Below are 60,948 nucleotides of genomic sequence, written 5' to 3'. Positions count from 1 at the left end.
CTAAGCACATGCATGCATTTCTTCTTTCTATTTACTGAACTAGTCTGCAGTAACGAAAACAGGAGACTCATTAGAAACAAACAGATGGCCAACCAAAAAGTAACTCATGGTTTTAGAAAGAGTGGCCAACACAAAATACACACATGATGAATCCCATCTCACACTCAATACACTACAGTTACTATGGTATAAATCAGGGGTGGGCAAACTCGGTTATGGAGGGCCGGTGTCCTGCACAGTATAGCTCCAACTCTGATCAAACACACCTGCTTGTAGATAATTAGTGATCTTGAAGACACTGATTAGCATGTTCAGGTGTGTTTGATTCGAGTTAAAGCTAAACTATGTAAGACACCGGCCCTCCAGGACCGAGTTTGCCCACCCCTGGTATAAATACAGTACTACAACATACAAAAAAGACAGATCAACTTAGAAAGTAACTCACCAATTTTAGAATATTTTGATCAGCTGTAAAAATACGTAAATCTTTTCTCCTCTAAGGGCTTATAATGCGGTCTCTGTCACCATCCTGTGGATGGACAAAGTCAACCGTGTTTGCTCTGCTTAATGACAGGCTGATGGATGCCAACGCACTGTATTTCTGGAAGCATACATATTTAAAATAGGCTCTATCCCTATGAGTAAACTGCATAGTTGCAATCTAAACAACTACATTCGTTAAAAAACTAAAAAAGCCTCAAAGTACCATGCACTTGGACAGTGCAGTGTAAATGCGGCCTTTGACAGCAAAAGCCGCTATTTCCAGAGAACCAATCAGAAGGCGCGAATCGAATCATATTTTTTCAATGTAGCAGCGCACTGATACGGCTTTATGAGGAGACATATTCCGATTTAGATTTTAAAAGACGGAGTTTGATGAACTGGGTGAGGCTGTCTGACTGTAAGTGAATGGCACATGAAAATGAACAAAAGACAGCTTCTAAAATTGTCTGAGAGATATCCCCTTTTTGCCCAGTAGGCCTACCTTGTGTTTTATTTGCTAATTTAAGGTATTTTTAAAAAGATAATTATAATATGTAAAACTATGCATTATTTGTATTACTTCATAATACCTATATGTCTGATAAGCTTTTTATATTAATGGTCATGTACAGATATTGATGTTTCACAATGTTTTTACACTATATTATTTGAAACTACCAAGCTTAGCTTACAATGTTTGCAATGTTTACATTGCTCTACTTACATTAAATCTAAATCCCAAATATCAGAAATGACAACAGATTGTTAAGATTTAATTAATGTCAGTTTTAATGTTATTGACTTACTTTACAGATTTCATTCATTCATTTTCCTTCTGATTTTTCCCTGGTTTATCAGGGGTTACCACAGCGGAATGAACCGCCACTTACTTGATAAATTTATATATTTAAAATTTTAGGTGGTTTGTGTATGTGTTTTATATTTGGTTAAATAATTTCTAATTGCATCTTTAGGTATTTTCAACTAGATACACTGTCTTGTTCCAATAGGTGGGTTTAGAGGTTTTTGCATAAAAAGCATTAGTGGATTCAGCTGGTTTTGACGCAAAAGAAAATCTACTTTGTTAAAAACCAAAGAATTGTCTAAAGTGACGTTTATGAAAAAAAGGTATTTTATTTACTAGCTAATGACCTTATCATTACATATAAAATGAAACATCTGAACCTAATTATAGGAGCCTGATAGAAAATGCTCATTTACAAGAAAAGAGGTCTGATGGATTTAGAGGGTTTTGCATCTTAACATTTATTAATTTGTATATACTCTGAAGCGTTCAAGATTTATTACAGTTGGAAGTTACTTATCAGGTCTGGCCTAAAAAAGTAGTGTATCTAGTTAATAGAATTTAACTCTACAATAGTAGCACATATTGTTTTTTTTAATCGTCAATTTTTCACCCCCACGCAAGAGATAAACCGACACTGGATTGTATCGCTGACAACCCGGCGGTAAACATATGCTGCCCCTTTAAATAATTTGAAACAAAATCATGAGGTTTAGCGGGGATTGTGGGAAGTGTAGTCTGTAGTTTTCAGGGCAGCGCTTTCCTCCAGTCAGTGGGGCAGATGTGGAAAACTACAATCCCAGTGGCGTCGCTGTCGCTGTCTTTGGCTCGGTTTCTGTCGACGTGGGAAAAGCGGCGCAAGAGCAAACAACGCTCAATCTACGGGTGTATGCGCTTGACATGATACGAGTGGCATGCGAGAGGACGCGGATCTCTGAAGACAAATTCCAGCATGTGGCTCAAACCCGAAGAGGTGCTTCTCAAAAACGCGCTGAAATTATGGGTGACGGAGAAATCCAATGATTACTTCGTGCTGCAGCGCAGACGCGGATACGGAGAGGACAGCGGGGGATTGACAGGTACCGGGAGCGCGCGGATATCCGTGTGCAAGCATTAAACACAACACATGACACTGATGCCTTAATAAACGTGCTAAATATGTCCAAATCTAATGCCTTTTCTGTGTTACGCTTTAAAATACACCTGTATGGATCATGCAGACTATTGATTTCAGTTCAAACACAAAGTGCTTTTGCAACAGGTCAATGGTTAATGCAGATATGATGTTTTTCCAAGTTTCGCTGTCAGTGGATTGATGATGTGCTGTTTTGGTTGCTGACGTCACCACTGCGGTAAACTGACGTGCGCGTTAATGTACTTAAAAACGCAACATTCCTTCAGATATTATGTATCAAAGCTAAGCTAAAGCCTGAGCTGGTTTAAAGGGAGACTACTTGTATGGAAGGCCATTAGGGCCAAAACGTCTGCAACAAACGCGTTTACACGTTATTACGTGTTAACACGTAATTTACGCGTTAACACGCAATTACGCGTTAACACGTAGGTACGTGTTAACACGTGATTTACGTGTTAACACGCAATTTACGTGTTAACGCGTTTTTTTTTAACTAGTGTCATTTTTAAAGCACTATCATTTAATAATTTCTCCAACCTGCTCATTTTAAAATGTATAATGTCATTTCACTTAAATCACAATAAATGATTTGGAGTCAATGAACTGTAGTAGATATTTTGAATTATGAAAGTCTAAACATTTTCTGCAATGTTATGTTTGATGGCCGGGGACATTATAATTCTTGTCATTCAGCTGCTGAGATTTCTTTGAAAATGTGTCCAGAGAAATCAATATGAGCTTTATTTGACAAGTGTGGGCAATCACACTAGAAATGTTTTGTGTGTTTTTTCAGGAGCACAGGATACATACAAATCAACACAAGGACACAGAATGACATAAGTGGATATAAAATAAACAATAAAACATTTTGGTTACAAAAATCATAAACAGTAAGGGTTGTGTATATGTATGACCATAAAAATAAACAGGTAACAACTGATCTAATAATAAAGATCTATAGAGATAAAGATGTGTAGAGATCTGAAGGTTGGGCGGGTGCACAGCAATAATCCTCTCCGCTATCCTGACAGTCCGCTGCAGTCTTCTTATGTCTGATTTGGTGGCTGATCCGAACCAGACAGTAATTGAAGTTTTGTCAGATGAAGTGGTGGCAGATTGTGCATTCTCATACTACATGTAACAGGTCATTAATTACTAAACACATAAATGATTTAATGCAGAGTAGCCTATCTTGGTGAGGTTTATGTCTGCAAATAATGCACATATTGTAGAACAAACATTTTATAATTTATAATTTTGTGTTATACATTTATGCTTGTAATATATGTTTATTGTTTACAGAACTTTGTACTATGTACTTTTGTCTCTGTACTGGAAGTTCCAATCACCAAGACAAAATATTCTTGTGTGCAAACAACTGACAATAAATAATTGACAAGTTTCCATAAAACTATTTAATAACTAAGCTCCTTTCTGCCTTTTAAGAAAAAAACTAAATTATGATATACTAAATCAAAATTACAAGATAAAAAGTCGAAATAATGATTTAATAACTCAAAATTATGACTGAATAAATCTGTAGAAATTACATTATGACAATAGGTGGCGAAAAACAACCATCTAAATGTAGAACTTAATTCTCTAAAGATGATTAATCTAATAAAACAAAGTTTTTTAGAGAGTTATTAAATCTTTAACTGAAAATGTCATTTTTTCAAGCATGCAGTTTTCTTAAACAAGCTAATGAAATAACCTAAACTTAAACTAATGTTCCATGGTAATTTACTTGACAAGTACCTTTGCATTGTAGTGGGTAACACATGCAGTTGAAGTCAATGCAAAATGTTAATTTAAAATAATATTTCCCACATTATCTTATATATATAGTCATAATAAGTCTTATAGTATATATATATATATATATATATATATATATATATATATATATATATATATATATATATATATATATATATATATATATATATATTCTCGATTGAGCAAGAGGTGCACTTCAGCCAATGAAGGCAAACGGGCAGTGGCTCTAGGCACCGGGCCACCCCCCTGTGCACATATATATATAAAATGTGTGTAGTGTGTGTGTGTGTGTATATATGTCGATCAATTATTATGCAAACTTTAATACTTTTTTTTAAATATTAAGATGTTGTTAGCAATTTTATCTTGACAGACTGGCACAATTCAGCATGTAGACTCTCAAATTAAAAAAATAAATCACGCATTGCGGCCAGGCATGCACAGAGCATCTCCGTTCTCACAATGAGTTTCTGAGTTTTATCATCCAACCAAGTTCGTTCTTCCGAAGTAATCTGGGAACAAGGTCAGTGCTGCAAATAGCTTGTAAAGCCTGGCTCATTCAAAGAGACCTGCGCAATGAATGATAATGTCATTAATAATCAAAACAGTATAAATCAGGCTTCTCTAAAACAGTAAATATTGCACATAAAATTTTAAAAATGGTGTTTTGGCGCTGAAGCATATAGCGGACTTGTGCACTTCAGATGGTATTCCCTCTTGTTTATTGTGTAGATAACGGAGAAAGAAAAAAACACACATTACAATTAAGATACAAATTATATCAAATCAAATGTTTCAAAAAGATAATTTTCCAAGAAAAATACAAGTGTATGTTTTTGCTCCTGCCTATGAATGGATGATTTCTTTTGTTGTGTGGAAAATAAGGGTTTGATTAATGCTCCACTGTAATTGTTGTGTCTCAAACCCCTGTCATATGTCTGCTACATTTTTAATTTCTCATTATTTTAAAGATTATGTCATGCACATCTGATTTTTCCTCATTCTGATGTGGTTTCATTTTCTCCTCACTTCCTGCAGGAGTTTTAAAATCCTAACCGATAATAAAATCTGGTTGCAGCGCACACGAGGCGAATCTTCTGCGATTTCATTATCTCAAATCTTAAACGTGCGCACACTAGAAGATATGAAAACTGCGGCACAGCACACTACAAGATACTCTTAAGAGTGTGCCTGATAGAGCACCTAATTGCAGAATAACTCTGCTTTTTATTTATTATAGGCTAGGTTACAAATATTTGACCATATGCCAGAGCGAACAGCCTGCAGAATGAAAAATGCTGCTTGGGGGGAAAAAATGCTTTTTACCTACTACCCTACTGTATAAAATTTCTTTTTTACGTATAATGTTCTATTACTTAAAATTTTGTTAAAATGTATAGGTATAGTTTATATATAAAATGAGCCCTAGCTTATTTCGCTTTGATAATTATGCAAGGATAATATTGCATATTCGGTTTAGGCCTGGATAAATTATGTATTTTATAAAATGATTGTTTATGAACTAAGCTAACTGTAATTCAAGCGAAAGGAGAGAGACCGAGTGAGCGCGCGAGAGGACTCATATCTCCTTGGTGACCAATCTTCATTGATTGCGGATTCCAGCAGTAAGCGCAGACTGTGAAGGTTTAGTAACAGAGTTTTTCTTAAAGAGCCCATATTATGGGTTTTTGAAAATGCCCTTCCATGTAGTGTGTCACATAGCTCTAAGTGAAGTGAAATATCCAGCTAAGGCTTAAATCTGTAAGTGTACAGTGTTTAAAACTATTGATTCATCTATAAAAGAGTCGACTCATAGTGCTTCAAACGAGTCGTCTTGATAACGAGTTATTAGGTGTTTCGCGATGACGCAGCTACGAAACACAAGTAGTTGCACGCGCAAGCCCGGGAGATTTGAAACCTGCGGCTCCGCCCACTAACAGAAAAAAGTCACTCACACACACACACAGAGACACACACAGACACACACACACAGAGAGACACACACAGACACCAGTAGAATGAAGTCACGCTGTGCAGATGGAGAGTATTGACAGTTCACCCAAAGATGAAACCTTAGCATATAGCCTAGCCTTGAGCAGATCGAGAGCCTCTGGAAACTACCTGCTTTCAAAGAAGACTTCTTCAGTTTGTTAAAGGAAGGATCAGTATAGACTGTCAGAACAAGCATCAGTGGATCATGAATCAGTTTCTTCCCCCATTTCACCAGTGTAAGTACGTGCGATTAAAATTGTTGCCTCGTTTACTCTAGCTTGCAAATTATGCATTTAGTTGTGTTTTGTTACTTGTAACCGCGTGTGCTGTATCAGGTTAACTCTTTATATTCTCATATCGCGTGTAAAGCCACGTTGAAAACGCGACGCGTGCCGCTTTGTTTATGGATAGTCAGCTATGTGTGTGTGTGTAATGTGTTTGTGTGTGTGGCTCCTCTGAGGACGGTCGTTTGTGTGAGTGTCTCCTCTTAGGAGGTTGATGTGTGTGTGTGTGTGCGTGTCTCTGAATAGGGTAAAGCTCTAGGCAAAGGGTGATCAAAGGGACCCGTTTGTAAAGTGAGGACTTTAGGGGGTGTCGCGGTTGAAATCTTAGGGTTGTAATCGCGGATGTAACTGAGGACGCGGAGGGGGAGGGAGGTGTCGCCGCCGCGCCGTCTCTATTCTGGACGCGCCGGCCCTGTGTCTGCGTGTGTGTAACTTTTTGCTTGATAAAATAGTTAGTCGTCAGTATTTTCTAGTCCATCGTCTGTATTTACATTCACCCACTGGCAGCCAAAATCCACTATGAAGCGTGTGTACACTGTGACTACTTTTATATTGTTGATAATCTGCTGGGCATTTCACTCCGTCTCGCCCTGAAGCCTGTCAGTGTCGTCGACCAATCGCAGCAGGCTGTCATTGGTCCAATCAGCGCAGATTAGCTTCGCGCTGAGGAGGGGTTTGGGTACAAATGAATCGCTGAACGATTCATATGGGAGTCGCTGGGATAACTAGGTAAAAATAAATGCATATTATAAGACCATCAAAGTGTTTTTTGACCTTGCATGCATATTAGACTGTTGTTGGAGACCCTTACAACCTACATATGACCCTATTTCATCTATAATATGGGCTCTTTAAAATGTCGCAATGCACACAACATAATGAGTGACATATCAGAATTAAAAAGAGGATAAACTGTTGGTGTGCATCTCGCTGGCGTATCTGTGACCAAGACAGATTGTGTTTGTTTGAGATGATCAAGAGCCACGATATCCAGGGTAAATCACCAAATGAAGAAGAGCCACATTCCATCAGGAGGAACTTTGGATGCCAGAGGAATCTGTCTGAAATAAATGTCTTTGTGTAGTGAACAAGCATGAATAACATTCAGGTTTTAGAGTATTGGAATTCTCAGCTTCAACCTGCATGTTTTTCATGCTTGTTAACCATTTATTAATATGATTTACTATTACCATTAACAAAGCATTTGTGAGTGTAATTTATTGTAGTGTACACTCCAGCATTATCTAATGTTAATTTGCTCATTGTTTGTTCTTGTTACCACTAATGTGTTAATTAACACTGTAACAGACGTTAATAAGAGTTATCTTACATTTCTTTATGTTTAAGGATCACTTTACTTCTGTTGTTTATGGGGACTTTTATTTTGACAAGAAATCCGATTTTCAGAGCTAAAAAGAAATGATGAGAGAACAGTATGTGCATTTCATGACGGTTTATCAGAGCTCGTACTAAAAAGGACGGTCACTAAGTTTATTCAGCAACCCCCCGAAAAGGCATACGGTTTGTTAATGTAGACTATTTCATTTAAATTATTTTAGCTAGTCTCTCTCTCTCTCTCTCTCGTATTTTTTTATCCTCGTATGAATACAGCCCAACGCTATTTTACAGTTAGATGACTGGTAAAGAAGCAGGCTATCGGAAATTGAAATAGGAAACTGTCTCAGCGCAATCTCTGCCTTATTCCTCGCTGCCAAATATGTTGAGCTCCTTTTAAAGGAAGTGGACCAGATGGCGTAGGCTCGACGTAGCCATTGTGTAACAAAACGATTGCGCGCATCACCACATTAATATTTACGAGAAGGATTACGAGCTGTTACGACAGACACAGTCATCGGGACACCACAGCTACGTTTTACTTGAATTATTCATGATGAAGTGACCGAAGCACTACGATGCGCTTACGGTGACCTTACCTCATCAACCAAGATCATGACGGGAAAGTAACGCACGCGGAAGTGCGTTAAGAAATACAAACCGAAAGCAGCAAGTATTGCTGCTGTTTAATGTCTGGTTCAGTTATTTATCGAAGCCAGTTTCTGCCAGATACGGCAAAATCATGCTTTAGAAATAGAGATTATGATTTAGAAAAGTCTAAATTATTGGATAAAAATCAAAATTGGAGGTCCAAGGTGGAGGTGAATAATTAATCTAATGAAATCTTTATAGTAAATTGAATCTTTAACTGAAAATGAGATTTAAAATGTTAATTTCTATTATATAGTATAAAACATATACTTTCAAATAAATATCAGGACATACAAATATACCAATTAATGACACACACACACGCACACACGCACACACACACACACACACACACACACATATATATATATATATATATATATATAGAGAGAGAGAGAGAGAGAGAGAGAGAGAGAGAGAGAGAGAGAGAGAGAGAGAGAGAGAGAGAGATAGATAGATAGATAGATAGATAGATAGATAGATAGATAGATAGATAGATAGATAGATAGATAGATTACAATTCTGTCTAAAGATGTCAAAGTGGCATAAAACAGTATATATAATGCACAAATATTTAATACTACTCCAGTCTATACAACAGGATGAGTCCATTTTTATGGTTATCATGTTTTATGTTTTGTATTTGTTACAGCCAAAACATAATTTTATGTGTAAGCCTTGAATATTGTATTGTGCTCCACTCTGATTTTCCACCTTTGACCTTTTCCAAAAATGTCACCCTTGTGCTCTGCCCAGCTCTCATGTTAATTAGCTTCCAGCTGCTAATCATTATGAACCTGCCTGAGTCAGAGTGGTTTGGCTATAAATACTGCCTTCTGAATCTATAGTGAGTTGAGGAACACTTCCTAGTTGGTATTTGTGATAGTGGTCACTAGTGGTTGTGGTAGTTGGATTAAGCCTTAAAGCCAAATTAATATTATTGTTCCTGCATGTCCATTACTATTTACTATTTTGTGTACTTAATTTGAGATTTACTTCCAAGTGTGACTAAAGGGTGAGTGCCTTTTTATATTGTATATCCTTTCACCTGTTCGTTTGAGAGGGGAAGCTCAGGGAAGTTTGTGTGGGTTTTTTTTTTTTTTTTTTTTTTTTTTTTTTTTTTGCATTAGGTAAGCTAGTCACTTGACAACTACTTTCTATTAAATTTCCTATATTTCTAATAAAGATCTTATTAATAAAATAATTTATTTTATTGAAATATTTATATTTTTCTCTCTTCTTAACCCTGTGCTGACTCTTCACTCTGGGGCTGAGGATTGAAGTGTGTTCTTCACATTTCTTTAATTCTAATTCAATATTTCTACCAAATTTTAGTCTGTTACATATTTTTGTCAAACGAGCTCCTTGATTTAAAAAAATATATATAAACCTTTTGAAGAGTACACTTGAAAACATGATTTATGGAAATTATTAAAACTGAATATTTTAGTAGTTTTCAGAAAATGTTTTTACATTTGAGTATAGAGATAAAAGATTTATTAATAAAAACATGTAAACAAAAAAATTTAAGTAACCTCTTCATATAACTTTTAATTTAAGACTGTTAAAAGATTGTCCATTTTAATGGCCACTTGATGGATGAAAACACAATGAAGCAATATAGTCTAACTCTTTATCTATCTATTTTTTTTTTTTTTGTGATTTACAGCGAACCTCTTCAAGACAGTACTTTCTGTATGAAATTTAGACTTGAAAGAAACTAGTTTATGAATACCTCCTCATGTAGAGGTGAATAAGTTGACAAGCTGAATTAAACTTGCTCAAACGCTGTTGCTGTCAAACATCGTTTACTTAACTTAGTCAGTTTAATGATGAAGGGATTGACCGACTATTTTACAATGCTCTCTTGTAAAAGTGTTTTATTTAGATGTATTTGTGGCTGTTGTATTTTGAAGTTTATTTCGATACATGGAAAATGGATGTAGTTAGTATTATAAAATGCATTTCAATGTGATGCGGTGGCGCAGTATACTGTAGCCTCACAGCAAGTAGGTTGCTGGTTCGAGCCTTGGCTGGGTCAGTTGGTATTTCTGTGTGGAGTTTGCATGTTCTCTCCTCGTTCCTGTGGGTTTTCTCTGGCTGCTCCGGTTTCTCCCACAAGTCCAAAGACATGCAGAACAGGTGAATTAGGTAGGCTAAATTGTCCATAGTATGGGTGTTTCCTAGTGATAGGTTGCAGCTGGAAGGGCATCCGCTGCGTAAAACATATGCTGGATAAGTTGGCAGTTCATCCTTCTGTGGTGACCCCTGGTTAATAAAGGGACTAAGCCGAAAAGAAAATGAATGAATTTCAATGTATTTTTTCCCATCCCTGCTCCTCCTGCTTGCGTGGGTTTCCTCCGGGTGCAAAGACATGCTGTATAGGTAAATTGGGTAAGCTAAATTGTCTGTGTGAAGTGCTGGGCTTCAGCTGAAAGGGCATCCGTTGTGTAAAACGTTCTGAATGAGTTGGCGATTCATTCACCTGTGGTAAACCCAAATTACTAAAGGGACTAAGCTGAAAAGAAAATGAATATCGAAAAAATTGCCCTTTAGCCTATTTATATAACTATTACAAATATGTACATGTTATTAAACAATGTATTATATTTGATGTAAAATAAATGTATATTTTCACACAATTCTCAGTTAAGGATTCAATAACTATAATAATTTGCAAAAAAAAAACTTTTTATAAAATCATCCTTGGAGAATTAAGTTCTACATTTAGATGGTGCTTTGTGGCCACCTATTGTTGTAATGTAATTTCTACAGATTTATTCAGTCATAATTTTGAGTTATTAAATCATAATTTCTGCTTTTTATCTTGTAATTTTGATCCAGTTAATCATAATTTGGGTTTTTCTTACCTCATTTGTTTACACACAAGAATATTTTGTCTTGGTGATTGGAGCTTCCAGTAGAGTAACAAAAAGTACATAGTGCAAAGTTCTGTAAACAATAAATATATATTACAAGCATGAATGTATAACACAAAATTATTAAGAAATACAGTAATTTTATAAAATGTTTGTTCTACAATATGTGCATTATTTGCAGACATAAACCTCACCAAGATAGGCTACTCTGCATTAAATCATTTATGTGTTTAGTAATTAATGACCTGTTACATGTAGTATGAGAATGCACAATCTGCCGCCACTTCATCTGACAAAACTTCAATTACTGTCTGGTTCGGATCAGCCACCAAATCAGACATAAGAAGACTGCAGCGGACTGTCAGGATAGCGGAGAGGATTATTGCTGTGCACCCGTCCAACCTTCAGATCTCTACACATCTTTATCTCTATAGATCTTTATTATTAGATCAGTTGTTACCTGTTTATTTTTATGGTCATACATATACACAACCCTTACTGTTTATGATTTTTGTAACCAAAATGTTTTATTGTTTATTTTATATCCACTTATGTCATTCTGTGTCCTTGTGTTGATTTGTATGTATCCTGTGCTCCTGAAAAAACACACAAAACATTTCTAGTGTGATTGCCCACACTTGTCAAATAAAGCTCATACTGATTTCTCTGGACACATTTTCAAAGAAATCTCAGCAGCTGAATGACAAGAATTATAATGTCCCCGGCCATCAAACATAACATTGCAGAAGATGTTTGGCCTTTCATTATACAAAATATCTACTACAGTTCATTGACTCCAAAACATTTATTGTGATTTAAGTGAAATGACATTATACATTTTAAAATGAGCAGGTTGGAGAAATTATTAAAGGATAGTGCTTTAAAAATGACACTAGTTAAAAAAAAACGCGTTAACACGTAAATTGCGTGTTAACACGTAAATCACGTGTTAACACGTACCTACGTGTTAACGCGTAATTGCGTGTTAACGCGTAAATTACGTGTTAACACGTAATAACGTATAAACGCGTTTGTTGCAGACGTTTTGGCCCCAATGGCCTTCCATATACTTGGGTAGATGGGCTTCATCTCCTCTTTGACAGGAGTTGTTGCGTCACGGCGTGACGTCAGGTTGTTTAGGTTTTCAGGTGGATTCGGCGTGTTCGTTGGCAGATCCTATCCTGATCCTATCTCTTCAAAGTCGGTCTGAAGGGAAGGCTGTATTGATTGGCGATGTGGCTTGAGAGTATTTTAGGAGTAAAGGGCAACATGATTGTTGTAGGTTTGATGCTATTTTAAGCCAATTTACAGTGTTATTTCAATATGTTTTAAACGTTGAAAACGTAAATAGGTTATCAAAGAATTACAGAGCGACTAATTACTGCTTTTTTCATTAAATAAATGTACTAAATCTACTGTTATTATGTGACACCTAATTGTAAATAATGGTTTGTTCGGATGGTAATGGTTTTCCTTGAAGAGTAGCATATATAAGTGAGTTGTGCTGTGCTCCTAAAATGTTACATTTTATTCAAATTGTTTGCTTAAAACCAACTATTGTACAAACTTACAATTTAAAATACATGCTTTTTAAACACACACACACACAAATTAAAAAGTTAAATAGTCCTGAAAACAGTCACACTGACTGACTTACTGCATATTAGCTTTACAAATAAAGAGGGTTGAACCAACTGACCTGCAGCATTTAATGCAGGGGTGCCCAAACGTTTTAGTCTGAAGAGCCAAAAACTAAATATTGAGACCCATGGGTCAATGGAAAATATACAACACTAAATTACATTAAAGTTTCCAGGTAAAGGTAATGTAATGTGTATTTCTTTTGAATGGGCTCACGTAACCCCACCCTAGCCTAACCTACCCGTCAAAGTGATTTCACTAGCTCCATTGAGTGCATTGTGACATGAGGGCCGATGGAGGCAATTTGGCCAGGACACTGCTACACTCCTACTCTTTACGAGAAGTACCATGGGATTTTTAATGACCACAGAGAGTCAGGACCTCGGTTTATCGTCTCATGTGAAAGACGACGCTCACTGACAGTATAGTGTCCCCTTTACTATACTGGGGCATTAGGACTCACACAGACCGCAGGTTAAGCGCCCCCTGCTGGCCTCACTAACACCACTTCCATTAGTAACCTAGTTTTCCTAAGTGCTCTCCCATCCAGGTCCTGACCAGGCTCAGCCCTGCTTAGCTTCAGTGAATAACTGGTCTTGGGCTGCAGGGTGATATGGCTGTGGGGTAATTTAGGTTATTTCCTAACTTATTTGATAATATTTAAATATAAACTGAAAGCATTACTTTAACCCATATAAACTCCTTATACACTTTTATTTTTATAACTTATTACAATAAAATCATAAATAATCACAATTATTGCACAGTGGAGTTCTATGCTGTATACGTTAGTCAAACAGAATCTGTTTTTGCCTTCATTTGCTCCCTGATATCTCTGGGTTGTCCTCTATCTGTCGGGTGACAGTATGTACATTCCAAAAAAAATCTGATTCATTTAATTTGCATTAGCTTTTTGTAGTTTAGCAATAAAACAAACAAACAAAAAGTTACATTAAATTAGAAATGACAGTCTCTATACCATCCCCATCATTGCCCCTCTCTTCTCAGATGGGATGATGGGCCAAAGGTTAGCATTGGCCAACTTTGGCCTGCGGGCCCTAGTTTGAGCATCTCTGATTTAATGCATTAGAATTATTGGTATTGGCCCAGTGGGAATTGCCCGCAGTCAACGGCAAATAGTTATAACTGAATTCAACTGCTTTAATGTAAGATTTGCTTGAAATTGTATTGCATGAATCACTGTGTATCCAGATGGGATTTGACTTGTCTTAATAAATAAAATTAACTCTTTATTATTAAATGGTTCGTTAGTAATACATGTTGTAATGTCATGATGTCGCAGCGCAGAGGAGTGTATGGCCAGAGTTATTGTTGAGCTGATTATGGGTTTTACTCTAATAATTAGTGACTATTTTCTTCCTTTGGAGTTCATCACCATGGCAACCTTTGCTTCATGGCTGAGGGCCGTAACACACCAGCGTCTTTCAGAAGCAGTGTGTGCAGGCAGTGCAAAAGGACAGATTTCAATGACTAACACTGAAATATTTTTCCATGCCGATGCCTTGGAGACCCTGAAAGAAGTAATTGAAGTGTGTGCGTGTGCGTGTGTGTGCGTGTGCGTGTGTGCGTGTGTGCGTGTGTGTGTGTGTGTGTGTGTGTAACATGATCTCTTAGAAATCATTGATATTTTCTCATTAGGAGTTCAAGAAATATTTCTATAAATAATTTTAATGTTAGTAATGTTGTTAACAGCTGCTTTTTGTGCCGTTTTTGATGAATAGTTTTAATGAACCACATTTTTTAAAAATTAAAGTAAACTTGGTTCTGTAAAAGAATGACAAGGTTAGTTATTTTAATTAAAAAAACAGAATCATACAGTGCTCAGCATAAATGAGTGCATCCCCGTTTGAAAATTAATATTTTTATCCATTTCTCAGTGAATATAGCCAATGTATTTTGGTGCATTAAAGCAAAACTGTTTCATTAAAGAGTTATGTCCACTAAAATAAAAGTTTGTTCATCTAACAGCATCATTAGGAATAGAAAAAATATGTTTAAATTAAAACGAGTTATTGCAGACATAAATAACAACCTACAAAATGTCTACTAAGTTTGATACTTTTAATGTTTCTCATAATTTTCTCATGAATATTTCTGCCCAACATATTAATTTGGTTGTACTTATTATTGCACAATGATGTTAATTTTTGTACATATTAGTTCCAGTTTTGGCTTTAGTACTAATGTCATGTAGCATAAACAATATATAAACAATACAGGTATGTGCCAAAAATTTGAATATCAAGGGAAAGTCCATTTATTTCAATAATTTGTTTCAAAAAGTGAAACTTGTATGTTATATTAGTTCACTACATGCAAAGTGAAATATTTCAAGCCTTTATTTGTTTCAATTTTAAAGATTATGGATAAAGATGAAAAAACTCAAATCCAGTATTTCACAAAATTAGAATATCATGACAAAGTTCAACATTGTTGTCTCCCTGTATCTCAGTCTAGTCCGCTAATTAATGCAATGCCTTGAAATTGTCTGAGTCTGGTTTAGTAGGTTTCAGAATGAAGGGAAAGACTGCTGACTTTCAGTTGTGCAGAAGACCATCATTGGAACCCCCCATAAGGGGGAAAAGTCTCAAAAGGCAATTGCAAAAGAAATGGATGCTCACAGAGTGAGGTATCTAAGTATATTAATAGTGTTAAGAGGAAGAGAAAATGTGGCTGGAAAAGGTGCACAAATATGACATACAGATTTCTACATAACATGGGCTACAGCTGTAGAACTCCATGTGTCAAGCCACTCCTGAACCAAAAACAACGATAGAAGCGTCTGTGCTGGGCTAAAGAGAAAAAAGTACTGGTCTGTTGGCCAGTGGTCCCAAGTTCTTATTTCAGATGAAAGCAAATATTGTATTTTATTTAGAAATCGAGATCCCAGAGTCTGTAGAAAGAGTGGAGAGACACAAAAGTCAAGCTGCTTAAAGTCTAGTGTGAAGTTTCTACACTCAGTGATGGTTTGTAGAACCATGTCATGTGCTGGAGTGGGTCCATTGTCTTTTTTCAAGTCCACAGTCAATGTAGCGCTATACCAGGACGTTTTAGAGCACTTCATGCTTCCTGTTGCCAACAAGCTTTTAGGAGATGATGATTTTATTTCCTAGCAGGACTTGAGACCTGCACACAGTGCCAAAGCTACCTGTACTTGGTTTAAGGACCATGGTATACCTGTTCTTAATTCGCCAGGAAACTCACCTGACCCTAACCTCATTGAAAATCTATGGGCTATTGTGTAGCGGGAAGATGAGGGAACAGAGACCCCGAAATGAAGGCGAGCTGAAAGACAATATCAATGCAAGTTGGGCTACCATAACACCTCAACTGTGTCAAAGGCTGATCGCCTCCATGCCATGCCACCTTGATGCTGTAATCAATGCAAAAGTAGGCCCAACAAAGTACTGAGGACATAATACAGTACATTAACACAATTTTCAAAAGGCCAACTTATGTTTAAGATCCTTTTTTATTGGCTTGAAATATATTGAACTAATATAACACATGAGTTTCACTTTTTGAAACAAATTATTGGAATAAATAGACTTTCCCTCGATATTCTAATTTTTGGCACATACCTGTATTGTAAAGCAACCTATAGAAATTATTAATTTAAAAGAGAGATCTCTGTACTCATTTATGCTGAGCACTTCACAGTGTTTCCTCTAGGATTTTTTCCAGCTGTGGCGGCAGGCCTTTTTTACACAGATCTGCCAATTACCATGTTGTGAGCACAGTATTAAAAGATCGCATTCGCATTTATGTAATAGCCCTACGAGCATGCAAATCTCTTTGTTTGCACACCGATTTCCTCTGCTTGTGCACAAAACTTCTTGCACGCCCCCTCAAATAAATGCTGCTCAAGTGCATTTTCTTGTGCGCTCTCAAATAAACGCTGCTGAAGTGCGATTTAGTTTATTTATGTAACAAGTATGTCTCCAACATTTCTAAGATTTGCTAGAAATATTTATGAATGTCTCCAATAGACCTGCAGAGCGGTATTAATGCGTCCTGAAGTAAAGTGAAACGGAGAGACGGCTATACGTCGTGTTTGCTGGCCTCTCGCATCACGCACCTGTCAGTCTGTCAGTCAGCCAGTCAGTCAGTCAGTCAGTCAGTCAGCACGTAACCAGGTAAGGGTTAAACAAATAACGCGAAGCACTACAATGGTTACTGAAAAGTTTGCGCTGTTATATTTCACTTACCTTTTAATACGTTTTAGTGCGATTATCACCCGCTATTAAAAAAAAAAAAAAAAAAAAAACACGACTGAAAGTTTTGAATGAGAAGCTGTTATGTAGCGGTGGCGGGATCAATTTTGGCGTGGCGCCCCGCCATGGAAGAATGAACGTAGCGGAAACCATGCTGTATGTTTTACTCTTAGCATCTTCATATTAATGGCAAATCCTGTGAACCAATAATAACAAGACTCTTTATTTTGACCAGGGCTGCATGTAAAAAAAAGTGCGCCCTTTGGTCAATTTAATTTTTCCTTCCTAAATTAAATTTATAATAGTTTTAAACTATATTAATGTCAGTAGTGCATCGACACAAATCACTATGATGCTCACAGTGACCCAAGTACCTGTTACTCTTCACTGTCATATTCCATTAAAAGTGAAAGCCCCTAAAATATTATATTGTTGCAATTATTAATTTTATAATAGGTATTTTACTGTCTAAAAATATAGAATTTTAACGAATTGTCACAAAATGTTGATCTCATGGAGATGTTTTAATAATATGTTTTCCGTCATTTTAATTTTAGGCTTGCTGGTCGGAACCTTGGACACAGTTCTTGACTCCACAGCCAAAGTGGCCCCGTTTCGCATTTTACACCAGACACCCGACTCTCAGGTGTACTGGACTATCGCCTGTGGTGAGAGATGCGCTTCACATCTGTTAATGTGTATAAGAGGGCTCCGACTATAAATCATGATATAATGAATGTGTGTGTTTGTGTAGGAGCATCTATAGAGGAGATCTCGCAGCACTGGGACTGGCTGCAGCAGAACATCGTCAGAACTCTCTCTGTGTTCGACTCTGGGGAAGACATCACCAGTTTTGTTCAGGGGAAGATAAGGGTGAGATGGTTATTTTGCTCCCAAATACCTTTAAAGTCCTCCTGAAATCAAAATAGATTTTTGAGGAGGTATTTGTATCAATATGTTCATCTTACGGTCATCTTCTTAATCTAGCGTGTATTAAAACAATGACTTCTAAATTCACATTTAGATTATTTAGGCATTCAAAGCTTACAGCTAATTACTCAAGTCAAGTTGAGCTTTACTGTCATTCCGCTACATGTGTGGACATACAGTGGAAGGAAATGCTGTCTCGCAGGAGCACGGTGCTACATAAATAAACAGAATCATAAATATGAACACAACACTTAATGTTAGAGCTATTTTAAACCTATAGATAACTAACATACTGGAGTATCAATCTAATTATACTAACTATACAGACAGACTATGCGAGTACTTTTACATGAATTGACACCATTTGAGGACGAACGGATGACATTTTAAAAACATGAAAGCCTCTTTAGGACCCGGAGTAGCTGCTGCATCTGATCGCCGCACCAACATCTTGGATCATTACGCCATTAAAGTACACATGAAATCAAAACTCCCCATATGATTTTGTTAGCTCACGTTGATAGTTTTGTGGTGAACGATTCATCTGTGCATGTCATTAAGAAAAAAAATATTTGCCCTAGTAATTTTTAGTTGAAATCTGAAAATTCACTTCCTGTTTGTATTCAATTCTGATTACGTCTGTCTGAGGCAGTGACGTGCGTAAGGTTTGTGGCTGGGGAGGCATGACTCTTTCAGGGTTATATTTACAAATATATGCACCCAATATATTTGCCAACAACCGATTGTATTTCATACATTATATCAGCTAGGCTTGGGCGGTATCCAAATTTTGATACCGTCAAACCTCCTCCCTATTTTACCTCGGTATCCGGTATTACCGTGCATAATAAAAAAATTATGATGTAAGGCGCAGACAGCTTCACCAAACTGTTTGCTTGTGCCTAAACCATTCAGAAACTGAATACCGTATATGTGATGTTAGGTTCACGGTCACCTGTTTGTCTTGTTCGTAATAGAGATCTGCGCGGAACACTCTCTCTCATTCACACATACACACACACACACACATGCATAGACCGCACCAAGCCAGCGACGCACAGCATCACGCTCTCTCTCTCATTCACATACACACACACACACACACACACACACACGCACACACACACACACACATAGACCACACCAAACAAGCGACACACAGCATCACGCTCTCTCTCATTCACACATATACACACACACACACACACACACACACACACACACACACACACACACACACATAAACAGCTCGCTTGGGAGCGATATTTTTAGACCGCCTGATCCCATTCAAATTACACCAGAGTTACCGACCGCTCCCGCGCTTTATTCGGAAATTAATTCCTGCACCACAAGAAATATGGTCTGGTCCTGCGGCTCCCGCGGTACAGCAGCGGGAATGTAGACCTCTAGTTTTTATTTACCACGTCTCCCTTCTCATTCGGTCGAAACCCGAAATACTGCCAAACCGCAGAGGTTGTGTTCTTTTTCGAGACCAGGTCACTTGGTGCGTAACTCTCCATCTTACCTCACCTCTATCTCTCCTCCACACTGTCCTGTGATGACAATAACGCATACGCATTTTAAGGCATTAAATAAATAATATTTAATACTTGTCTCCTATATAAGTGCATTGTTTTTTATGACGGTATAACTGTGCTGAAACTGATTATTTTTAGATCCCGTGATATACCATATTACCGTATTACCGCCCAAGATTAATATCAGTGTTCGGTTTATGCACATGGCAGGTACAAATGGGGCCAAGGAAGAATGTAAAATGTATAGCTATTCAGTATGCCTTCCAAAAACACCAACGTGGACGCGACAGACAGCCTATCTCAAGCGACACAGCTTCACGGCGGATGCTTTCTCTCTCTCTTTCTCTCTCACTCACACACACACACACAGGATTTGCACTTAAATTTACTTGTAAATGAAGTTTTGAAATGACTTGAATTACTTTGAAATGATGTAGTTTTCTCCTGTCCCATCCTTCGAAGCAAGTAACACTAAATAAGTGATAGACATACATGACATACATTACCTATCATATGCAAAGTGAGGACGTATAATAAAAAATGTCTACAATGCATAAAATATTTTAATAAAGCATTACATTGGTAGCATACACAGAGTAAGCAAAAAGCACGCACTTAACAGTGCAGGGGATTGCGCAATCTGGTGTGAGGCACAGCTCTGGCTGCCTCACCTCGCTTCCTACGCTGTAATTGAACAGGAAATGCGCGAAACACATCGATTTTAATTATTGAAATGATTAAAATCATTTGAATCATACAGAAATTGCACTTATAGCACAGATCAGGACAAATATTTATTTTATCATTAGTATGCATTTCATGATGGCAACTGAGGATGATGACAGGTGAGGCACTGCCTCCCCTGACCGCACGTTCCTGGTCTGAGGTATATCTGAAGTAAACCTACAACTGTCAATTTTGATAGTGCTATGAAAACGAATAACTCTTGTTACAAATACAACTTCTAATAATAACTCTCCCAAAACCCTTTTCACGGTCTTTCTGAATGAAATGTCTACTTTACTACATTCCGATCAGCTCGCAGTAGAAAAAAGCCACGCCCTCAGATTTCTTGTTTACTCTTCTGTTTCTCTATGAACTGCATCACAAATACGAAAAAAAAAATGGTTGCAGCTTTTAGTTTATGCACACTTTAAGAATCAATTTATTTTATGACATCACCGTGCACTTCATCTTCTCATCAGATCTTTTGACTAATCAAATGCTCTCCAGTATCTGAATCATCCAACCCCCTACAAGTTGCTGCTGAAATCAGTCATCCTTATTCATTCATTCATTTAGATCGCAAACTATCAGATCATATTTGAATTCTACAATCAGTGCTGCATTTTGAAGCAGAGGAATGGTTCGATGTTCTTAGCATTGCTATTTTAGACTGTCGTGACTCAGATGCACTTTAGCTCATTGACTCTAACTGGGAGAACTGTGATAGAAATAAATTGCTACTGGCTTTTGTTTTTAAAAAGGGGAGGGGCTTTTCTGTGCCCCGCCCTGCCTTCATGTTTCAGTTTAAATTCTGTCAACCAAGGAGGTCTTTAAACATATTTTTTGTTGGTATGTTGTGTTTGCGTAGGGTCTGATAGCAGAGGAAGGCACATCTGCAGGTGATGAGGAGGATCCTGAGCGCTTCCGGGAGGCAGTGCTGCGCTTTGAACGCCTGTTCGGTTTGCCACAGAGAGAAAAGCTTGTGACATATTTCTCATGCAGCTACTGGAGAGGACGGGTGCCGAACCAGGGCTGGATCTACCTCAGCACCAACTTCCTGTGTTTTTACTCCTATATGCTTGGAAATGAAGGTTGGAAACATACTTGCATTCTAACACGTGTTGCTGCAAATTAATTAACTTTTTAAGCTGGTTGGGATGTCAGTAACAGTTAACAAAAGCATTGTTGGTATCAAAAATAGAATTATATTTTGCTCACATATATTATAATGCTTTAATCAGGTTGCTATTATGGGTATAGCAGTACACAAAAATGACGGTGTAGTGCATACCTTGATTCTAATGGATTCTCATCTTTTTTTTTTATTAAACACTGATTTACTGAACAAATTGTGGCTGTGTTTTCAAATTAAATAAGTAATAATTTAAACAAATTTTTGAAAATCTCAGATACTATTTTAAACTTTGAAACTCTGTTGCTTTTTAAAGCTATTACATCTTTCAATTAACACCAGAACCCAAGCTACTCAATTCCTATTTCTCTTTAAATTTAGGGCTCTATTTTAATAGTCTAGGTGCAAAGTCTAAAGCGCATGGCGTAAAGCATTAAGGTTGTGTCCGAATCCACTTTTGCTATTTTAAGAATGGAAAAATATGCTCTGTGCCCTGTAGGCTTGGGCGGTAAAATGGTAATATTGTATACCTCGGGATCTAAACATAGCAACGGTGTCAGTTTCAATACCATCATAAAAACAATGCACTTATAAAGGAGACAAGTATTAAATATTATTTATTTAATGCCTTAAAATGCGTGGTGTGGAGGAGAGAGAGAGAGAGAGGTGAGGTAAGATGGCAAGTCGCGCACCAAGTGACCTGGTCTCGAAAAAGAACACAACCTCTGCAGTTCGGCAGTATTTCGGGTTTCGGCAGAATGAGAAAGGAGATGTGGTAAATACAAACTAGAGGTCTGCATTCCCGCTGCTGTACCGTGGGAGCCTCGAGACCCAACCATATTTTTTGCGGTGCGGGAATAAATTTCCGAATAAAGCGCTCCCGAGAGAGCGAGCACGCGCATCCGTGTGTGTGTGTGTGTGTGTGTTAATGAGAGAGAGTGTCAGCGCAGATTTCGAATACGAACAAGACAAACAGGTGACCGTGAACCTAAGATCGAATATACGGTATTCAGTTTCTGAATGGTTTAGGCACAAGCCAACAGTTTGGTGACGCTGTCTGAGCCTTACATCATAAATTTTTTTTATTATGCACGGTAATACCGGATACCGAGGTAAAATAGGGAGGAGATTTGACGGTATCAAAAATTTGGATACCACCCAAGCCTAGCGCCCTGGTGCATGGTCTAACAGGGTGGTGCTTATTCTCCTAATGAGTTATGGGTGGGTTTTAAGCATAACGTGCATTAAACCAATTAGATACTCATCTCCCATTCCCTTTAAGAGTCAGTTGTGTCGCGTCATGGCGTATTTGTATTCACATTGCAAATGAATAGATGAACAATAATAATGACGTGTGGTTAAAAAGTTATATCTTAACACATGTCATGTTCTTATGCCCCATATGGTGATGCATGCGTCTCCAAAATCCGACAATTCAATTCAGTTCATCTTTATTTCTTTAGTGTTCATCTATATTTCTTTATTTTACAATGTAGATTGTGTCAAAGCAGCTTCACATAGAAGATTATAGTAAATTGAAACGGTGTCAGTTCAGTGTTCAGTGTTGAAGTTCAGTTTAGCTCAGTTCAGTGTGGTTTAATATTCACTGCTGAGAGTTCAAACGCTGAAGAGCAAATCCATCGATGCGTAGCTCCACAGGTCCCAAACCATGCAAGCCAGCGGCGACAGATCTAAAACAAATCAAATCTAAGACAAATCTAAACTCGTTTTTATTAAAACAAATATGAATATGCATATAATAAATAATACTGCTAATAATAATAACTTTAGAATAAAAGTGCAAATTGTCATGAATAAACTGAAAAAAGCCCCCCAGACATGAAGAAGGCATGGCGGTAGTGTGTTTTAATATTTACGTAGTGTATAATATTGTAATTCTTTATTCTTTTTCAGATGTAAAGATATTTGTTTATTGATGTACATACTGTGTGTATTAAGCACATTAAGCATCTGCGTGGGCTAACTAACACGGTCCGCACTGGAATTTAGACCAGCTTTTATTTGGTCAACGGCGCGGTTTATTTTAGTTCTTCAAAATAACAACACGCCAACAATGCTCCTTAATTCAATTCAATTCAATTCACCTTTATTTGTATAGCGCTTATACAATGTAGATTGTGTCAAAGCAGCTTCACATAAAAGGTTATAGTAAATAGTAAATAGTAACAGTGTAATTCAGTTTGTAGTGTTTAAGTTCAGTTCAGTTTAGCTCAGTTCAGTGTGGTTTAATAATCACTACTGAGAGTCCAAATATTGAAGAGCAGATCCAACGATGCGCAGCTCTATAGATCCTTAACACACCTCTCTTATAGACCGGTACACCCACGAGTCCTCAAAGTAGCGTAAATTTATTTGCTATTTAAATAACGTGGCGCAAAACATGAAAATTATTGCTGCGCTGGTTTGAACATAGCAACAAAACAAGCCAAACACATCCTGCACCTTATTGCGCCAGGTGTATGATAGGGCCCATAATCATTAATAACTCTGAACTAAAGAAAATGGTATGCAAATATATAAGCTGTACATTTTGACACAAAATTAAAAAAAAATTTTTGCATTAGCGTCTACATAAACATCTCCAGATTCTTCAGTAATTAAAATAATGTTCACTGTGGCTTTCATTACTTGTTTTCATGTCAGATTTATTTAAACAGACTTAAAATAATTAAGAATATTAAGAGAAAACCCTTCTTACAAGCTGTGGGAACAAAGCAACTTTCCTAAAAAAAATAATTTCTTTAAATGTAGCTGTTTTAGTAGCTGAAACACTGATTGAGTGATTACATGAGACATGAGAAGGTCATTTATAATTATCTGGTACTGTAAAAAAAGAGTAAAGAAGCAGGGATAATCATGTTGACTCACACACCAATGATGTTTGACCTGTGTTTACACAGTGATCCAATAAAGAACACAAAAACATTCATTTATTGATTGAATTTCTAAATATAATGAATATTATTGGTAACCTATTCAGATAGAATTAATTGTTACCAATTACTCCTTGCTCTTTTTTTAATGCTTTCTCATGTTACAGTTGCCATCAGCCAGACTTTGACTTCTCATATTTATTTATTTTTTGCTTAGTGAAACTGGTGTATCCGTGGGATGAAGTGAGTCGTCTGGAACGCACGTCGAGTGTTTTATTGGCAGAGAGTATCCGTGTGCGAGTGCGTGGAGAGGATCATTTCTTCTCGATGCTTCTGAGGCTGCAACAGACATACCTGATCATGCAGCAGCTGGCCGACTACGCCATTGTCCGCTTCTTCGATAAAGAAACATTTCATGCTGAACATCCACTAGCCAACCCCCTTCACATCACACAGAGGTGCATTACTTTTATTCCTCAAAATGTTAGCCTTGTCTTCTATGCTGAACAATGTCTGACTCTGCTGTGATCTTTGCAGGGCTTTGGAAATACATGCGAGGAATCAGTCTTTCCGATCGTTTTTCCGGTTGCCGCAGGAGGAGAACCTTTGTGAAGTGTATGAGAGTTTCCTCTGGGTGCCGTTTAGTCACGTCAACACTCTTGGAAAAATCTGTGTCTCGGAAAACTATCTGTGCTTTGCAAGCCAGGATGGGTCTCAGTGCCATCTCATAATACCTCTTTGGGAGGTTTGTATACTGCTTGTTTTTTTGTGCCAAATAAGAAGCACTGCATTAAATTATATTTTTCCACACCATGTCTTTAAAATATGGAAATTTATGAAATGTATGGAAAATATTAAATTTTACCCCAGTATTTTCACTGAAATTTCTGCAGAAATTAGAAATCGCCTGCGTTTAAATGGTCTTTTGTGTCTTCTTACTCTTTAACAGTCAAATGGACGCTTAAGTTTATTTAATGGATTATATTTGAATTACATTACAACACCGATGCTGTAAAAGGAACCTTATGAAATTGAAAATAGTCACCTAAAGCTTTCACTGGATGTTCTTCATTGGCTGAAAAACATTAGCTGTGCATAGAGCCCATTCCCACCCTCCACTTCAAAGCTATTTGAGTGTCTGTTCATTGTCGGAAACAAAAGATATTTTGAAGAATGTTGGAAAACTATCAGCCATTGTTTTTTTCTTGTGGATGTCAGTGGCTGCTTTTTTCCAACATTATTTTGCTTGGAGGTCATCAGAAGAAAGTTGAAAGTTTTGGAACAATAGAGTGTGAGCAAATGTTCATTTTTGGGTGAACTATCCCTTTAAGTACACTTTGTAATGATGTCAAATCAAGTTTTACTTAAAGTGCATTTCTTATTTGTTTAGTATTTTTTGGTGTGTTTTAAAGAAGTTTTGTTTACATCTTATTTTAAGGTGTCCATGTTACAGTGTAACTGTTCATTTAACTACTACATAATAGTAAGTAAAGTACATGTACTTAATATACAGTAAGGTTTGTTTATGGGTTAGGCATAGGGTTAGTTGCATGTAATTATCCATAAGTATGTCCACATGGAATCTGTGCGCGCAGAAATACGCAGATTTCCACAGATTTTTAACCCATCATTTATTTACTTGTGTAAATGGCTATTTTACAAGTATAATTATTTACTTGTATAAATGTGTGTCAATTTATATATATTAAGTTTTTTAATTAATTTCACAAATTTTATTCTGATATAATAGTTGTAATATTAAAATGTCCATAAGATTTATTTACAATACAGTTTGTAAACTAATATTTTCTGTGGTTTAGTGTATATATATATATATATATATATATATATATATATATATATATATATATATATATATATATATATATATATATATATATATATATATATATATATATATATATATATTAAATGAGAGACTTGCTTTGTTTAACAAATAAGTGGATCTAATTTGATTTGCGTTATAAACATTAAATGAAAGTTAAAAATGTATAATATGGCCCTATCCATAAGTAATTGTAATTTCTATAGTAAATACACAGGATATGTGTAACAAGGACAGCTTTAAATGAAGTGTTGCAAAAGTTTTTGATGTATTGACTAATATACTAAAATATTATTATTGGTATTATTTTATTATTATTATTATTTTTTTTTATTTATTTTTTTTTTTACTGTAGTGCATTATTTGATATGAGTAATTAGAAATATACTTCAATACATGACCTATAACCTGTAATAGATGAGACAAAAACTATATTTTAGTTTACTGTAAATTATGGCTGCACAATATATGGTTTTAGCATCAATATCCCAATGTGTGCATCCGCAATAGTCACATCACAACATCTCCAATGTTGAATTGGCTTTATTTTTGACCACAAACCGCAGTTTAGAGCATGGAGTCATTAGAGATTTTTATCATATCAGAGCAAAGGTTTATCTTTTGCATATGTTTTTAAGGCTTGTGACTGTATGAGCAAATCAAGACAGTTTAAAGCATTCAGGTATAAGGAATTTAAAACTTTAATAAAAATATATTATTTAATTAGTTATACAATGTATGCAGTGGTATTTTACTTTGGATTTTTGAATTTTTGTACCTACATTGTTACCAAACAGTTCTATTTAAGTCATTCTATTCATATCGCAACCGATATCGCAGAAAAACAAAACTTCACAATGTCAGAGTTTTCCAATACCATGTTGCCCTACTTTAAAAGCTTGTCAAGTACATACGCCAATACACTTCAACTGTACTTCAAAGACATTATTACATATATATAATTATGAAATTACACACAAAATTGTTCTTTGACCGACTAGAGGGTAAAAAGAATTTAATTTGTGTAATGTATGGCATTACTGTTTACCTACAGGTGTACAGTGTGGAGCTTCCAGACCGCAGTAGTCGAGCTCTGACTGTGTGCCTTCGAGGCAAGAGAGCTTTGCGTTTCTCTGAGGTTCGGGATTTTGAGCGACTTGCTGCCACCATCCGCAGAAAGTGTGGGACATTGGGGAGCCCTCAGCACTGCATCACTAATCCGGTAATTCATTTAAACCCCAGCTTTAAAAAAAAAACTATTTGTTTTAATATTAATATTTAGTATTTAATATTATTTTGTAATAATTGTGTTTTTTTTTCTCTCTCTGAGGATGAGGAAGGTGTGATGGTGGGACAAAGTCAAGCTGTCAGCACTGAAGCTCTAATGAACGTCTTTCATCCACATGATGCTGAAAACCTTGACCCCAAAATGGTACCATTAACCTGATTTTAATATTTAATATTGGTGTAATAATAAAAATGTTGAAGTAAGAACTAAATGTGATGTACACTACTACTAAAAGGATTAGAATCAACATGATTGGTTAAAAAAATAATTTTTTAAACTTGGTTACCATTCTTCTTTTTTATAGCTTAAATTTTTATATTAAAAATCATAACATTGTCAAACAATTTCATAACATTGTCAATACATTGTGAAACAGGTTAAGACAACTTGTTTACATTTTTAAACTGAATAAAAATACAACAATAACGACAAAAAAAATTATATATAAATATATAAATTATATATAAATAATTGTTAATATTAATATATATTTTTTGTTAGTTAGGTGGGATTAGGCATGTAGAATTAAATCATGCATAATGTGCTTTTTTAAGTAATAATAAACAGCCAATATCTTTATAACAGGCAGGTAATAACCCACTAGTTATAAGATAAACTAAAGTGTAAACAAGAAAATATTACTTGAATTGAGCAAGGACACATTATTAGAAGTTACAGTTAACACATTTATAATGTTACAATACATTGCTCTTGCAAAAAAATTTAATGTTTTTTTTTAACCTGTTCATGAACCTTTCATCAACAAGTTTTATAAAGAAAATGCATCTTGCCATTGCTGATATTGTATCATTGTGATTGGCAGCTGAAGGAGCGAATGAAGGAGCAGTCGTGGCAGATCCACTTTGCTGAATATGGGCGTGGAACTGGAATGTTTTGCACCAAAAAAACACGTGACCTCATTGTGCGAGGAGTTCCAGAGACTCTCAGAGGAGAACTGTGGATGCTCTTCTCAGGTGTGTGTTTATTGCTGTGGTTGTGTACGTGTGTGTGATATGAAAATTAATAGCCTTCTCCTGAAATTTTAATTATTTTTAAAATGTTTCCCAAGTGCTGTTTTTAGACATAATAATTTAAATAAATAATTCTTGATAACTAATTTCTTTTGTCTTTGTCATGATGACAGTACATAAGATTTTTCTTGTTATTTTCCAAGACTCTTGTATTCAGCTTAAAGTGCGATTCGAAGGCTTAACTAGGTTAGTTTAACTAGGCAAGTTAGGTTAATCAGGCAAGTAAGTCACTGGAAACAATTTATAGAGGCAAAAAATATACATATATAAATTTTAGCAGTTTTTATATTCTTTTAAGTGATTTCTATAAATGAGCTAAACTAAAAGAAATAAGAATTTCTCAAGGAAAAAACGGAAATACTGTGAAAATACTGTAAAATACTTGCTTTGTTTAGCGATACTTTCACAGGAGTGCTGATAATTTAGTCTTCAACTGTAGGTGTGGGCCACGGTTCACAGATGTCTATTGGCTTATGTTATAGGCGCAGTACATGACATGATCTCTCACCCCGGGTATTACGGGCGGCTGCTGGAGGATTGTATGGGAAGCAGCTCACTCGCGTGTGATGAGATTGAGAGAGATCTGCATCGCTCTCTCCCAGAACACCCAGCATTCCAGAGCGACACGGGAATATCAGCTCTTCGCCGCGTCCTCACTGCCTATGCTCACCGCAACCCCAAAATCGGCTACTGCCAGGTACAAACACACATATAATTTACTCCTTCTGACAGTCCCAAATATGATATCATGACCAGAGATTCAAGTATGGGTTGATCTAGTGTTTATGAGGTTTATGGAATAAAATTTAATAATATTCACTTAGGGCTGGGCAATTAATCGGAAAGTAATCGAAATCAACATTTAGAACCTATAATCAATCAAATTTTTCCAGGTCAATTTTTTTCAATTACGTTCCTCACCGCGTGTGGAGTCGCGTGACTCCATAATCATTGTTAGCACAAAGTGTGTGTTTCCCAAGTAATGCACCCTTCATTCATAAATCTCTTGCTTGTAATGTAAGCATATTTACTCTGCAAAACTTGTTAAATGAATAAATAAATAAATAAAATAATCGTTCATGAATCAAAATCGAGTTAAAAGGTTCAATTAATCGAGATTTTAATTGTAGGCTAAATCGCCCAGTCCTATATTCACTTTTAGTTTAAGTGTCTGGCTGTAGGTTTTAGGTGAAGCAGACTTTCTGAAGCATGACGAACACAGCATGCAGTAGTGGCAAAAAGTAATAACAGAATGGGACTTTTATACAACATTGTGAAAATTGTGCTTTTAATGAACCTACAAGTTCAATTATACCATGCAAATATGAGATTAAACTTAGTTAAGTTTTAATAAAAAAGGCAAAATTTTACAGTGCCAAATTATTGCATAGAAAAACAAAAGCTCACAATAAGCACAAAGTATACACAATGACTGCAGTTTAATCAGGTATTAATATTTTGTTGTTTCTCTATTTGATCAGCAGCTGTTCTCCTGCACATTTTTCAATATGCATCTTTATTGCGTCATCACAAAGGGAGCAACTGAAGCACAGTGCACAGACATGTTATGAACTCTCTGAACACAACTTCAGCTTATATTAGTTACCGTTCACCTTTACTGAAAAGTAGCTAAAGCCAGTTTTATATTTTATACAGATTTATTTTTGGCATTTTTGCACTTATTATGTTATGACAGTAGATATGAAGAGTTCAGATGTAAAATGCCACAAAATTTCCACTAAAATGAGCATTTTTATCAGACTCCTGTGTGTAAGTTCAGTGATATCACTTTTATGGCAAAGAATAAGTGTTTTTTTTTTGTGGTCTTTAAACTGGAATATCTCAACATTAACAAAGGAGGCTGAGAAAAATTATTGTTTTCGATAGATGTTTTAGACGGCATTTAGAGGTATTTGCACTAAACTCTTCATATATTGACAGGAAGTGAAGTTAGAGAGAGAGAGTGGGGGTGGGATCGGGGAAGATCCATTAGCTGGGACTCTAACTTGGGACACCGCACTGTATCAGTGCACTAACCACTAGTTTATCTGCACCAATGCCAGCTTGTAATTTTTAAGGTGACATCATGTGCTAATTAGCATATATTCGGGATTTCAGGCCTGTACATTAGTTTAATTTTTATACAGTCTGTTCACGTTTTTAGATACACAATTTCACAGTTTCAGAAAAGGTGCCGATTAATGCTATAAGGTAACTTTCATTCTGTATCACTATACATTATACATATCACCAAACACATAACGTATAGACAATAGCTGTGCTGTGATTTTAGCTCTATTCATTTGTATCTGTAAATTTATTTTATATTGATTCAGATATTTAAAGGGATAGTTCACACGGAAATGAATATTTACTTGTTATTTTCTCACCCTCTAGTAGTTCCATACTTTATTTTATTTTGTTCTTTAACACAAAAGAAAATGCTTTGTAGAATTTGTAGATATTTAGCCAACATTCTTAGTAGGAAAAACAAACACTATGGAAGTCAGTGGTTACAGGCTTTCCTCTTTCTTCAGTATATCTCCCTCTGTGTTCAACAGAAGAAAGAAAATCTAAGAGGTTTGGAATGAGTAAATCATGACAGCAAAACATGATAGGAAGTACATGAAATATGAAAGATTGTTGATCGAGCACTCTGTGAATGCAAAGTCGAAGCATGGAAATTATGCAAAGTAAAATCTGTTTATTTAAGGGATCTGTTGACCATGTAGAATAAAAAGACATTATTCAATCATTCATTCATTCATTTTTCTTTTCGGCTTAGTCCCTTTATTAATCAGAGGTCGCCACCACGGAATGAACCGCCAACTTATCCAGCATATGTTTTACGCAGCGGATGCCCTTTCAGTTGCTACCCATCACTGGCAAACACCCATACACTCACATTCACACACATACACTACGGACAATTTAGCCTACCCAATTCACCTTTAGCGCATGTCTTTGGACTTGTGGGGGAACCCGGAGCACCCGGAGGAAACCCACGTGAACATGGGGAAAGCATGCACACTCCACACAGAAATACCAACTGACTAATATGTCTCTGTTTCTCTGTATGTGTGTGTGTGTGTGTGTGTGTGCAGGCGATGAATATCCTGACATCAGTGTTGCTGCTGTATGCTAAAGAAGAGGAGGCCTTCTGGCTACTGGTGGCCGTGTGTGAAAGGATGCTCCCGGACTACTTCAATCGCAGAATTATCGGTATGTGAAGGCTGCTTATGCATTGCTCATACCTGGGAGCGGAAAATAAATCATCCTAATAATCTCGCATCCTGTCATTGTAACACACTACCAACAGTTATGTAATTATACGCCCTTACAACTGAAGTGGGTAATAATTTCTGAGCTCTGTTAAGCCACACACTGTAATTATCAAAGTATTTTCCTGTTAAACACTCTTTTAGAGTTAATATGGAGCATTCAAATCTGAATATTTAATCTTAAGGTTTTTTTTTTTAAATGTACACTGTTTTGAGATTGTTAGCTTGTTGTTTGTGTTCGTTTTTTTTATTTATTTTTTTTAATAAAGCTCACATTATTGAGTTTCAGTCACTTTCTAAAATCAAATTAACTTGGCTTAAAAGTTCAAGATATGTTATATTATGTGAATTTTATGCTGAGCTGTGGTAAATTAAATTTTTGGTCGTAGCTGGTAATCAATATTTCATTCAAATTTAAAGCCAAGCACATTTAAAACGGCAGATAAAATACTGCTTCATTCCACTAAACTTCTAAAAGTCATTAAATTCACTGTTAGATTAGATAGATTACAGATTTACTGATTAGATGTGCTAGAAACACTGCATGCTGACGACATCTGCTGGTTACAGTCATGTACTGTAAATGCAACAAGAACTAAAAACAAATTGACACTGATGTAGGTTTAGAATATATGCTGCTGATCTGGACATAAATATAATTGCTGTTATACTTGGCTTTCATTATTGTTCTTGGAGGAAGCTTCATATTTAAAGAGCCATGAAACCCCATTCTTTCAGTTCAAGTCTACCTCAGAATTTAAAAAAAAAATTCTTCATGATGGGCGTGGCCAGCAGAGCAGGAGAAAAAAAGGGTAGCGAACAACTGTCAGTTGGCTCACAAACTGTGAGGAGATGCATGATTTTAGAGTTTACAAAGTTAAAATGCAAAGAAATAAACAGTAATTTAATGTCCTGCTGCATATGTGATTCGAAATTTCATATACATATAACCATATTTTGTTATATCATTATAAAGATACCCATGTTTATATAAACACTATAAATGAGGAGGACTTCTCTCCTCCTGAATCCCCGGGTCTGAATGCAGACACAGTGGAGCAGTGCAGCAGGTCTCTTGCTCTGACTAATGATACTGTATGTCAACTCAATTGATAAAAGACAAAGTCCACCATTCTCCAATTCTCGTACCGCTCTCCTGACAAAAATGCTTGCTGCTAATCAACAACTTTGCTGTATTGGCCCTGACAGCATCACAGGGAAAAACGTGCAACAAACCCCATGGATCATGGAAACAAACACATACGACCCTTCATGAACAGCTGAATACTGTGTGCTGTGCGCGGATGCGCTCTCACAGCTTTGCAGGTCTGCCTTGCCTTCGGAAAGTATGTCCTGTCATGAATAATTAAGAAGCAGGCTCTTCTTATCGGATAAGAAAACTCAGTCTATGAATAATAATATAAAAACTGACAAGTCATCACTGGATAGGCAGATATCGCTACATCACCGGTTTTGACCTGCCCCAATAATGAATTTAAACCCGGAAGATGAAATAAGCTGACAAAAGATCAAAATTATCCTGTTTTTCCCACAATTAAAGCTGACAGGTGCTAACATTGTCTTAACTGATGCACAACACAAATCTGTTAAAATGTCAAAGTACTCCAGGGTGTCTTGAACCTTTAAAGCCACCGTTTGTTACTTTTGATCCTCGTGTGGTTAACGCATGATTTTTATCACATACAAAGGAAATTTGCATATTTTGTCCCTTTTTATTTCTTTTTATATTTAGACAATAAAAAATACCTTGGCTGCATGTGTTTATTGTTTCGCAACACAACAGCATCACAGTGAGTGAAAATTAGTTTTAATGAGAAAGAATGAGTTTTAATTGCATAAAAAGTGAGTTAATTTGCAAATTGTTTCTAATAATGGTCTTTAGAAAATTATGGTGGGCGAAAAATTATATTTATTTATTCACATCACAGTAGCTAGAGCCCATTTTCTGAACCAAATTCTCAATTGTCTAAACCCATATTTTTCAAATAAATATCTCTTTCTGCCAAATCTCAAGTAGTTGACACATAGTATATACAGTCAAGGCCAAAATCATTCATAACTGTAGGGTATGAATATTTTTGTCTTGACTGTGTGTGTGTATATATATATATATATATATATATATATATATATATATATATATATATATATATATATATATATATGTATATGTATATATATATATATATATATATGTATATGTATATATATATATATATATATATATATATATATGTATATGTATATGTATATATATATATATATATATATATATATGCAGTTGAAGTCAGAATTATTAGCCCCCCTGAACTATTAGCCCCCTTGTTTATTTTTTTCCCCAATTTCCAATTTCTGTTGTGTTAAAAGATGTTTTCAACACATTTCTAAACATAATAGTTTTAATAACTCATTTCTAATAACTGATTTATTTTATCTTTGCCATGATGACAGTAAGTAATATTAGATATTTTTCAAGACACTTCTATACAGCTTAAAGTCACGTTTTAAAGGCTTGACTAGGTTAACTAGGTAGGTTAGGTTAATTAGGCAAGTTATTGTATAGCAAAGGTTTGTTCCGTAGACTACCAGAAAAATATCTAGCTTAAAGGGGCTAATAATTTTGACCTTAAAATGCTTTTTAAAAAATTAAAAACTGCTTTTATTCTAGCCGAAATAAAACAAATAAGACTTTCTCCAGAAGAAAAAATATTATCAGACATGTGAAAATGTCCTTGCTTTGTTAAACACCGTTTGGGAAATATTTAAAAAAGAAAAAGAAAAAATCAAAGGGGGCTAATAATTCTGACTTCAACTGTATGTATATATGTATATTTCATGCAACAGTAGATGCAAACATTTTAAAAACACACAAGAAACATTGCTTAATTATTATCAACAAAATCTTAGAATAGTTTGGGAATTATTTTTGTGAGTAGCATACAGTACTAATTTGTATTTTTCAGTTCATAAAAGTCATGAACAGCCTTCAGAAATATGCAGGAACACCATCTCTCATAGCCTGGTTGAGCTGATTTTTGCCTGGGGCAGTTTGCCGAATCTGTCAGTAATAGTCAAAATGCTATCTATGTTTTGCAGGTGCTCTGGTGGACCAGGCCGTATTTGAGGAGCTGATCCGTGAACATCTCACCCAGCTGACTGAACACATGACAGACCTGTCCTTCTTCTCGTCTGTGTCTTTATCGTGGTTTCTGACCCTCTTCATCAGTGTGCTGCCAATAGAGAGCGCTGTGAACGTGGTCGACTGTTTCTTCTATGATGGAATCAAAGCCATCCTGCAGCTGGGCCTCGCTGTCCTCGACTACAACATGGACAATCTGCTCTGCTGCAATGACGACGCAGAAGCCGTCACCGTCCTTAACAGGTGAAGAATGGTGTCATTTTAAAACTTGTGCATCTTTATGGACGTCTGCATCTGTATTTGTATCAGCATAACTTTTTGGCAGTTGTATTTTTATTGAAAATTGCAATATATTAGCCCCATAACGCTTCATAAAATATATTTATGTAATATGTGCAAAATTTAAATCAGGATCTTCAGGACAAAATTATCCCCACTGAAACCCATTAAACAAATTGGTATTGGTATTGGTATTTAAGCAAAAACTCGTTGATAAGGAAAAATACATTCTTTGTGAACAGGCTTAAGCATTTTGCCAATTTCTCTTTTTAAGTTTGGCCTGTGGTGCAAATAATCACTTTGGTCCTGTTTTCTGCTTTGGAGCACTGCATGCCAAATTAATTTTAATTAAGTAACTACTGTATAATTTTATTAGTGCATTGGTGTGCATGTCAGAGATTTATTTTTAGTTATTCCTATTAGTAACCTTAATAATCTGCTTAGCCTTTAGTATATAAAAATAATGTTTTGTTGTTGTTTTATTATTTTAATAAATTCTTAAATTAATAATTTTTTGAGTAGTTATCACCAGGATGGAGGCTGGTTAAAATAATTACCAAAGTGAAGGTGTAAAATTTAAAAAAATTATACTTTTATCATGATTGGTGACACTGAGCTTTTTGTATGGACTTACTGTATGTGTATATTGTTTTAATTAACAGACAAGAGTTAAGTGCAGTAAGCAAGAGTTGTGAGTTTTGTTTTATACAACAGGGGCTGGGTGCACCTGCAGTACGTAAGTTGAAACGTAGCCTAGTTGTGACTTAAAGGGACACTTAGTTACAACTTACACACTACAAAATATTTTAGTGTTGCACCACTGAATTTAGTTAGACTAATGTTCCAACTAAATATTTACAGCAGCCTCACCCCATGTAAAACGGTAGATAAGAGACGACAGTGAGATAAGTTTTCATCGAGGAGCTCGTGAGAATAATAATGAATGATCTCCCTCTACTGACAGCCTTATTTTCCTCCCAAATCTTTTTCAGTTTGTGAAAGAAGAGTTCAATTTTCTTTCAAAGAGTGTTTTTTGTGTTCAACAATTAAAAGAGAATTTCTTCATGACTGAGTTTTTCTCCCTGCTCTTTTCTCTTTCATGTGTAGGATTGTTTTTTTTTTAATATCAAGTTTAATGTTTTGATAAGTTCATGTGTATTTTGCGTGCATTCACGGCTCGCGATGCAGGTGTGTGCGTCGTCTGCTGTAGTGACTGACTGTAATATAATGTACTATAAAAATGAATTTTGTCATTCAATTTTCATAGGATAGTTCCATATAGATTAGGCATGGGCCGGTTTAAGATTCTGTCAAATATATCACGGTATTGTGATCACTGCTCTAAAATATATTCTTTTTAAATGTCTGGGTAAAAAATAAAAAACTTTTATCCCCTTTGAAAACAATATATTTTATTTTTTGAAAGATTTATAATATTTTGGAGCAGTAAACATGTCAGGCTAAATAATTCAAATGAATCATTGACTTCTGTCTTCATTAGTTTAAAAAAACACCGATTTCTTTACAATTTTAAGCGGCATCTTTGGATATCTGTTCTATTTGTAAATAATAAAATAAATGTAAATAAAAAATCTTACACATACCTTAGGAAAGGTATTACAGAAAGTTTGGGTGGTTTTAAAACCTTGACTTTTCCAAACCGCAGTATACCTTGAAAAGGGTTATCGTCCCATGCCTATTATAGATGCATTATCTGCAGAATTTTATAGCAGTTTAACGATTTAAATGCTTTTTATTGGATATTACGTCATTTAATGCGACTACACATGACTTTACGGAGAGCTTACGACATACTAACTACTGTTTGCCTTAAGAACATGTGGTGCAACCAAAGAAGGAACACATTTAGTTACAAACTAGCTAGTAGTTACTAAGCCACTAGTGAGGACTTTACATCCCAGTTTAAGAAAGAACTTACGAACAGCTGGTGCAACCCTGTCCAGGTCTTTTATAGTCACTTTATGTTTGTTGTTATTAATATGTGGATCTTTTATTATTGTTGTATAATTTATTCATTCTGGAAAGATTAAGGTGACCAAACTTGCATTATCTTTGGATAACATGCTGTAGTTCCTGTGTAAATTTTTTTTTTCTATTTTATGACGCGTGTTCATAATTGATTTTGTTCTTCAGGTTTTTTGACAGCGTCACAAATAAAGACAGTCCCCTGCCAGCAACTGTTCAGCAGGCATCTGCAACAGCCAACGACAAATCAATACAAAAGGTTGACATCAGTGACCTCATCAAAGAGGCATATGAGGTAAAACTGCACACTTCAATACACTGTAGTGAACATTCAAATGCAAGCTCTTATCAAAATCATTAACCTTTTTTTCAAGAACATGCCATCTGGAGCAGCTTTTAGGCAGATACTTTTATTTTTGCAGCTTTTGTCTTTATGTTTGATGTTAGAATGACTTTGCTAATGCTTTGTCAATTATGCTCTTGGTGACAGATTTTATAGGTAGGTGTTGTGCAATAAAAAAGGTGTCAGTTTTATGAGCGCCTGAGAATTTCACACTTTCAGACTGGTCAGTTGCATGTAATGATTGAAACTCTACAGGAGGTCAGAGGTCAGGCAACCTAAAGCCCAACAGTTGCTCAGACTAATGAAGCTTCTTCGTTTCAGAAATATGGAGACATTCGAACAGAGGAAGTGGAAAACATGCGGAAGAGGAACAAGCTTTATGTCATTCAGACACTTGAAGACACAACAAAACAAAATGTAGTGAGTACAAAGAGGCATTATTTCATTCCTATATAGCAGTGGTTCTCAAGCTTCCTTCTAATGGTACGCAGAGGAATCGCTGAATAATAAAGTAAAAAATGAACACACTTTTAACTGTTTAATGCGTACAATAACACAGATATAATCAGTAAATTGATTTTAATAGGCTAAACCTTTTATTTTCAATTTTCTAATGTTTGTCATGTATTCTATCATCTAAAGCTAATTTCCTCCCTATATTTGTAATGGTTGTTGGGGCGTATCCCGTATTTTTATATCCCAGTGTTGACAGGTATAGTTTAATCACTTGCTTTTCTGACACACAAAGCCTACTCTAATGCAAAGTAAACAGATCTCATTTCTAATTTAAATATGTAAATTAAATTCATATATTTAAAATACAAGTTAATGTTTAGATTTCAAAGATATACAAATAAGTCCCATACATGCAACATGTATTGAAAAATAGATCAAAAAAGTTTATATATGAATATGATGACATATATGGCCTATATTTATAAGGTTCAAGGAAATGAATAGGCTACTATATGATAATACTTTACATTTAAGTACAGCAGTTTTCTTTTTACGTTTTAAGAACAGTGATATTTTTCATTAATTTAAAAGCACATCTTAATTTAAACATTGACATTTTTTTTTACCTGTAAGCACAGTACAGTGTTAAATGGTCTAAACTATTTAGAATGTTTATAGTGGCAGACAATAATAAATATTCATAAAAAGAAGAATTAATCTGCCATGTTTTTGAACGGTGCAAAGCTGTAGCTGTTTGATTAGGCTACCATGCTACTGTTATTTCAATACTGCTCATTATGGTGGTACTTGGAGAGAATTTTTCCTGAGGTGGTACTTGTTGAGAAAAGTTTGAGAACCACTGCTATATAGTAACTAATATAATTGCTTTGGAATTTTGAAGAACTCAAGACAACTCAAATGATTTATTAGAAAATACATTCTGAGATGTTTGCAATGGGGAGAAAAGAGCATCATTTAAAATGCATATGATATAAAGTCACGGTCATAAAGTGAAAATGTAATTGTGAATTATGTACACACCATTACAGTGTCAATGTTCGGTTTATTTTAAAGGTTTGGTTATTATTAATGCTGGGCAAAAATGAATCGTGATTAATCGCATCCGAAATAAAAGTTTGTCTTGACATTATATACGTGTGTGTACTGTGTAATAATTATTAATAAAATTAAATTAAATTCATCTTTATTTCTAATGCGCTTTTACAATGTAGATTGTGTCAAAACAGCTTAACATAGAAGTTCTAGTAAATTGAAAATGTGTCAGTTCAGTTTTCACTGTTCAAGTTCAGTTCAGTGTCGTTAATTTCACTGCTGGAAGTCCAAACACTGAAGAGCAAATCCACTAATGCGCAGCTCCACAAGTCCCAAACCAAGCAAGCCAGTGGTGACAGTATTCGCCAGTTGATGAAAGTATTATTATTATTATTATTATTATTATTATTATTATTATTATTATTATTATTATTATGTATAAACAAACAAGTGCATGCATATATTTGAGAAAATGTTTATTAATATTCAGATATAAAGTACATGTGCATATGATACCAATTATATATAAATTGAAATATCTATGTAATTAAATTGTTTTATATAGTTTTGTTTATATCACATATACATAATAAATGTGCATAATACATACACACATTATTATGCCAAAACAAACTTATTTTTTATTATTTTGGATGCGTTTATCTTTGTCCAGCACTAGTTTTTCCAACCAAAGATGTTTATAGTTTAACAAAAAGATTTGTATTTCAAATAAATGCTGTTCTGTTATCTCTATAGTTTCAGAAGGGTCATGTGGCATTAAAGACTGGAGTAATTACTGCTATATATTCAAATTTCACAGGAAAAAAGGCATTAAAAAATCTCATCAAGCCTTATAAGCCCTAGTATAATATGTAAAAATCATCCTTTGCACATTATTGGCACAGAGTTGCCGTTATGTTTGTTGTCCAGGGTAAATCGTTTAATGGTGTGTCATTTTTGCCACAGTTGCGTGTTGTTGCTCAGGATGTGAAATTCAGTGCTTCTCAGCTGGACGAGCTCTACTTGCTTTTTAAGGTGAGTTGATTACACATCAGTGCTTTTTCAGTACCCAAAGGCCTCAAAACACTAAACACTTTTAAAGGCCTTGATATACTCGCAATGAAATGCTCTTCATTCAGGTTTAAAAAGAAGTTTGAAATACCTGAGCAGTGTTTTACCATTTTCAAACATCCCAATGATACCCGTACTGCTGAGTATGGCATCAAATGAAGTTCACATCATATTTATTTTTAACCCCTTAGCGTTCCAACATTCTGACCATGGTACACTGAGCCACTAGTTACAGGAATCCAGGAACACTAAACTGTTAAAGAACTTTATAGATGCATAACATGGTTTATTTTTAACATAACAGTGTTGAACATGGAAAAACAGTGTCAGTTTTGCTTGCAATATGACATACACTTCACTTTCTACTAGGTTTTTATTTTTCCTTGTGGATATCTGACCTTGATGGACTGAACAAAGGAAAGTAACTAGAAAAGATTTCCAATTAAAAGAAGGCGGAGCCACAAAGCCACACCCACTCATTTTGTAATCACAACAAACTATGTTAGTTGTGTTAGTTACAATGATTGTTTTCAATCATTCCTTTTCTTTCCGGCTCAGTCCCTTTATTAATCAGGGGTCGCCAAAGCGGAATAAACCACCAAGTTATCCAGCATATGGGGGTTGTATCTTAATTACAGTTTGTGTGCTTGTGTGTTACAGAGGCAGCATTTTGTGTGCTGTTACTGGTCAGTGTGTAGTCCTGCCCTGCAGAACCATGACCCCAGCCTGCCATATCTGGACCAGTATCAGCTGGACCAGTCCCAGTTTAGCAGCCTGTTTAACCTCCTGCAGCCGTGGACCACACACACACACTTGCGCTCTCTGGCACGGTCAGCCTTCCATCTTCTGGATGAGAATGGAGATGGACTTGTGAACTTTAAGGAATTCATCTGCGGCCTGGGTAAGAGGAGCCTAACTAACCCTGAACAACCTTTGACCTTTCACCTCTGTGCAGCTTCCTTTGCAACCTGGCAGATTCCTTCAAGAGAATATGTGTGTGTGTTTATTGCAGATATATTATACAACAGATCATTCACAGAAAAACTGAAACTTCTCTTCAAACTGCACCTTCAGCCAGGTAAATGAGTTTTCTGGTGTCCGTCACTGTTCTGTAATGGCCGTTTAACTCTTTATCAGGCAAAGTCTTAAAAGCTTTCCAATAATCACTAATTTACAAATAACCAATTAGATTTTTTTATGAGGGCCCTATAAAGGGTTCATCTTTGACCGTAGGTTATGATTATGCATGTAGATGCATAACTTTATTCATCTCTAAATATCTGTCTTCTTTGCAAACTTATGGACAACCTTATGTATATCTTATGTCTAGGCCCACAAGGAATCTGCAGATTTCTGCAGATTTTTAGCTTATCATTGAGTCTATGTATTTACTTCTGTAAATGTGTGTACATTTATATTTATTCAGTTTTTTTATTTAATTTTATTAATATTATTGTGATATAATAATAGTAATATTAAAGTGTTCATATCATTTATTTACAATACAGTTTGTGAAGTAATATGTTCTGTCTTTTTGCAGACATATTATATGAGAAACTTGCTTTGTTTACCAAATAAGTCTAATTGGATTTGCATTATTAACATTAAATAAAAGTTAAAAATGTATTATTTTTATTTCATAGATTCAGTTTTTAGTTATGATACTCTTAAAATCATTCAGCATAAATCTGCAGATTGTTTACAAAATTTTCCACAGAAATAGCAAAAAATGTCCGCAGATTCCGTCTGGCCCTCTTATGCCCCAATAATCCTGAATCATCTATATATCTGACCAATGTATAACCCTATATTCTCTCTATCTAACACTTCTATCTTTAAATAATTATATATTATTTTATTGTTATGTTTGGATAATGTTGAATGCTTTGAGAAGCTGCTTTATAAAATAAAGTTTACTATTATTATTATTAATACATTTAATCCCTCAACAGAAATATATAATCAATACAAGGTATAATCTAAACCTTAACTAACGTCTCTGTAACCTTGTAAAATCTGCATACATAAACTCTACATCCAGTCTTTATTTGTAATCATTTAGTAACTTGATTAAAATAAAACTAAAACGAGGCTTCATGTTGAGGCCTTAATAATAGATGTATATAATGTTTTTAACATTTTGATTTGTTTAGAGCTAGCTTTGCTAATTTTATTTTATAATTATAATGTAATGTGATTAATAATGTGATTTATTATTACTAATACATCATATTTGACCTGGTGCAACTTATTTTACACAAAAAAAGTTCTTATTGTTATTACAATTAGAATTATTAGCCATGTTTAATAGAGATAAGATTTTCAACACATTTTAAGCAAAAGAGTTTTAATAACTAAATTCTTTTGTTTTTGCAGTGATGACAGTACATCATATTTTACTAGATATTTTAAAATCAGATATTAGTATTCAGCTTAAAGTGTGATTTAAAGCCTTGACTAAGTTAATTAGGTTAACTACGCAAGATTTGTTAATTAGCCAAATCATTAGATAAAAGTGGTTTGTTCTGTAGCAAATTGAACCTTTCTTAAGGGGCTAATAATATTGAACTTAGTAGTAGCTTTTCCTTTTTTTAATTCCAGCCAAACTTAAAAAAAATAAGACTATAAACTGTACAAAAAATGTCCTTGCTCTGTTAAATATTGATTATAAATATTTTTAAAATAATGAAAATTTCACAGGAGGGCTAATCATTTTGTTTTTAACCTTATATTACTTAAATAGCTTGAATGATTAATTTCAGGGGAACTTAAAGTAGATTTAGTACAGTCACAGTAACTGTGGGATTTAACGTTTGGCTGAATGTCATGTTAGCAATGGGATAACATGGGATATTTGACTAGATATTCTTCAAGATCCTTCTATACAGCTTAAAGTGACATTTAAAGGCTTAACTAGGTTAATTAAGTTAACTAGGCAGGTTAGGGTAATTAGGCAAGTTATTGTATAACGATGGTTTGTTCTGTAGAGTATCGAATATATATATATATATATATATATATATATATATATATATATATATATATATATATATATATATATATATATATATATATATATATATATATATATATATATATATATATATATATATATATATATAGCTTAAAGGGGCTAATAATATTGACCTTAAAATGAATTTTCTAAAAATGAAAAACTGCTTTTATTCTAGCCGAAATAAAACAAATAAGACTTTTTCCAGAAGAAAAAATATTATCAGACATACTGTGAATATTTCCTTGCTCTGTTAAACATCATTTGGGAAATATTTAAAAAAGAAAAAAAAATCAAAGAGGGGCTAATCATTCTGTCTTCAACTGTATATATATGCATATTTTATGTGTTTCTTCAGGAAACCAGGAGTGTAAGATTTTACCATCGTCTAGATTTTTTCCTCCGGGTGAAGATCACTCTTTCTCCACTCGTCTTTCTGGTCAGCTTTCACTACTTTCAGTGCTCCTTGCCTTTCCTTTCACTCTTTCTCCTTTTTTCTGGGTGTGCTATAACATCAGTGATCAATTTTGTGTGCTCGTACTGTATGTATGGTTATTTGTTTTTGTGTTGTGCATACCATTTTTATTTGCACTTTAGAGTAAACTTTGTGTCACCTAACATCTAAAGTCAAAACTTCAAGAATAGACACATCCCTCATTTTGGTGTTTTAACAAAAAGCAGACGCTCAAACCCTGTAATACCATATGTGTGCATGTATCTCTGTTCATGCATGAGTGTCCGTGTTTGTGGCTGTACATTTTCTCCTTTTTTTTAATGTAGACTCTGCAGAGGACGGAGTGATCAGAAAATGTCCAGAGAGAGGTGAAGTATTCATCTGTGTGCTCTTAATCGTGTTATCTACATCATAACAAGCTCAAATTATCATTTTTTTATTTGCTAATTGCCCAATTAAATTATTGACAAACACATTGATCAGATGGAGATGGAAGAGATTGATTATTATTTTAAACAATCTGATGATTGAATGGCATTCTTGACCAATCAGAATCGAGTATTGTGTGTCTTTCCCCTTAGGTCGTGCTAAAGTAGATCTGCAGGAGTATCTGAAACAGTGGCAGGAGGACTTACAGCGGAGAGAGGAGAATATTAAAGATCTGCCCAGAATTAATCAGGTACTCACTGAGGATGTGATAGAAATTAAACATGTACATCAGTCTGAATTGAATTAGTGCAGTTGCTCAAAAAAAATGTTATATAATGGTATTGAACAGCACTGCTCCGCTGTCTTTAACCATTCAAACACAGCATTGCCATTTACACAGAATGTATTTTCCCATATTTTCCCACTGCTCTACTTTTCCATGTAAATGCACTTGACCGATATGAATGACCATTATGCTTGCATCTTTTGAAGTTTTTTTTAAACTCTGTGTCAAGTAACTTTTAACATCAATGTCAGTCAGGCAGTGGGCAAATCAGAAGAGCTTCTGTTTACAGTAGTAAAATTGGCATGACAATTTTCGTTCGCCAGAACCTAGTCATTAGAAGAAGAAAAAAAAACCTGGTGGGAGAAAAAAGGAAAATATTTTATTTAAAGGGCACCTATGGTAAAAAATCTACTTTTCAAGCTGTTTGGACAGACATGTGTATAGATATACTGTATAGACCATCATATTGGGGTGATATAAACACACCCAGTCTTTTTTTTTTAAATTTAACAACATAAAAAACAGTGGACCAACTGGAGCGGTTTTCAGATCGACCGCAACTTTACGTAGGAGTGCGGTCCCCCCGCCCACCGAGTTGATTGACAGCTGCGCGTATTACCATGTCCCGGTAGTCACGTGTATAATCATATCAACAAGACCAGACGTGCGCAAACCAACCGGGAATAAAAGGTGTGTTCAGTTCGCTAGGATCATCAATCATCATCAAACGTGATCAAGAGTGAGTTTTACAAGTTTAAAATGTTTTAAAACAGAGCATGTGTGTAATGAATTACAGCGATTTACTTCAGATTCACTTCATCAGCACAGCCGCCTGTCAGAACAATTATAAAGGAAGACGCTTCAATCCCGGTTGGTGGACTTTAAATCAGGTTTTTTTTGTACATTAACATAACAGATATCCATACAGCAGAGGAGATTAATCTGTATCATGTCACATTTGCGTGCAAAAAGAGTGGAAAGCTAAACGCACTCTGTGTGTGTGCTTGCGTGCGTGTGTGTGTTCGACAAACACTTCCTGTTCACTTCATACATGTCAACCCTGCCGTTTTTGTCGGGATTCTCCCTTATTTTACCATGCTATCCCACTATTATCCTATTATTAAGTATTTTTCCATATTTCTCCCATATCTTTAATCTTGTAAGCACGTTAAAATAATATAAAAATGTCTGCATTCACTTTCTTTCCATTAAAGCTGTGCGTCAATCATCGCCCTTCATATGTAACATCTGAATCAGCAAACGCATGTAAAAGTGCTGACTGATGGACAAGCTCTCTATGATAAAATGATCCAAGATCAGCTTTTGTACCTCACCAAGAACATTGTAACAATTTTAATCCCTGTTTCGGAACAAAACAATTAATCTACAGGTGTGAAAGCACCCTAAAACACTTCAATATAATAATCTCTGCTCTGATTAGTTGTCATACTTATCAGTCAGCCAGATCAGATGAATGAAACAGACTCTGTGTGTTGCAGGTGCAGTTCATTAGTTTGACCAAGACTCTGTACAGCGTTTTCCATGGCGATGAGGAGGAGGAGAGCCTTTACCGAGCTGTGGCACGAGTGACCAGTCTTCTCTTGCGCATGGAGGAAGTGGGACGGAAACTACAGGACGGCAGCCCACAGAAAACACCCCAAACTACACCCACCAGCACATCCCAGCCAGAATCCTCCCCATCAAAACCCACCAGCCCTGAACCCGAGACCCCCGCTAAGAGTCAAAGCACCCACGACCAACCCGAGTCTCCTATCAGTCAACACTGAAACTGCCCCATCCCACTCTGACATCACTCCGAACTCAACCTCGCACCCTTCCACACCCACCAGCAGTCCCACCGAAACCAGCAGCCCGGTGCTGGACACACCAACAGACACCCCCAGCTCGCCCTGCACGGTCAGAGACGGAGACTGGAGTTTCTCCTTCGAGCAGATTTTGGCTTCTCTCCTGAATGAACCGTCTGTCGTTCGCTTCTTTGAACGGGTCGTTGACACGGACACTCTGATCACGCGCGCACGCAAAAACCAGCTCAAAGACGCACACTAATGCACACTTTCAGAGCAATCACAGCAAAACACTGCCCTAAAAGCCATAAACACTCTTCTTTCTTTGTTTTTGCAACTACTAAAGGTCAGTGTGTGTGAAACACTTGTGTCCGCTACCAATCATTCTATTTCTTTACAGACGCACATGTGCTGGACAAGTACTGAAAAAGGGAAAGAGGTGAGGTCAAAAGTGAGCGAAAGTATTTTTATGTAACATAAATGATTCGTGTTAGATGTTTATTTGTGTAATTTAGATGATTGGTGTGAGATATTGTGTTTATATTGTTAGTGAGGGAATTATACATACACACACACCACTGAACGTAGTATATTATTATGAATGATAACACGTGTGATTTGGGAGGAAGGCCTACTTTAGCTATTCAGTAATCACTCATTCCCCACCTGCCCTAATACACATATGCACATATAGGACCACAAAAGAAAGGATGAATCCAAGGGAAATCAAAATGCTATGCTGTTGATCTGCTGAAAACTATATCGTTTTAAAACTCATCATGACTAATTACACATCCGTCGCCTTACATTATTTATGCTGCTCCGGTGATCTTGGAAATGAAACTTGTTGTTGTTTCTGTAGAAGCTTGATTAGAAACGCCCAGATTGACATTATGCTAATCAGGAGGCGGAGTTTAGTCCAAATCATTTCACATTCCACAGCATTGAAGGTCTGTGTTAGGATTCCAGATTATATCTGTTTAATTCTGATTTACTGAATGTGTTTGTGTCTACAAACCGGAATCTGTGCTTTATGCCTTATTAGTTCTTGATTCAGGTCTTCAGTACGAATATCACAAGTGCTTCCATTTAACATTTTTCCTCTTGTTGATAACACTAAGCATTTATTTAAATCATTTCGAAAATTAGTTTATCAATTTGTTTGAGTTTTATCACAGAACAAGATATTTTCTGGCGTAATTTTACAGATGAATTAAAAATATATATCATAGGGAACATACTGAAATGCTTTAGCAAGAAAATAATGTTAACTATTGTGCTGTAAATTATATGCAAAGTCAGTTCATGTAATCAGTAGGATCATTAAGTGACAAATCACCAATCATAAGTAAGAGACATTGTATGATGCTTTAAACCAATGGTCTCAAACTCAATTCCTGGAGGGCCGCAGCTCTGCATAGTTTAGCTCCCATCACCTAAATCTCTCAGCTAGTCTCTAGCAGTCTTGAACACCTTGATTATTTGGTTGAGCTGTGTTTGATTAGGGTTGGAGCAAAACTGTGCAGAGCTGCGGCCCTCCAGGAATCCAGTTTGAGACCTGTGCTTTAAACAGACCAATGAATATGCAGAATTGTTCTTGTGTAAGTGTTGAGAGCTTGATGAATGCAGGAATGTCTGTTTTTGTTTTGTGGTTATTCTGTGTGCCGCTGCGTCAGCTCTAAACCAGCGAAACTGTTTTTGTTATGTGCGTGATGCAGTAGTTGTGTTCTTTTAAAGCTAAAGACACCTTAGAGTAGTGAGGATTTTTCCGTTAATTTGACTGAGCAGAAAGATGCTGTTTTGGTTTTGCATTCTTGCACAAGAAATAGAGAGAGGGAAAGAGAAAACTAAAACACTTTGCTGAAGGAATTGCATTGAAAATTTAATTATTATTATGTGTCCCATCTTCTCTGAGTCGCTCTCTTGCTGTATTTGTTGTATTACATGTGCTGCAGGGTAATAATGTGGTCATTTTTTTTACTTAATTTTTTTATTTCTGTTTTTGTCTAAAAGATTTCTCTTTGTTATAATCTGTTTGTGCCTCATAAATTGTCACATTTATGGAAGTTTAATTATAAAATAAAATGTGCTGAAAAATACAAAGAATCTTTTTCTGTCGTGTCTCTTATCTTGTTCTAGGAGAAACATCACTGTGGGTAGAGAAAGTTGATCCTCTAGGACAGGTTGAGTGAGACACGGGACTATCTGCGTTTTATTGTTGGTATTTGAGAAAGCAAGTCCTCCAGAATAATCAGAAACACCAGAATTGTCCCTCCAAATGTAAAAAAATTCTTCAATTTCTCCTTATCTACCAACGCAAACTACTTTTGAATTGAAAATATGATTTCATTAATTATGAAATTCCTAACAAAAAAGTGACAAGGTAAGAACTGTCGTTTTCGACATATTAAGCATGAATAAGACATACATGATTATTAATTCCTCCACCTTTCTGTTTTTTCATGCCTTAAAAAGCGAATTGTTTGCCCCAAGCACTGGTTATGGCCTTACTATGGCATATATATTACATGAAAATATTAAATAATTCATAATTATGTCATGAAACTTAAGTTATGACATAAAAAGTGCAAATTACAATGAAAAAGTCAAAATTATGAGTGAAAAATCTCATTAAAAAAAAAAACTTTTTTTACTTAATTTTTTTATTTCTGTTTTTGTCTAAAAGATTTCTCTTTGTTATAATCGGTTTGTGCCTCATAAATTGTCACATTTATAGAAGTTTAATGATAAAATAAAATGTGCTGAAAGATACAAAGAATCATTCTCTGTCGTGTCTCTTATCTTGTTCTAGGAGAAACATCAGTGTGGGTAAAGAAAGTTGATCCTCCAGGACAGGTTGAGTAAGACACGGGACTGTCAGTGTTTTATTGTTGGTTATTGAGAAAGCAAGTCCTCCAGAATAATCAGAAATGCCAGAACTGTCCCTCCAAATGTAAAAAATTCTTCTATTACTTCTCATCCACCAATGCAAACTACTTTTGAATTAAAAATATGTTTGCATTAGTTATGCAATTCCTAACAAAAAAGTGACAAGGTAAGAACTGTCGTTTTCGACATATTAAAAATGTATGATTTCCTTCACCTTTCTGTTTTTTCAACTTTAAAACTAATTGTTCACCCAAAGTAGTGGTTATGGCCTTGCTATGGCATACATATTACATGAAAATATTAAATAATTCATAATTATGTCAAGGAGTTTAAGTTATGACATAAAAAGTGCAAATTATGTTGAAAAAGTCAAAATAGGGAGTGAAAAAAACATCTCATTAAAAAAACATTTTTACATAATTTTTTTATTTCTGTTTTTGTCTAAAAGATTTCTCTTTGTTATAATCTGTTTGTGCCTCATAAATTGTCACATTTATGGAAGTTTAATGATAAATCAAAATGTACTGAAAGATACAAAGATTCATTCTCTGCCGTGTCCCTTGTCTTGTTCTAGGAGAAATGTCAGTGAATGTTGATCCTCTAGGACTAGTTGAGTGAGACACGGGACGTCCTCTGTGCTGTCGATAGAGGGATTGATCTGAGCTGCAGGTGCAGACGCTCCTCTGTAAGTATGCAGGCATATAGACGGGACTCTGCTGAGATCTGCTCATCTGCCTTTCATGAACGACATTAGAAGGTTACATGCTTCATGAATGTCATGTTGTGGCACAGCTTGACATCATGTCCTTTGACCCTTGCCACTGCAGCAGTACCTTTTATGAGACATGCAGGATTTTCTTTAAAAGGGGGTCTACTGACTGTTTACTGTTTTATGAGGGTACGCATTTTAAATGGTCATATTGTAGTTCATAGGTGTCAAAGTCAATTCCTGGAGAGCCGCAGCTCTGCACAGTTTTGCTCCAACCCTAATCAAACACACCTGATCCAAATAATTGAGGCATTCAAAAAAACCTAGAACACCTTGATTAGTTGGATCAGCTGTTTGATTAGGGTTGGAGCAAAACTGTGCAGAGCTGCGGCCCTCCAGGAATTGACTTTGACACCTACGCGATAGGTTATGATAAAAGGGATTGTGTTTTGAACTCTTGAGCTTTTTAATTAGCTTGTTCAGGAAAATTAGGATACCATGAAAGAAAACTGTAAAAATATTAAAATCACATGTGAAATTTATGAAACATAATTTTGGAACTTTCCATGTGTCCACATTTGTCCACGTTTAATCACAGGGCTTTCATAAGAACATTTTACTCAGTTTCTCATATTTTCGCATGTCATTTTATCATAATTTCACATATGAAGCATTTGGGGGTTTTTTTCTATAAACTTGCTTCTTGTGAAAATAATCATGTTTGGTTAAAGTGTTACAGCTTTATTCATAATTTACTGAAGATTGCTGAATATATCAATAATGATATAAAAAAAGTTATCTTTGTTTCATTTCTAAACACTTTATGCAAGCTACAACTTAAGCTGTTTGAAACTTACTAACAATAGTATGGTAGCCTATGTATACTAAAAAAAAGCCCATAAAAAATTAATTGCACATGTAAAGCAAACTATAAACATATAAAATTATATACAACAGTTCTGTCTGGTTCTTGAATCTGATTGGCTAATAGCCGTGTGATATTCTGCCAATAACAGTAGTACCGCCTCTTCATCCTTCACCCTTGTGTATTACTCTGCCCATACAGAAACAAGCAGAGGACACAGTTTGACAAATATTGCTGCTGTTAATGTGTCAACATAATGTACTTTTAAGGCTTTTTAGTCGAGAATGCAGTCAAATATTGCTGCTGTTAATGTGTCAACATAATGTACTTTTAAGGCTTTTTAGTCGAGAATGCAGTTGTTTAGGTTGCAAATTTGCAGTTCATTTGTAAGGATATTAGTGCCTATTTTTTCAGTGTAGCGGCTGCCATCAGCCTGTCTGAGCAGACCAAAAAAGTGACGGTTGACGTTCCGCCACAAGATGGCGACAGAGACCGTATAACAAGTACTTAGTGGAGAAAAACAACATTTTCTCAGTGTAAATTTCCAACTACAGCTGAACAAATCATTCTAAATCAGGTAAGAGGCATTCTGAGTCGATCTCTCTCGTTTGTTTTTTGTTGTGCTGTATTTGTACCACAGAAACTAGTGTTTGCTTTGCTCTGGCTGTTTCGGGGTTAAATATTGTGAAATTCCGATTGCAACAGAGAAATACTGGGAAATCTCTGTAGATTGATGGCTTATCTTAAATCTTAAAATGTCAGCAAAATCCCCTGTTTTGTCATCATTTTAGATTTTACTTCAGACTAGAATCATTTAAATTCTAGCTCTTAAGTGACGTGTGTGAACTGGCAACGGTTTGTGCTGTTCTGACGTCACCTGCAGATGAGAATGAATGGCGGAAGAAAGTAGTTCCTCGCACAAAAGGGTTTTTGAGATTTTCTTTTTATAGACATTTTTGTATAAATGCAATATCATACGCGTAGCAGTGCGATATTGCTCATGTAAACTATATTGATTAAAAATATTTTTATGTCCTTTAGTTATGAATTATTTTTAATTTATATATTGACTTATTTAGGAAACGAAAAATAATGGGTTAAATTGTTTAGGATGAATTGTAGCTTTACATTAGTTGCACTGCTCCAGTAAACTATTTTAGGGTAGTGTTGATTTGTAACTGCCATTGTATATGCTAATTAGTGGGTGCTTTAGTCCGCATCACATCACACTTTCCACTGTATACGTTTCTATTAGGATTCCAGGTTATTTATGTGATCACGTTTATATATTATTGGTATTATTAACAAAGAAATGACATATACGCTGATAGCAAAAAGAAAACTCAAGATTTAGAAAACATGAATTGACTGAACTTTCATTCATGTGCACTCGACGCTGATGTTATGTCTCCCTCTAGAGGAAGGTTTCCGGTCATGCAGCTTTCCAAAATGACAGATTTTCCAACACAAGGTGAGCTTCCCAGCTAAAAGTAGATTCTCTATTTTAGTTAACAACAATGTTTTGTACTAAAATTGTCAAATATTTAATCTATATTCATTTAATTTTACCTAACATGTCTGAATAGCCTATATTGTCCTTACTGTGTGTATCCAGTTCTACGCCTAGCAAAATGCTAACATAACTATGCAGTGCATGCATGAGTTTAGGATTTTATGCCTATTAGTCACTTCTGGGGCTTATTTTGGTCAGGCTGATGCTGATCTTGATGGACTGTAGACAGGAAGGCTGTTCAAAAGAAGCACAGCAAGAAGGATATTTACAATCCCTAACTGTTTAGTGCCACTGTAAATTTTTGGATCTGCTGAGATGCTCTTGGCAACTTCTAAAGCCAGGCTGTACTCTTGCCTAATGGAGCATATTTAGCCAATCAGAGCTCCTTCCCGTCCGTCTGCCAGACCTGTGTCAGGTTTCAAACCGGACACACACACATATACAGGGTGTCTCTGGGCACTCATTTCAGCTCTCTAAGAATAGTCTTCAGTGTTTATTTAAGAAGTGAACACACACATAGCAACTTTGCTTGATATCAATCATGTTTACATGCTGAGAATGTGTGGACGTTACATTCATACAGTGCTGGTGCTCAGGCTGAAAAGATTTCAGCAGGTTATAGACACACTGAAGACACTGTAAACACCTGGCGGAGGTCATCAGGACTGTAGACAAGATGATGTAATGGTTGTATGTTGTTGACTTGTAAAATATGATCAGCTTTGCCACTGATAGAATATAAATACATCAGTTTTCCTCCACAGTCAGTCCCTTCTTTCAAAACAGCAAACAAACAAAAAATACTACATTTATATATTCACATTTTACCCGTAAATCTCTTAAGTGTTTTATTGTTGGTATTTGAGAAAGCAAGTCTTCCAGAATAATCAGAAATGCCAGAACTGTCTGTCTAAATGTTAGAAATTCTTCAATTTCTCCTTATCCACCAATGCAAACTACTTTTGAATTGAAAATATGATTTCATTAATTATGCAATTCCTAACAAAAAAGTGACAAGGTAAGAACTGTCGTTTTCGACATTTTAAGCATGAATAAGACATACATGATTATTAATTCCTTCACCTTTCTGTTTTTTCATACCTTAAAAAATGAATTGTTCACCCCAGGTAGTGGTTATGGCCTTCCTATGGCATACTTGTAACATAAAATATTAAATAAATCCATAATTATGTCATGAAATTTAAGTTATGACATAAAAAGTGCAAATTACGATGAAAAAGTCAAAACTGTGAGTGAAAAATCTCATTAAAAAAAAAAATTCTTATATAAATTCTTACAGTGCTCAGCATATATAAGTACACCCCTCACAAATCTCTCTTTTAAATTCATATTTTTAATAGAAAGCTATGCAATGTTATATTTGTGCATATACATTAGATTAGTCAGTACTGAAGCCAAATCTGGAGCTTATCTAACAAAATAACTTACGATAACAGCCCAAAAACTAGTACAGCCAAATTTATATGTTATAGAAAAATATTACATACAAATTTTAAAAAGAGGAAAAATCAAGAGAAGCAAAAACAATGGAAACATTTTGTTTAAATTTTGTAACATTTAGCTTGAATTTAATTGTATTATCTTTTAATTTCTAAATATGTTTGGTGAATAAAATATTATTTTAATAAATATATCTGTTTAATAAATCTGTTATGTTTAAATGCGCCAAAATACACTGCCTATATTCACTGAGAAATGAATACAAATATTCATTTTGAAAATAGCGTGTACACAATCATGCTGAGCACTGTATATACTTCTGATAGTCTAATTTTGTTTATTTAAGTGATTTTGACTTTCTTTGTCTTGGATGACCATTATTATAATTTTAACTTTTTATGTCTTAATTATGACCTTGTATTTGATAATGCAATATCATAAATATATTTCCATTTTGTAATTTGGAGCAAATAGGCTCCCACATGATTCAGTCTATGACTCAGTCATCAATCTGTTCTATTAATGATCACGTGATTGCAATATTCCCACAAAATGAATTCAAGTAAAGCCTCAGTTCACATTCAAACTCCCTGATTCCGATGTCACTCTAAATGACACCTTGATCAATGAACCTCATCGTTCGTTTGTTGCCTGTGAGCTGAAGAGGGAATCTCTTCAGGTGTTCAGAGCGGGAGATCCCACATTCAGTGATGGAGTTGAGACTCTCTTGTTTCCTTCTGCTCAGATTTTGAGATCATCCATCCTGGTCTTGTTGCTGCTGTAGCGACTTGAATGGCTGGGCCTGCGCTGCTGGCTTGATGGTGATCCGGGTACAGAATTCACTGTTTTGCTGATCTTAACATCAGCAGTGTCAGGTTTGCCGCTGCGCTCTACAGCCATGTTCTCTCGGTTTTGCTTGTAAACAGAGCGGCTGCCATGAGCCGGGAACGTCCCGTCAGCTTCTGAGAGGTTGAAGTGCGGCTCGGTAGGAAAGGGAGCCGGAGGAGGTGCGTGAGCAGGAAAATAAGGGTAATTTGGCACAAAAGGAACCACGGCGTCCTCACTAGGCACTTTAGACTCAGTGTCGCAGACTGAGTGAGTACGCCGGTAACGGAGACCCTGTCTGCACTTGGTGAAGCCCAGGTGATACATCTCCACCAGGTTGAGCAGCAGAGAGACACAGGCTACAGCCAGCATGAAAATAATGAAGATGGTTTTTTCTGTCGGTCGCGAGATGTAGCAGTTGACGGTGTTTGGGCAAGGCCACCTGCTGCAGGTGTACAGAGGCTTGAGCTCGAATCCATACAGGAAATACTGAGCCACAATGAAGCCCACCTCGAAAAGTGTTTTGAAGATGATGTTGAAGACGTACGTGCGCAGCAAAACTCCCTTTAAACAGATCTTCCCCTGTTCATCGCGTATGGGACCTTTTGTTTTGTGGCCCAGAAGTGCCTGTTTGTCTGCTCCGCTCGTGTCATTGCGTTTTAGTTTTTGCTCCATACGCACCAGGTGCAGGATATGACCCAGATAGATCAGTGTCGGAGTTGAGACGAAGATGATCTGGAGCACCCAGAATCGAATGTGAGAGATGGGGAAGGTTACATCGTAACACACATTCTGACAACCAGGTTGCTTGGTGTCACAGGTGAAGCCGGACTGCTCGTCGCCCCAAACCTTCTCTGCGGCAGCACTGAGCACCAAGATACGAAAGATGAAGAGGACGGTGAGCCAGACTTTGCCCACCACCGTAGAATGTTCCTGGGCGCTTTCTAAAAGCTTCCCAAGAGAGCTAAAGTCTCCCATCACTGCTGTGCATCCACCTGCAGATACATCCAGAAATCAGAAATCATTTCTGGTTTATAGATTAAATGCAATAACACTGGCTTACAACTGAATTTGATCATTTTTTATGAATCATCTGCTTTCAGTTAAGATTTATACTAAGTGAACTATAAAGAAGGGGAAAGGCAAAGGAAGCTGAGAGAGTTCGTTGAAACATGATATAAGTGCCTTTCACACCAACGTATTCATAGTTCCTAGAACTATTGGTTAAAGTAAATGCATTTTGGCATGTTCACAAGTACATATTTTGGAAAAACAGAAGTAGTACATACTTCTGATCAGCACAATATGAACCACCAATGATGTACGTGCATATTAATTGGCCATATATAAAACTAGGCTTATGACTGTCTCAAATTGTCTTACTGCGATTATCACGATAGACAATATTATCACAGTAATGACCTAAGCTGGTAAAATATATACTTTAACATGTATAATAACAAGAAGTACATAGTGTGTCACTTGTATATACAAGTGTAAATCAGATTTCGATCAGATTAAATTGCATCAGGTTTTAAAATTAAAGTACAAAGGTAACACTTTACAATAAAATATCTTTTGTACCATTAGTTAATCCTTTTAAATCAACTGTGAGAAAAGCCATATATATTGTAATTACTTTTTTAAAGTTAGTTAAAAATACAACAGAATTTTATTAGTTATTAACTTCATTTAACAAAACAATTACAACTTGTAATCAGATTACATCTAGGACTTTTATCAATATTTATTTTTTAGGGGTTTTTAACCGTCAATGTCCAGAACTAGATAGTATAAACAGAAAATCGTGTGGTGCAGGATACTGGCAAAGGGCCTTAAGCCGGGAATCAAACTCAGGTCAGCGTAAGCACTTCGGTGCTATATGTCGACGCACTTAAACTCTATTCTATTGGCGCTGACATAAATATGATTTTAACATGTAATTAAGCATAACATCACCTAAAATTAATAAAAACCTTTGTAAATTTAATCATGAGTTTAGTTAAACAATTGATTTTATTGCTGTACTATACAGACCTTTCAATCAATATTTCAGCATGAAGTAGCCTAGAATAACATGTAAAAATTTTCATGTTTGAACTTTTAAACTAACCCAGAATCTTTTAAGAATTTGGCACTATTATAAAGACCAGCAAATGCAATGTCAGTATTATTAACAAGCACTCTGAAAGTTTAAACAATAAATAATTATTCACTGTATTTTGATGTGCCCATGATATCAAAATTGTGCATGTTCATTACCATGAATTATGGAATTTTGCCATATATCCATACGAAACACCAACGCAACATTCTAAGTGTTATAAGACATAAAGGAGCACCAGTCTGGTGGTTAGATCCTATAACTGAATTCTTAGGACTACATAGTGCAAAAGCTTCTCTAGTGGGTCAGCAATTAGTTGCCTCACACTACGAAGGTAGTAAGGTCAAGCCCTGACCGAGGCTGGATTTTCCCTTGTGTCAGTGCAGGTCTTCTGAATTCCCCTTGCAGTTGAAATAATTTGGAGTCTCAGAATTGTTGATAGATGTGTGAGAGCTCTGTGATGGACTTGCCATCTCTCCTGAGCGTTTCCCCCCTCCCTCTGCCCAAAGAAACTGGGATAGACTCCTGCCCTATAACCCTGAAAGGTTGTCTACCTTCCCTACTTCTCCTTATATTATTGCATAATCAGTTCAAGCTAATAATTATTAAATATCTGAATATGCAATTCTGTTTACCCTCAAGAGTCAAATAAAATAATAGTTTTGTTTGTTACTAAACTAAATTGTGTGATTAAAGATTTAAATAAACATTAGGCTATGCAAAAGGTGCTCTAAGTAATTGTAATAATAAAACACCAGCTTTTATATGGTATTGATACATCCCTAAAAAAGTTTACTCTTGAAAGTTTACTCATATGTATTAATATGCAAATAAAATAGATAGCATCTTAAGTCGGACAATCCATTTGCAAATAAGAAAACTTTCCTAATTTCAATTAACTAAATTGTGTCTTATTTTTTATGCCATTTTTTACACAAGGTGGTTTTGTGTAAGGTTTTGTATGAATTCATAATGTATATGTATGTGTATCAGCAGTGGGATGTGTTGAAAGTTCTTTGTCATGTTTGAGGGATGGATTGTTATATTTGGTCAATTGGGGCCGGAGTTTTGACTGACATACCTTCATGTCTGAGCATGACCTGAAACAGGTGGACATACTTGACCCCTACACACACACACACACACACACACACATGTACAGATCCCCTAAAACACACCATCCCTCCTATTGCACCATCTCCTATTGTTTACAGATTTCTTTACATTTTATATGAAAGTGTCCTAAATGCTATAGACCCCATTATAATAACAGCCTTACTTAGAGCCCACATAAAATTTAACGTTAGCTTTATATTTCCATGCATACACACACAAAAAAAAGATATACACACAAAAAGTATCAGAAATTAAATGGAGATCTAATATCTAAATCATAATTTGTGTCTTACATGTTAATAGAATGAAATAATTAGTGCTTATTCTTATGATTTTGATGGAGCAGAAATAAAAGAAGGTATAATCAAATCATAAATATTCTAAAGTATTTTCTAGATTTGTGTGAGTTAATGGGAAGCTAATGTTTTTTTTTTCAGCTTAGTGGTTTCACAGAAATGCACAAACTTTCTCTGAAAGAAAAAAACTAAAGACTAAAACTAAAGCGTCACAAAAACCAGTTGACATGCTTCATGGGACACACTGTGATTAGTCATTCATGGATAACTAAACACACACTCATGCATGAAGTAACCACATTAGTCATAATACTAAAGATAGGATTGCTTTTGCTTTAAAAACTGTGATGGATGTGAAAATTACCTCTATTACTATTATTTAAACCATTAATAAAGACAAAGAGCAGTTCATGCTGATAAATGAAAGGAACCAAAACTGTTAAAAATGATTACAAGACCTAGATAGATCTGAAAGAGTGTTAAATGAGTTTATCATTCTGGCAGATGCTTCACTCAGTCTCTGTGTGCGTGCCATTTAATTCTATAGCATGAAACTCACCTTGCTAGGGTCCAGAATTAGAAAGATTCCTCAGACACAAATAGACAAACGTCTACAAATCTAAACAAACATCTTCTGTCTCACACACACTTTCTTCTTTACTCCTGAACCGACTCAAACAGAAGAGAACCGACCCATACAAATACACTGTATCTGCGTGTGTGTGTGAGTCTGTGTGTGTGTGTGTGTGTGTCTGTGTGTTGGGGTTAATTTTGGCAGGGAACACAATCCCTATAGGGAGAATTTTGAAGAGTGTACCACCTGCCGTGTTTCTCAGAGTCTCTCCGGTGAGTGACAGCTGTCAGGACCAATGGTGGCGCTCACAGCCCTTTGAAGGATATCAGTGCCGAAACACATTTTGCCTTTCTATTTTAGTTTAAGTGTGTTTAACAGCTAAAAGAGACCAAATGGGAGTTAGAGAGCTAAAGGTAGACATGGAGAACTGGGATGTGTGCATTTGCTTGTATTGACTAGGTTGTAATGACAGAAAATATTTTACATTCTCTAAAGACATGCAGGTAAAATCTGGACTGGATGGTAATTGAAGACCCAGAGTTTAAAATGCAAACCATTTTATTTTACTTTATTTTATTAATTTTCTGATTTGATTAAAATGTGAATGGTATGACTCAAATCATGCCAAATGAATTAATGCATTTGGATTCACATGGGATCCATTTAGAAGATTTTGTTTGTTTGTTTGTTTTAAGACACTTTAAGTAATTATGACACTGAACCTGGTGACCTTTGTACATATAGGTCAGTGTCAGTCCAAATTCTACTAATAAATAATAGCTTGTAATAACGGATGTCATGCCCATTCATAAAGTAGACCTACCAAAAATAATTTTAAAAAGAGATTTTTGTCGTTATTCTGTTGATGAACAGATCAAAATGACAAAATGCCATCTCAAAGAAACTGACCTTGCAATTATGCTTAAAACTTAGTCACTGTGATTTGAATGGGGAGCTGATCTTTTTGGAGATGTAGCGTCGCCTAGAGGCGATTCCCTGTACAGACACAAACAAAATCAAAAACTATTCAATTTATTCCTGTAATAGCAGACGAGTATTGAAAACTCCGACTTTACTTTCTTAAGTTCATTTTAGTCATACAAAACAAAAGTGCTTTAAAATGATAATGTATCCAATTGTCTATGTATAGTTATACTTAATATATCCTATTTTAAATAGGCTACATTAGCTAAAAAATAGCCTATTAATAGCATAATTACATAAACAGATTTTCTTTTTTGTTTGTTTCATAAAATGTGTATTTCAAAATAGATTAATAGCATTTAATATTGGCTTAAATGTTGGCTTAAATTGCCTTAAAAAGAAAATGTAACATTACATCGCATTAGTTATTAGATTATATTAGTAAAACTTATATTAGTAAATATGTGAATGTAAGTGGACCCTAAATTGCTGGAAATAACATATTTAGCCTATATAGCTGGCTGAAAACCTGATCTAAAATGATGAAGTCAAGAACTGTTCAGGGGTGCCCAAGTTTTTTCTTATGAATTATTACAGTAAAACAAACAATAAAATATACAACAGAATTACTAGTTTTTTCCTTGAAAAAAAAAAATCAGATTTTAACATTTAATTAAAACATTTAATTTCAGTTTGCTATAAATAAAAAGCAATAAAACAAAAAAGGTTAAGTCAAATGACAATCTCTGTGTTAAAGGCATTTGCTCCAACCCTCTTCATCATTCTCACTCTCTTTTCAGATTGGATGGTGGGTCAAATCAAAGGCTACATTGGGCCAACTTTGGCCTGCAGGCCCTACTTTGGGCATCTCTGTTCTAAAAGAATAGGGACAATTGGAGCTTTTTATTTTAACCCTTTAACTGTCTGCTCTACCAAATGGTTAATCATATTTTGACTCTTTTAAATAATGGTTTACACACACAGCATTATTGGTTTACAAAAAAATCAAACAAACTGTTATTCTGTTGCATTAATACACTTGATTTTGATTTTACTGTAAAAAACTATAAAACACGTTAAAGGAGAATCTGAAGTATTTTATGGTATATTTAAAAAAATTAAGATAATTTACTATTCAATAATATTTTGTTTTGATTATGTTTTAAATAAATTGGTCTTACAACTTCATCTTTTCTTATTTTTCATAGTCATTCATTCATTTTCTTTTCGGCTTAGTACCTTTATAAATCTGTGGTCGCCACAGCGGAATGAACCGCCAACTTATCCAGCATATGTTTTATGCAGCGGAACCCATCACTAGGAAACATCCATACACACTCATTAACACACATACACTACGGTCAATTTTAGCATACCCAATTCACCTACACCAGATGTCTTTGGACTGTGGGGGAAACCTGAGCCCCCAGAGGAAACCCACGTGAACACGGG

The 60,948-nt window shown here is 35.5% G+C and overlaps 2 protein-coding genes across 2 annotated transcripts; one reads left to right on the top strand and one right to left on the bottom strand.

Annotated features, from left to right (window-relative positions):
- The first annotated feature begins 2,112 nt into the window (after nt 1-2,112).
- On the top strand, nt 2,113-48,312 carry tbc1d8b (TBC1 domain family member 8B). The gene is given in 20 exon segments (XM_056457688.1): nt 2,113-2,367; nt 17,777-17,887; nt 17,974-18,092; nt 21,282-21,504; nt 24,657-24,897; nt 24,977-25,184; nt 27,340-27,717; nt 28,397-28,547; nt 29,087-29,301; nt 31,709-31,826; nt 35,003-35,288; nt 37,479-37,605; nt 37,975-38,073; nt 40,129-40,197; nt 40,894-41,134; nt 41,246-41,311; nt 44,027-44,068; nt 44,282-44,379; nt 45,915-46,199; nt 46,201-48,312. Coding segments are annotated over 20 exon segments (3,486 nt in total). The 5' UTR covers nt 2,113-2,240; the 3' UTR covers nt 46,483-48,312.
- Nucleotides 48,313-52,676: 4,364 nt separating this feature from the next.
- gja2 (gap junction protein, alpha 2) lies at nt 52,677-58,745 on the bottom strand. Its single transcript, XM_056457687.1, is given in 3 exon segments — nt 52,677-54,405; nt 54,408-55,477; nt 58,558-58,745. Coding segments are annotated over 2 exon segments (1,194 nt in total). The 5' UTR covers nt 55,461-55,477; nt 58,558-58,745; the 3' UTR covers nt 52,677-54,264.
- Between the last annotated feature and the right edge of the window lie 2,203 nt (nt 58,746-60,948).

The sequence above is a fragment of the Danio aesculapii genome, chromosome 5 (assembly GCF_903798145.1).
Source record: "Danio aesculapii chromosome 5, fDanAes4.1, whole genome shotgun sequence".
NCBI lineage: Eukaryota > Metazoa > Chordata > Actinopteri > Cypriniformes > Danionidae > Danio > Danio aesculapii.
The sequence above is the reverse complement of the archived record's forward strand: the minus strand, read 5'-3'. Positions and strand labels throughout refer to the sequence as shown.